The sequence below is a fragment of the Silene latifolia genome, chromosome 8 (assembly GCF_048544455.1).
Source record: "Silene latifolia isolate original U9 population chromosome 8, ASM4854445v1, whole genome shotgun sequence".
NCBI classification, from domain to species: domain Eukaryota; kingdom Viridiplantae; phylum Streptophyta; class Magnoliopsida; order Caryophyllales; family Caryophyllaceae; genus Silene; species Silene latifolia.
Window position 1 is genome coordinate 49937021 of NC_133533.1, and position 66140 is coordinate 50003160.

The window sequence follows — 66140 nt, forward strand, 5'->3', positions numbered from 1 at the left end:
CTAATATACAATTACATATACTATTATTATTTTTGTTAGGCTATACGAGTAACCTAGCACATGGCCAAATTAACAAATCCCGACTCATTCATTATTTTATTTTATTATTCCGTCTTATTCTTTATTAAAAATTATAAATGTCGTAATTAATTATTAATAATGTTAATCGTAAATATAAATTCCGCCAATTTACGGGGTATTACACAACACAGTAACAAAACGATTCTATCAAAAGATGTTTTTTTTCCACTCTCATCTAGAGCTGGTAAAAGATGACCCGACCTGAGAACTCAACCAGACCCGCCCGAAACGCGACCCGACACGACCTGAATATTTGGTGACCAAAAACTAAACGACCTGACCCACCCCGACCCGATAACCGATAACATACTTATTTTTTCCAACCCGAACCCGACCTGAACCGACCCGATCCAAGACCCGATATTGACTCAACTCGATAATGAATTAGCTTAATAATGGTGTAAATAAGACCAAATTGACATTAATCCTAATTAGTTTCACTTAAAAATACAATTAATACACCTACACGTTGTTTAAACATAAAATTACCCATCTAAAATAAAATACATAAGAGAAAATATATGCTTATAATATGACCCGATACTGACCCGACTCGACCTGCCACCTGCTGATGTCTCGACCTGAAGATGATCCGACATGAACCGTAACCGAACCGATTCGTCGCTAACCCAAAACAACCTGAACCCGATATGACCCGACCCGTAACCGACCCAACTGACCCGATTGCCACCTCTACTCTCATCCTTATATGATGAGTTTGATAATGACAGTTGTGAGTGTTGGTGAATATTTTATTCTTTTCTTTTTTTATTCTTTTTTAATGTGGTATTGTTGTTTGAGGGGAGGGTTGAAGACACATAAAACTAATTGTTGTTGTGGGAAGTTTTTGGGAAAACCTCCTCTTATGATAAAAATAAAGTAGATTGTTGAGCACCTACGAAAAACAAGAAAACTTTTTGTTGTTGTGGGTGCTCTAAGGGTGAACTTGGGTAGCACATGTACTCCTCGGAGCAAACGTATCCGTGTCCGACACCGGTGCTTGTGGGGCATGCGCTAAAACATTTCAGATACCAATAAAGTCGCGTCTAACTTTATTTATTTACACACGTATCCGACACAGCTCCAAGGTATTTGGAAAGTCCTGGTCACGTGTCCATTTTATTTGGACACACTTTAAAACATAATCAAGTTGAATTTTATTTTATGGTGGAGCTTGGTGAGGAAATAAGTTGAATTGAGGGTGAATGATGTTCTTTAGATGACGATGATGAGAAGTTGAACGAAATTGATTAGAAGATAGGTATGGGTGAGAAAGGAGAATATGTTATAGTTTTTTGGTGTTGACCAATAGTTTCCCCAACCAGCAGCTGGGGAAATCTCTCTCGGGGTACTGAAGGTAGCGTAACTTAATGGGTAAAATCCTCCCAAGTTTGGTTTTTTTCATACACAAGAGCTAGAAATCGAAATTAAGAGATGAGAGCTCTTACCAATCACACCAGCCAACTTTGATAAATTGCTTTATAGTTAGTGTTAAATTTTACCTTCACTTATTAAATTTAGTTAATAGAAATACTTTAAAAAAATAAATTCGTATGTTTTGTAACTATAAAATAATATTTTATTAAAATTAAATAACATATCCCGTATTCTAAATTTCATGTAATTGTTAGTATGTGACTCGTAAGTCGCATACAAAGTATGTCGGAGTTTGATTACGGTGAGATAAAATTAGACTAAGGAAGAAAAGAAGTAAAAGTACGAGCGAGTGTCTTGCGGGTCTCAAGAAATTCTGATGAAAGCACGTTATTGCTGTACCAAGGAATCTAGCGTTGACTTTATGTTTGAAAGTTGAGGTCACTTTCTTTGTTTGGTTTCCTAGTTTAATTAGGCAATTGTTTGTATTAATTAATTATATTTCTTAATTAGAATAATCTTTGTTAGGGTAGCTTAATATATAAACTCTACCCTAACTTAGTTATTCTTTAAGGAGAAATTTGTGACACAAACACATTGAGAGTTTTAAGAGGCAGATCTAGAAAAACTTTGTGCTCATCTTTTATAATCTGTAATTCTCGCGACATAGTGAATTATTCTCCCTTGCCCTGGTGGATGTAGCTATCGCATTGATCGTGAACCACGTTAAATCTTTGTGTCTTTTATTTTTGCATCTACTCCGTATCGCTTCTGCACAACAACTGGTATCAGAGCTTAGGTTTTTGGATCCAGGGAGGAGAAGATGGCAACTGACACTATAAGGATTGAGAAGTTCGACGGGAGGAATAGTTTTGCACTATGGCAGATAAAGATGCGGGCTTTGCTAAATGAGCAGTGCATCTTGAAACCCTTGACGCCGGGTTTCTCCACGAAGGTGACGAAGACTGAAGCTTCGGTTGCGGGTGTTGAACCTAGGGTGACTGAGATGGAATATCTTGCCTTGTTAACAATGGAGGAGAGGGCTCATTCATCGATATTGTTGAGTTTGTCAGACGATGTCCTAACCGAGGTAGCCGATGAATCGACTGCAATGGGGTTATGGCTGAAATTGGAGAGTTTGTACATGACAAAGTCGCTCACCAATAAGTTGTTGTTGAAACAATGTCTGTTCTCTTTCAAGATGCAAATAGCTATGTCACTTCGTGATCATCTAGACAAATATAATACTATATTACTAGATCTGCGTAATATAGATGTTAAGATTGGGGATGAAAATGCTGCTTTAATTCTGCCGGTTTCTTTACCTGCGTCATATGAGAATTTTGTGGATTATTTTGTTCTTGGTAAAGAAACGTTGACTCTAAAGGAAGTGAAGTCAGCATTTTGCACTAGGGAGTTGCGACAAAAAGCAACTATTGACTTAGAAAACGGATCAGGGGCAGGTTTAGTTGTTGATAATACTAAAAAGGGTGGAGTTCGGAAGAAAAAGGCTAAGGCTAATATTTCAGACACCAATACTGCTAATAATTCTGTTATCTGTTATCTATATAAAGAACCCGGGCATAAAAGACCTAGTTGTCCTAAGTTGAAAGCTAAGCCTAATGCAGTTGTAGTTCAAAGTAAGAATTTGGAGTACGATTCTGAGGTGGACTATGCACTAGTGGTTGATTCTGTTCGTCCTATTGATCGTTGAATTCTAGATTCGGGGTGTTCTTATCATATGTGTCCACACAAGCATTGGTTTAATACTTATGAATCTTTAAATGAGGGTCGCGTTGTTGTTGGTAACAATGCTACTTGTGAGGTAGTGGGTATTGGGTCAATCAAGGTGAAGACCGTTGTGGGTAAGAAGTGTACTTTGACTAATGTGAGACATGTTCCAGCTTTAGGGAAGAATCTTATATCTCTTAGTTTATTAAATATTTAGGATATGAGTTCCAGAATAAAGGGGAAATTTTGTCTGTCACGAAGGGTTCTAGTTTGGTACTCAAAGGTGTCAAACAAAATTCCTTGTATGTATTACAAGGTGTAACGCTGACTAATTTTGCAAGTTGTGCATCCGTAAATCACAAGAAGAAGACTAAGGTTTGACATAAGCGGTTTGGTCATATGGGTGATATAGGGATACAACAATTGTGCAAGAGGGATCTTCTTAATGGTGTCAAGGTGAATAACTTTGAGTTTAATGAGCAGCGTGTGTTTGGTAAGAAACATAGATTTAAATTTAGCAAGAGTGTTCATAAAACAAAAGAAGTTCCTGACCTTCGGGGTGCTGAGCTTAAGGTGGAGCATCCTTGAGCAGCCCGGTCCAGGGCTAAATTGACGCAGGCCTAGTCCCGGGCTTATTGGACAGCATACCCAGTCCAGGGTATATTGGTGGTTATAGACTTATGGTGGAGTCTATGGTGTTCTAGTGTGAGAGCTCAATTTGCTAGAACATGGCAGATATAAGTCTACTTGTGAGTGGCTTGTATAGTGGTCGAGTAATTTGGAAATCGTTTGCTAAATGCGACTGTCCGAGTCAAGGTGGAGAATTGTTAGTATGTGACTCGTATGTCGCATACAAAGTATGTCGGAGTTTAATTACGGTGAGATAAAATTAGACTAAGGAAGAAAAGAAGTAAAAGTACGGGCAAGTGTCTTGCGGGTCTCAAAAAATTCTGATGAAAAGCACTTGTTGTACCAGGGAATCTAGCGTTGACTTTATGTTTGAAAGTTGACGTCACTTTCTTTGTTTGGTTTCGTAGTTTAACTAGGCAATTGTTTGTATTAATTAATTATATTTTTCAATTAAAATAATCTTTGTTAGGGTAGTTTAATATATAAACTCTACCCTAACCTAGTTATTCTTTAAAGAGAAATTTGTGAGACAAACACATTGAGAGTTTTAAGAGGCAGATCTAGAAAAACTTTGTGCTCATCTTTTGTAATCTGTAATTCTCCCAACATAGTGATTTATTCTCCCTCGCCCTAGTGGATGTAGCTATTGCATTGATAGTGAACCACGTTAAATCTTTGTGTCTTTTATTTTTGTATCTACTACGTATCGCTTCCGCACAACAGTAACTATGTCAGTTTCAATGCTACCGTGGATGAACCCACTTACAAAGATTGGTAGCAATTCAGCATTTAAAAAAGAATAACATGAGTGTTGATGAGGATGATATAAAGTAAATTTAAAATTAGAAATCAACTTTAGATAAATATGGAAAGCTTGCAATTAAGGTTGTAAAATGCGTTGTAGAGTGTTAATCCCAACCTGAGGTAAATATTTGTTTAGCAATTGGACGAGAAACAACTTACTATCCTCTAGCATAAATGAGTTGCATAGAGTTGTATAGATGTTCTTGATGAATGTTTGTGTAGAGAATTGGACTATAAATCAGCTTTATTTTCCCTAAAACGAGTTTTTATAACCAATTTTAAGCAAAATGCCGAAAGTAATGAGAGATTTTGTCACGTAATTTTTCAAGAATAATTTAAAAGATAGTAAGTTTGAAAAAGATCTATACGAGAGATAATAAATTTTAATTTACCTTTTTTTAAATATTGGGAGATCTTGTCTGATAATATTTTTATTATTATTTTGCAATAGAATATTAATTATGTAGTGATTAATATTTAAATCAATGATAGCTGATTAAGTGGTACTAAATTTTAGCACGACATTCAAAATATATGTTTACCTTTTCCCAAAATTCTCTTATTTTACGAATATATAAGGAGTATAATGATAATTAAAAAAAAGCATTATAGTGATATTTATTTATTTTTACAAAAAAAAAAAAATAAGTATTATTGAGAGGTGCCAACTTATTTCCTTTAGTTTAAGAAGTGATTGTAAAGGTCAATGACAAAGAAGGACGATACGTTCCAAGAATTAAAAGTAGAAAAATGTCAAGCAAGAATTAAAATTAGAAACTTAATTAATTAAAAATAATTAAGCATATTTTTTCAACTTCGCATATTATACTTGGTAACGCTCTTATGACCATCGATATCAATTATGTTATGAAGCCTAGAGATTGAGCTAGAATGCAAGATTAGTGAAAGTTTTCTACGGTGAAACCCTGATTGATTTAAGTCATTCTAGTATTTTGAATGAGGCATTTTGAAATGGAGTTAAAATTCTAATGAATTCTAATCCTACCCCAACCCCTTAGAATCGCATATCCACATCCCCCCTCAGGTTTCTAACTCAATTCCCACCTCTATACAATTCTAGAGTGAGGCAACAATAATATTATGTATGCGGTTCTAAATCCACTCCCCTATGGCATCTCATTCAATTCTAATCCATTCCAACATTTTGTACAAACCGCACCCTTAAAAGTAGAAAAATGTCAAGCAAGATATCAATTATGTTATACTTGCTAACGTTCTTATAACGCTAGTTGTTGCAAGAACTAAAAGTAGAAAAATGTCAAGCAAGATTAGTGAAAGTTGTCTACGATGTAAAATTGAAACAAGTATAGAAAATAAAATATGTTTTTCTTCAAATAATAGGAAAACTCGCTTCAATTGTTCGGAAATGCAATATCTTTCTCAATTCTTTTCGTAAAATAATTTGTAAATGGATTAGTTAGAAAGTATAAGTTAGTTTTATACTCTGAATGTACCTATAATTGGGGCGGAAGAATCAATCAATAAGGTGGGTTTTAATAGTTAGTTTAATGTGCTAGTTTTTCCAAAATAATAGTCCAATAAATGTAGCAATCTTAATAAATTGGTCTAAAATAGTGTTTCTAATCGACGTCCCACTACATACAGATAAAATAATCAACGCCAAATAGGAGAAACTGTTTTGCTTTTAATGTATGTATAGATGTTTCACTATATCTTATTTGATAATAGACGGGTAACGCTTTCAAAGTTTAATTGTTACATAAATAATAATAGATTATATCACTAAACTCGACGTAAAATGAGATGAGCTCCATGTTGAGGCTTAAGAGTAATAACACCTGTAGGAGCATGAGAATACGATGGTGAGAGCTCAAATGCAAACTTTTGCAAGAAGACGGACAATGCCATCTTAGTTTCTATGAGTGCAAGGTTTTGTCCAATGCAATTGCGGAGACCCCAACCAAATGGTAAGAATGTATTGGTACCATTGGTTGCTTTCCCGACGCCATCAGAAAATCTCTCCGGTTTAAATTCTTTGGCATCTTCTCCCCAATATTTAGGATTATGATGAGCATGGATAATAGACATGCCAAGTAATACTCCCTCCGGTAGATATAGTCCTCCTAATGTTGCACCGCCGGCTTTTATTCTTCGAATAACCGATGGCACCGGAGGATATAATCTTGACACTTCATGTATGATCATTTTTATCTGTTAAAGGAGAAAAAATACAAGTATATTTTAAGTTGTTAATGATTTGAACCCTATAGTTAGGTGTAAATATTTATTAACTTTTGACACTTTCATATTATCACTTAGCCGCTACGTGCCTTTTTTATTTGATATAGATTTTATTATCTTATTCATCTAACACTACCTTTAGGTACATATTATTGAATAACTAAGTATTTTAGTGGGCATATAGACATTCACGATGTTGTCCACATGCTAGCTCATGTTCCCCTATATTATGGGAAGAAACTTTGTGTTGAATGATATTGAATTTATTTACTAGCCTGATCATCTATTGAGAGTATTGAATAAGCTTTAACTAATAAATTAATATTTATTTCCAAAAGTTAAAACTAAATTAATCGCCATGAGTAGTAAAATTGGTGTATGGCGTACAACGGACAATAATAACTTATACGGAGTATAGCCCATTTAATGATAGCAACAATATAATAAGGTGCATGAATTTTAAAGTCGTCATATGTCATAAGATTTACAAAAAAACTGATAAAAGAGATATAAAGAGGAATGAGTGAGGATCACTTACTATCTTCAAACGGTTTAATCCTTCAAAATCAGGTGGATTCGCGCCAAATGTTGCAAGAACTTCTTCACGAGCTCGGTTTTGCCAATCTTGATGTTTGCTCAATAAAATCATTGTCCATACTAAAAGCAAAGAGGTTGATTCATGTCCAACAAAATAGAACAACTTGCATTCTTCTATTAAATCCCGAAAACTCATTCTCAACTTTTTCTCTTTTTTTGACGTAGATTCTATTAGAATCTCCAATACGTCATCCTTACTTCCTTCTCCATTCTTCATTGCTTTCACTTTTTTGTCAATTATTTTTTTCAATAGATTTTCTATTTCTGCATTCTTATCTCTAATCATCTTGTTGGTCTTTGTTGGCACATATCTATATGAATTGACGATTTTGTATTAGACAAATAAGAAACACGTAAAACTACACCTTTGTATAATATATTATGAAATTAACCAAAAGGGTTTTTTTATAGTAAAAAATGTTAAGATACTTCATATTTTGTACTTCATATGTTATCTTCATAATAGTCTAGATGTAAAATCTAAAATTGTTTTTCTGATTAAGATATGTATATTATATAGGAGTAATAAATAGTCTTTAACCACTATTTGTAATTAAAAAAAATCAGATAATGAAGCAATAGAATAAAGTAGATTTTTTTTCCAAATTATAAGCAAAAATCAAAAGATATATTGAGAGTTGACCGATAGGGGGTTGACCACTAATAGCCCCCTCATTTCATTACCAATTGGTTATGGACATTCTTACTATATGTAGATATAATACTCATGAAATTTTATATTGATATGTGTTATTTCATTTTATATGTTAGAGAATACATATAAAGTATATGTGACATACAATATAAGGAGTATATAAGATTAAGAATGTGTAAGATAATATAAACAGACTTATTAAGAAAATATATAATTTTTGACCTAATTCTACTGATATAATTTCACTAATTACTCTTTATCTTAAACTATCTCGATAATTGACTCTGTATTATCTTTATATATATATATATATATATATATATATATATATATATATATGTATGTATATATATATATATGTATATATATATATATATATATATATATAATTGGGTTAAAACGTTGTGGATGCGCCACGTGGAGTTTCAAGTTTAAGTACCATTATTAATTACAACTGATCATTAAATATGAACATTAATAAATGCAGTATTAATCTGAGAAAAGTATTAATTATAGTTTATTAAATGTTATTATAAAATTATATCAATAAACTACGGTTATTTGGTTCAAAATTTATAAAAAAATATTTTGACAAAAATTCTAAAATGTAAATCATTGGGTTTATTACAAAAAATGCATTCAATAGAGTACAATTTTCATTATATTTATTGAAATACTGTGATCACAAATTCTCCTTATAGACGGCGCATATCCGTCTATAGCTATATAGACGGGCCAAATATCCACCCAATTTAAGCAAAGCGGGCAAAATGTCACCAGTGCCATTTCCTAAGCCACAACTGGTAGTTCATCACATGGAAATGGTACTGGTGACATTTGGCATTAAGGTGGTGACATTTGACCCATTTTACTTAAAGTGGGTGGATATTTGGTCCGTCTATAGTTATAGACGGATATCCGTCTATAAGAGACGCTTTGTATTGTGATATGCATAGACGATTAAAGTGATTGTCTCACAATGTTTTACGATTACGTAAAAAAATTTTGAGAAAATTATAAAACCTAAACGATTGAATGCATTAAGAAAAATATATTTGGAAGATTCACTATATTTATTACAAACAAAACTTCAAGCTGACTACTAAAAGATAAGTTTTCATAGTGTAGAAAGGAAAAAATTATATTGCGACAAATTAATCACACATATGATTTTGAGAGGGTTTAAATAATGTGATAACGAGTATGTATGTGCACAGTGATCACGAGTGCATTTGAATAACCAAAACAAAAGTAATGATTATTAAGTACAATAGTGTTATAAACGATATGAAAAAGTAAAACAAATATTAAATTTTTCTTTAATATTTTCAATTAAATATGTATACGTCAATATAAAACAACATTGATTATAGCTAACTAGATATTACTTTTAGTTAAATATTTTATATATTACTCCATATTTTTTAAATATTTTGATGTTAAACCTTAAAAAATAATCTTTAAGAATGTTCAACCTATTTTTTTTATAGGTAAAATTTTAAACATCATTACATATACTCCATAGTTGTTTCCAAAAAAAATGTGCCAATTTCTAATAGATATGTTTGACACATAGTACATGCAAGACACAACCAATGTAATACTCCACTGAACCGAAGACGATATTCGGTTAGGGTACCCCTTTATTAAGGTCCACTGATAGGCTTAAAATCTGATTAGTTCTTAAGGGGATTGAAAGTACTACTCATATCAACAAAGTGCACTTTCTTTTCTGGTTATCCATGCGAAAGAACTCTAGATTTAAGCATGCTTGGCTGAGAGTTGTCTTAGGATGGGTGACCTTCTGGGAAGGTTTGCAGGATGCGCATGAGTGAGGTCAAAATACATTGGAAAGGACTCGTGTTGATATGTGGGCCGTGTTCACAGCTAGGCAAGCTACCGTGAGTGACCGCTCCCGACCCTAGGTTTGGTCCGGGGTGTTACAGTTGGTATCAGAGCATCACTGCTTCTGACGCTAACGCATTGGTCTTTAGGAATATGCCTAATAAAAGATTTGACTAAATAAATGATTTAGTGAGAGATTGGTAGAAATCATAAGGACTTGGATGTTAGTTAGTCGTGTTCCTGCAAAATCAATGACTAGCATTGAATCTATGTTTTATTTCTTCGACGAAGAAGAAGAAAGAAGGTGGATGTGAACTTGGTGTTTTTCCGGACCAGAACGCGATCATTATGGTGATATTAAACTCGCTCAACAACCTAGCTAACCACGTGGAGAACTTGATGCCACAAGGAAGAGACAATGGTGGTTCCAGCCAAGATTGAGTTGTGCTCGAGCCGCAGACCAGTTGGCCGAGAGTAGACTTAAGTTCCATCATGGTGTAGTTCACCCTGAGTAATTACACGGTTGATCCGTTAGATAAAATGACCCAAGACCGTTGTGTTTGTTTCTCTGCAAGAAGATGGAGCGATCCGGTGAGCCCCTTGCAACTCTGGAAGCCCGAATATTCCTTCTTTGATCCGAGATATTGTTAGCCTGCGATCAGGGTTCCTCTTCCTTCATACTTACAAACCTTTATTTCCTATTCTGGTGAATAAGAATCCCTGTTTGCGATTCTTCTCCTTTTGCTATTTATTCTCTTGAGATTCATTGGTTAGACTGGTCATTGCTTGGTGAACAATGATGAAAGTTAAGTGCGTTTGAGCTTTAGTGAAACCTTGTTACTTATGGTTTCAGAATAGTGGGTTTTATCTCTAGTGCCTATCTAGCAAGAGCTTTTATTCATTGAGGATTAACTTGAATGATGACAAGTGGATTATGAAGATAGGTTCTTGGCTTAACTTGTTGGTTTTGGATTATAGGTAGTTTATATATTTTGGACACTAAAAGTGTTAGAGGCTTATATAGTAGCAGTGTATCATTATTTGTTGTCTTAGAATAATCTCAATTTCGACTCTTATGGATATAAATCATTGAGTTTTGATGTAAGGATGTAACCTATGAGCTCTTAGTGCTATTACTTAACTTTTTTTTGGGTTGATTAGTGCTAATCTTGAGAAAAAGAAGTATCTTTGCACAATTGTAGTTTGGATTGATTGTGTTTACTTGTGAAATTTAAGATCTGAAAGTTGAGGATTTTGTACTTATCGTATCGTGATGTTTTAACCTTTGTAATGGAGATGCTTTGTGGAATATATTGGTTTAAATTCCTGAAAGGAAATTTTCGATTGAGGACTTTTAGATCATCGTAAACATTATGGACTTGTTGAGCTAGTAACCCATAGGTGCTACAATGTTATGATTAGAAATTTGATGGACTGCCAAGAGACCTTTATCCCTGTTAGATGGTACTTGTGGATGTTAGAGGCTAATGTCGCTTTTAGTTTAAAAGATTTCTCGTAATGCTCTACGGTAATTTCAGTGTGTTGTTTCATACCTTGACCAATCTTATAGATTTGATAACTTGATAAATTTGGTTAGTCAGTTGGAAGTTAAAGTGTTTGACGTGTTTTTACTATGATGTTTGAGAGAAGGATCAGTTATGTAAAATTTTTGATGGAAATTGTCTAAATCGATAACCTTGAAGGATATAGACTAGGTAGTTTGGCAACTCTGAATTTGACAAGTTAGTTGCTTAGTATTGATAAACTTGGTATGGTTATGATGAAAATGGGAAACCTTGAGTTTCATAGATGAGTCATACCAAGAATGTCGAGATGACTAACCTTTCCTATAACCCTTGAGAGAGTTTTGTAAGGCTCAGTTTTTTTTTTCTTCTTCCATTTTCCTCTCTCGAACATCTAATTGCTCCAGCTCCTGTCATCTTTTTCGACCCTTCAAGTTTGAAAACTTTTGTTTTGACTAATCGCTAAACTTTTTCCTTGGGTATGTCCATTTTATACAAGAATTTTGACTAATACAAAATTTGTGTTATTATGAAGATATTAACATCTTTGAGGTTTGATTTCAAACCTTCAAGTTTCACTTTTAATTTGATTATTGGTTAGTGTTTAACTTTTATTTTGTTTCAAAATGTCTTAAAAACAGTTTTGAGATATTACGGAAATGTTTTCAGTAAAGTTATTGGACGCCTCGAAAAACTCCCAAAAATTATGTATATTTACAACTTGGATTTGTCCAAATTTTAAGTAAAATTTACACAACATATTTTGGATTCCGACATTGGTGAATGTTAGGATTTGTCGTTAAAGACGTCTAATGACCATTTACGTATTTTCTAATGCACGGTTTTGAAATGAATTTTCAAATGTTGACTTGCCCTTATCTTGCACTACATAATTCTTGTTCGCGACGGATATTCTCTCATACCAAGATATTAGACAGGTGATTTCTATAGTTTGACTTTGAAACTGGTTTAAATGATGGTTTTTACCTCAACAATGACTTTTTTTCAAAACAGTTTTTCAGCTGTAATGTTTTAAGAAGACCTCATTCTTTAACTTTTGTTTTCTACCTTCAAGTTTCGAGGACGAAACTTCTTTTTTTAGAGGAGGATATTGTAACACCCGCTAAATTTTAAATCTCATATATTTTATTTTATTCATGAGATTATAATTTTTATTCTTTGATTTACGATTTGATTTAATAATTTATTTAAAACCCTACTTGGTTTATTTTTATTCCGATTTTATAAATGGATCGACTTTTATTTATATGTCATATATTTATAAAATGAAAAAATGATTTTTAGTCTATCACCATATGGATCCTGTAACTGTAAATACACGGTACTTTATACACTTACTTACTTTGTATTTAACAAAACATATAAGATAGTTTTTATATCCTATTTATTTTTTACTTTATTTAAAATAAAAAAGATATTTGGATTTGTTAGCTTAGTTTAACCGGCCTAATGGGATAGGAGTGTAACAAGAAGATTTTATTACTTTATTTTCCTTATTTTAATAACATCTAAACTCTTCTAATTTAAGGTATTTTATTTAACTCTTTCACATATCATACTAAAAACAAACCCTACCTCCTTTCTCTGAACAAAGTACCGTGAGAGGTACATCAATTCTCATCTCAGACATTGTACGTAATAGTTTAGGTATGTACTTGCCTACCAGCTTCTTTATTTCGTAATTTCTACGTATGTGCTTACCTTTTTGCTTTTTTATTTAGACTTATCTATAACTTCATTTAAACTTCTTATTTTTCCTAATTTAATTCAAGTTTGGATTCGATCGAAGTTGACTGTTGATTTGATGCGCAAAATTGAGTAGAGGCATGGACTCGGTTGATTCTTGTGATCGTTATCAAGGCTATAGAGGGGATCCTTATGAAGATGAATCTCTTGTCGACTCGGATAGTGAATAGAGGTAACTACGGCGTTATCCGGTATTATGCGATTTAATTGCAATAGTTGTATGTATTATTAAATTTTTAGCATCTTATAATGAAATAAATTGCTATAGGATTTTTGAAGTTGTTAAGATCTGGAATTTACGATGCTTATATATTATTTTGACTATTCATAATTTTATTTTGTCAAATTGGAAATTATTCAGTTGGTATATTTTTTTTTTTTTTTTTTTTGCAAGAAAGGTATTTCTCATATATAAAAACAAGAATACATGAGTGAGGGATTCCTTACAAACATTTCCACTAAGGGGTTAACAAAGGAAAAGCTAACTATCTAATTAAACGCCTCTATATTTCATCCTGGACCGAAGTTTGAGATTTATTAAGCAGAATAAAACAAGTAAGAACTTGGATCTCCCTAGTAAGACTACAAGCCTCTTGCTCTCGGCTGTCAAAGACTCTTCTATTCCTTTCGCGCCACAAGCAGTAGACCGTAGTAGCTATACAGCAACCGAACCAACGAGTTCGCCAATGGTTTCTGGGTTTCAGGCTATGGGCTTTGACTAGCAAGCCGTGCAGATGCGAGGATGCAGAGGAGACACCACACCAGCTCAGAACCGAGGATAGCACCTTAAGAGAGTATTTACATTTAAAAAACAAGTGTCTTGAACTCTCGGCCTGGCATTGGCAGAGATATTCAGTTGGTATATTGATTTTATGTTTAAATCGATTATTTAGATATTAAGGATGAAATAATTAGTATTTATATTTTACAGTGGTATAAATTATTTTTCTGGAATGAATTATAGATTTTAAGATAGCATAAATCTTCGTGGTGCCTAATTTGGAATTATAGTATTTATTTTAGAATTTATAAAGTTGTTGCAATTATTGCAAAAAGAGTAATACTGAACAGTTTTAATTATATTTAAAATAATAAATCAAATGATTTATTCACTAAAATTTAATATGTGGTAGAGACATGGAGTATTAGGTTGTGTGTAAATATGTTAGGTCTTGAAACCATAATTTCGATTTAATAAGTATTTTACAAGGTTTGGTGAAAATCATCGTAAAATCTATCAAATCTAACAGTCTGTTTGTAAAAATCATATCGGCTATTTTTATTTCGAATCTGCAAAACATTTGATAAGAGAATCTTATTATTTTCAAGTCTAGAATTTTCACAACAAATTTCATTAAATTCCAATGAACGGTTTGCTCAAAATAAATTATTTGTGAACATGTCTCCTGTAAACCGCGTTTCTGACTTTTTCTCAAAGTTACGTTTGTAAATTATATTTTTCTTTTGACACAGTGGCTAATCCTTTTCTCACATAAAATTAATAATGTCTTGTTATATTTAAAATTTTTCCTTGCCTTAAAATATTTTTTATACTGAACTGAAACATTATGGGTGATGTTTTCGGACAATTTTTAGAAATGAATTTTTAGACTCCTGATACTTTCGTCCTTTGAAGCTTGTTTTAAAATGAAAGTTGTAGCCAAGAGCTATAGAAAATCATGAGAGTTGGCCTTGCGTCATTTCGATTTTTCTGTATTTAATTATGAATTGTAAGGTGATGATGTTCTGTTTTAGAAACTGTTTTAGAACTCCGTCTCATTAAGGCTTAAATAATATATCTTTACTAAAGTATTTTAAGTCATTTGATAGTTTTAAGTTTTAATTACAGTGACTTATCTCTTTTAAAGTCCTTGAATTAATTTTATACTTTTGGAAGTAAAGTTTAAGTTTTTTGTTTTGAAAAAGAAAAGTGTATTTCACTTACGAACATTTGAATAATATACTATCCTTGAGATATTTTTAAGTTTGGAATAATTAAAGTAAGGGCAAAGAATATGAACTAAGACATACGGGTTCTTATACAGCTATATGATTGGGTATCCTGCGGGCGGTACAGATTGTCGTAGAGTCATGTACATGTAATTAGACTAGGACTTCGCATTGTGTGGTAAGACGTGTCCTATTATAGCTTGTTGTCTCGTGAGTGAACCTGGAGTTGGTCACCTTTGCGTGACACTAGGTTCCCGAAACTAGTATAAGATGATGCGGTGTCAAGTAGTATAGCTAATGTTAAATATCTAGCCTGAACAATATTATGTCGATTCTGTCATTTGAGGAATTTTGCTTTTAGGCATACAACACGTTTATCCTAAGCATGAGTTTGGTAACTTATTTTCGTTACATATGTTTTGATGTTTCAATCTATTTTTGATATATTATTACTGCTGTAACATTTATATCATGTGATATGGCTGGGAGGACGTTGAGTTACTCCCAACTGATTGTGACTGTTATGTTTATAACATGACAGGTGTTAGCTTTGCTGGAGATTTCTGTGTCAGCTAGCGAGTAGTTAGCAGATCCTACTCTATTTTTCTGCTTTCGTTTATGGTTTTAGTCTTGAACACTTTTGGAGGTTTTCTTTATTTTCGCGCTTTTTATAAAAGTGACAATTGTTTAGACTTGACCATTTGTTTATTTTTTTTATCCTTGAGAATTTTATGCACTCTGATTTTAAAATATTTAGAACTTTTATCTTTATGTTTTTAATTCCAAGTCGACAATGTTTCCACCATTGTTTTGCATTAGTTTTTATAGGGGATTTACACGATCTAATTGTTGTAGTTGTATGTATTATTAAGTTTTTAGCATCTTATGATGAATTAAATTGGTATAGGATTTTTGAAGTTGTTAAGATATGGAATTTATGATGCTTATATATTATTTTGACTATTCATAATTTTATTTTGTCAAATTGGGAACTATTTAGTTGGTATATTGATTTTATGTTTAAATCGATTATTTTGATATTAAAGATGAAATAATTAGTTTTTATATTTTACAGTGGTATAGATTATTTTTATGGAAAGAATAATGGATTTTAAGATACCATGAATTTTTGTGGTGCCTAATTTGGAATTATATTATTTATTTTAAACTTTACAAGTGGGATCAGAGCAGCCCTACGACCGGCTAGTGAGCCTGTGGACTGGACTATCCGGGTCACCAACCTAGCGAGGCAGGATTCAGGGTTTGGCTCGGTTGCGGTCAGATGCTGCCAGGCGCAACGAGGACGTTGCGTTCTTCAAGTGGGGGTACGTAATACTCCACTGAACCGAAGACGATATTCGGGTGGGATACCCCTTTGATAAGGTCCATTGATAGGCATAAAATCTGACTAGTGTTTAGAGAGAGAGAGAGAGAGAGATGAGTTCTTATGTTTCCTCATTTTCCATTGAGTCCCTAAGTCCCTCTAAGAGCCATTGGATGGACTCAATGGATGGAGAGGTTATTGATTAAGGAGTACCAAAAATAAAACGAAAAAAATGTGGATGGTTGGATTGAAATGGATGGTTGAGATTGAAAAAAAAAATATCACTAATCAGTTTTCTATGCACTAATTAATTTTCGTTCTCTCTCTAGCCCCTAATTAATCAGTTTTGAGTTTCATATTTTATGAGTGCAAATGTAATATTGTATGAGTCTTATGAGTTTAACTTTCATTTTTTTGTGACGGAAAATTTGATTTTTTTTAGTGACAGATTTTATGGCGGTTTTGTATGCAAAAAATTGAATTTTTACAATTTCAACATTTTACGAGTGTAAATGTAATATATTAAGAGTGTATTTTTGATTTTTTTTTGTGATGAAAATTTTGAATTTATATAATTTTAACATTTTACGAGTCTAACTTTGAAATTTTATGAGTGTAAATGTAATATTTTATGAGTAATTTTGATTTTTTTATGACGGAAATTTTGAAATTATATGATTTTAACATTTTACTAGTGTAACTTTGATGTTTTACGAGTATAAATGTAATATTTTAAGAGTGTAATTTTGATTTTTTTACGACGGAAATTTTGAATTTATATAATTCAACATTTTACGAGTGTAACGTTGATGATTTACGAGTGTAAATATAATACTTTAAGAGTGTAAATTTGATTTTTTAGGCAATTTTCTATATAAAAATTTGAATTTATATAATCTTAAAATGTCACGAGTGTAAATTTGATGCTTTACGAGTGTAAATGTAATATTTAAGTGTAAATTTGAAGGTCTACGAGTGTAAATTTGAAGGTTTAAGAATGTAATTTTTAATGCATTAAAAGTGTAACTTTTATCCTTTACGAGTGTAACTTTGGTCCTTTACGAGTAAAACTTTAGTCCGACCATCAACAAACACCACCACCACCATCGTCCTCCAACACCAACTGATACCCACAAAAAGATCTATAGTAAATCTGGAAAAAAACGAGATATTTGATGAGTGTAACTGTAAAAAATATACGAGTGTAATTGTAAAGAAATACGAGTGTAAATTTAAAGAAATATGAGTGTAAATTTAATAAAATACGAGCGCAAATTTAATAAAATACGAGCGTAAGTGTGAATCTGAAAAATAGGAGTGTAACTGTAAAGAAATACGAGTGTAACTGAAAAGAAATATAAGTGTAAATTTAAATAATTATGAGTGTAAATTTAAAGAAATACAAGTGCAAGTGTAAATCTAAAAAATACGAGTGTAAATCTGAAAAAAAAAAATATATAGAATACGAGGGTAAAACTGAAAATAAATATATAACAAGATCCGAAAATACAAAATAAAAAAATATTAGATTCAAGTTTAAAAAAAACAAAAACAAAATCATACACCTACCCCAATATAATATTTAAAGAAAAAAAGAAAAACAAAAGAATCAAAAAAAAGAAAAACAAAACAGAGAAAAGTGAAATCAGTAGATCTAAATTTAAATGAAAAACACTTTATAATAACAACAAAAAATATGAAAAAGAAAAAAAAAAGAAAACTTTAAAAAAGAAGAAGAAATAATCGGATGTGAGGCGAAGTGGCGGCATGAGAGCGGCGGAGGAGGAGGAGGTGTAAGGGCGGTAGTAGCAGTATCAGGTGGTGTGATTGTGGTGGTGCGGCGAAGTAGGTGGTCAGATCTGGTTATTGGGGGCTTGTTTTATTTTAAAAAAAAATCAGATTTAAAAAAAATGGTGGTTATGGGTGGTGTTGGGCGGTGGTGGTTGTGGAGGTGTAAGGGCGGTAGCAACAGTATCAGGTGGTGTGATTTTGGTGGTGCGGCGGAGTAGGTGGCCAGATCTGGTTATTGGTGGCTCGTTTTTTGAAGAAAAAATTCAGATTTATAAAAATGATGGTTATGGGTGGCGTCGGCCGGTGGTGGTGTTGGTGGTGGTTGAAAGAGGCGATGGTGGTCACATTGTTGTCGCTGTTGTGGATGTCTGTTTGCGTGGGTGTGATGGTGCGTCGTGGCATCATGGTGGTTCGTGGTGGTGGTGTCGGATGATGTTGGTGGTGGCTGCCGAGGAGGGTCGTGAGGGTAAGGGGAGACGAGGAAGCAGATCTGGCCAAAAAAGGGTGGATTGTTGTTGTCAGGTTGTGGTGGTACGACGAAGTAGGTGGTCGATTGTTGTTGTTGCAGGCTTAGTTGTTGTTGCGGCGAGGAGGGCAGCAGCAAGTGCGTGGTGGTCGGGGAGTAAGTGTGTGGTGGTCGGTTGGTGTTGGTGTCGGTGTCGGCTAGTGGTGGTGCGCGGTGGTCGGTTCGTGGTTGGTGGGTGTAAGGTGGTTGGTGGTGGTAGGCGGGTGAGTGAGTGAGGAAGAAAGGAGGGAAATGTTTTTTAAGTTTTTTTTATTATTTGGTTTTTAGACAGATGAGATGAATGATATTTGTTGTGATATGAGAGAGAAGTGAGTGGAAAAAGAAGGCTCATATAGTGAAATTAGGGTTTGATTAGTGATGGTAGAGAGGGAAAGTGATTAACTAGCATCAATCCCCTTCTTTTAGTATTAATCCCCTACTTTTTCTTTTCAATCTAAGCCTTCCATCTCCCTCATCCAAGGGCCCTAAAGAGGACTTATGGACTCAAGAATTTTTGGTGGACTCACTTGATCCTTATATATATATGTGTGTGTGTGTGTGTATATATATATATATATATATATATATATATATATATATATATATATATATATATATATATATATATATATATATATACATATTGGTTGAAACACTTGTGGATGTCCACGTGTCGTATACAAACTTAATGACAAGCGTTAATTACAACTAATCACTAATATGAACGTAATAAATGATGCATACATTTCAGCAAAATATTAATTATACTTTAATAAATTTTATTATAAATTTACATTAAATAATTACGGTTATTTTATTTTCTACATGTTAACCTCGTTTTTAACCGCGTGTTTCTTTATTTTCTACATGGTAACCTCAGTTTTAACAAAAACGCCTTTGAATGGCCATATATCACGATCCATGGTTCTGAAAGCGGCTATTTAAAAAAAAAAATTGATATGCTTTACGAGGTCTTTGATCTGGAAAAAAAAAGATTTCATTTTCTGAACTCGTGGCAAGAATTACGGTCAGTCAAACTTTAAACTTTGTTGACTGTTCCTCTTTGTAATGAATTTCGAATGCGACATTGTTTTTCCATATTGACCGCGTTTATGATATTTTTGATTTGAAAAAAATAAAATCTTCGCTTTCGGAACTCATAATTGTGAGTTATAGCTAGTCAAAGACGTTTTTGGTGAAAATGAGGTTACCATGTGGAAAATAAAAATAGACGGGGTCACCACGTAGAATATCCCAATATTATATATATTATCTTTTAAATACTTTGAACTTAAAACTCAAAATAATAATATTTGAGAGTTTAACCTATTTTATTTACAGCTAAACTCTTAAACATCATTATATATATATATATATATTTGTTTAAAAAAGCAAAAGGTGCAAATTTCCTATAGATATGTTTTACACATAGCACATGCAAGACACAACCAAAACAATGGAATAAATTGAGTTTGGACCCTATATGTTTGACAGATAAATACCACACGTTATACTTAAGAAATTAAAAGTTGCATAAAATTCTATATACATCATTTTGAACAAATATTAATTGACTTGAAACATAACGTATCACGAAATGATATAATTTTAGAACTTAATGTTGATTGTTGCATTATTCGATTAACTGTTTTTTAATTAATATTTTATTTGATCAGTCACAAATTTATTTACAAAACGTTGTTCATGCATAATTAACTATAACTAACTAGTTTTACTAAAATTTATATCTATTTTATTTTTAAATATTGAAGGTAAACCTTTAAAAACTAAGAAAAAAATATATTTTTTTATTTATAAGCAAAAATATGAAAGGTTATATATGAATTATATTATTTTTCTTCAATGCCCTCTAACACCATATTTAGACTATATTCATTAGAGGAGTAAGTATCTCTTAACATTAAAAAAATATAGAGCATAAAGCAGAAATAATGTACATATACTTACTTCCATCCGGAAATATAAATAGAGTTGACAAGGGGAGCAATGCATTTTTGTTGTTCGTGGATAAGTTCAAATATTTTTCTTCCTTCAACATATGTGCTACCAAATGCAATTCGAGAAATTACATCTCCGGTCAAGCTAGTGAGATATGGGTAGACATCTATCTCACGTGAACTACTTGTCCGTAATAAGTTATCCCACTTGTTCACTATTTCAACAACGCTTGTGTAAAATGCTGGCAATGTCATCTGGAACAAATGTGAATATGACTATACTATTCCTGTTAATTAACTAATTAAGTCAAACATATCCAATTCTCAAATAAAGAAGTTGGTGTAGATAATATAGTTTCAAAATTTTATAAATAGTTAGACCAATAATTTGATCATCATCCCTTGGTTTATAGGCAAAACGATTACGTGAGTCTAGCTGGTGTCTTACTTTTGTTACTTTTATTTTTGAAGTTGGGAGTGGTAACACTCCGTGTTTGTTTAGGATATGCTCATACGGAACACTCTCTTACTAATTAGATCAAAAACTTATTTATTGATATCTATGTTTTACTATTAAATTAAATATTTAGAGTGTTAGGACTATGCTTGGTTGATGATGTCAAGTCTTTAACCATTTAATTATGTGCATCTTAAGTTTCTATTGTAGACTTGAAGCACTCAATCTATTTGTCAAGGATGCTCAATGAAGATAATCAAGAATCAAGATTGCCTAAGTTTGCTAAATGTACGCTTGATTATGTAACTTGTTCAAAGTGTCATAGTCTTTACAAAACCACAGGCTACTGTGGTTTCTGGTTCAACTTAAAGGAGAAACTTTCCAAAAATATAACAAGTATTATTCTTATTAAAGTTTTCTGACTTTCAAAAGATGCCTTATTTCAAATTAGAAAAACCAAATGAGCTTGCTTGTAAGTGGATTCAAAAGAAAATCTTGTTAAAAATCCTAATGCAAAAACTGGGTAATTTGCTTTTACTATTAATGGTAAAATTTGTAATTCCCAAACAATTTATAGAAAACCTCTTTGCCTTTGAAAGGGACGGCTCGCTTGAGCCTTGCAAACCTAAGATTTCATAAAGAGTTTTCTGAAATGAGATTATACACCTTTGTCTCTAGGACAATAGAGTGAAAGAGTGTGTTGAACTTTAGCCTTTACATACTTCCTTCTCTATAAATAGTCTCTCGCTTCGTTGTTCTCATTTATTAGTAAGACTTTTAAGTACATTTATTGAGATAAACTTTGCATATCATTGTGCATTTAAATCCTTATTTTTCTTAAGTGTTTGCAAAATAAGGTTTTTTTTAAGCCTTCACTTGTTTTAAAAGCTGTAATCTCCTAGAATCAGTTTGTTGTACTGTGGCATTTGAACATGTTTCGTGATCTCGTATTTAGGTCATAATTGTGATCTCCATGTTCATTAAAGTGAACGACTGACAAGACTTTGTAAACCTGTAAGATAGAAAACTACTTTGAAACGGAGCTGCTTTAATTAAGTTTGAGTTCAACCTAAGTTGGTTAGGATGTTATTTTCATTCTAAGGGTTTTAGTAGTTTGAGTACATTTCTAAAAAAATGCATTAAAATAACGATTATTTGTTTATTTTCTTTTACCGTTCTTTATGTTACTTATTTCACATCAAACCAAGTAGTTGTGTCTATGCAACAATACTTCTTACTGTGACTTAAACCTGCAATTTTCACTTGCAAGCTTTAAACTCAATTAAGTTTCTCAAGTAATATACTTAAACATCCTTCTTGTGTTAATGTAATACTTTGTATTTCTGTACTGTGGCACTCGGTCGAGTAGAGGGCACACTCGACCGAGTGTGCATTACTCGGATGAGTATGACAGCTTGAGCGTGAGTTTGGGAGTTGGGAGGTCTCTCACTTGGTGTCACTCGGTCGAGTTTTCTAGGCACTCGACCAAGTAGGTGCCACTTGGCCGAGTGGAGTGAGACACTCGATCGAGTGGCCGGTCTGAGAGTTAATTTTACGGTTAATTTTTGTGTTTAAGGAGAAAGTTTATAAGTCGGCTAATTAATTTCTACTCATTGTTTTAACCATAAAGTCCTCTTAAACTCTCCTAAACTCTTCTTTCCTCCTTCTATTTATCCTTTTGAGCAGATTCGTTACGATTATTGGATTAGGGTTTCGATCTTCAACTTCTTTAGTAATCTTTCAATGTAAGTTTCTAATCCAAGTTTATAATCAGTTTCTTTTGTGATCAAACCCTAGGATTGAGATTTGGGGAAATAATGTTCTTATGGATGTTTGATTAGGGTTTATGGTGATGGTATACAAATATTGTGTGTAGGTGACGGTTTCATGGAGAATTGCTATTGATTGCTTGTGTGGGGGAAAGATTGCAAAAAGATAGGGTTTCCCTACTTAATACAGTTTGTGATTGATTGTATTGTTGTGATTGTTTGTCATTGTGATTATATTATCATGATGGTTGAGATTGATGAACGTTGAAGGAGCGGGAATGGATATTTTGGAGATATGTCGGGAGATGGTTTCACCCCATGTTTCGCCCTTTGTGACTTCCGTCACAAGGGGGATGTGCACATTAATGAGTTAGGTTAGCTCGTTGGAATGAGTGGGGATTTTGATGACCAGTGTTACGGTCTGGCATCGGCAGGGGTTGGTTACCCCTTGCGATGAGAACCATTATGGTGTGTGCTGCGGTTTAGCCCAGATTTTTACAGAGTACGGGTGAGGTAGGATGGTATTATTTTATATGATGTATTTTGTGTGTTATTATAGTTCTCCCTCTTTCATATGCTGTTACTGACATTGTGTGCTGTTGTGTTATGTTTTCCTTTCTATTGTGTCTCTGCGGTGATTCATATGATATTGCCGGCAAAAGGTGATCAGGTAGTATTATCAGGTGTTGGAGGTTGCTGCGAGCTTTGACTGGGGTCCTTGGAGGGAGCAAGTCACCGCTGAGTTCGCTTAGTTCTGACTATCGTAGTTTTGGTATTTGTATATGAGACCGTATATAGTTACTTTTGGTTTTAGTCTTGTATCAGCATTTAAAAGATTAATTAATAAAGTTTTAGTTGTTCGTTTATTGTCAATTTGATATATATTACCTCGGGCAAGTGAGATGGTAGCATCCCTATTTATTAAGGAAGGTCTGGATGGAGGTTCTTTAGTTAATGGGGGTGTTAAAAAGTGGTATTAGAGCAACGATCTTGGAATCTAAACCAATGAACAAAATAAATATAGGGTGTCAAATAAAAAAAACCTGGGTAGAGATTGTTTAGAGCTACCGCAAAGGTTTAGGAGACATCCTGAAATCGCATTATGGCCTTTACAATCTCGAACCGGTAACTACAGGGGAGTTATGAGAGTGGGGTAAAATGTATGCTATGTGGTATGTATTGTGAAAGTTGTATAGTGTGGTAGTTTATGTGCATTAATGTGGATATGTGAACTAATGTGGTGATTTTGATGAGTAATAAAATTCACATGAGTAAGTGGAAGAACAATGTGAATAGTACCGAGTTGTGATGTTGTTTGGTTTTAATTTCATATTGATGAGATGTGGTGAGTATTATTTGATTGGGAAGTATCAGCATAAATGTAGTAATAAAGGATGAAGATGACTTCTAGCATGTGTAGTATATTAATGTTATGTTTAGTTTACATATTGGTATGATAAAAGCGCACCTAGGATACTGGTTGTAGGAGCATTGAGTTGTCATTGTTTGCATTGTTGGTGTCTAAGTCGTTTAGAACAAAAATAGAGTTGTTGCAATATCCGTTTATAGAAGGGTCGTCTTAAAACTGTTATAACTTGAGATTCATAAATGATATTGATGTTATTCTAAATGGAGGTGATAGCTTGTTCTCTTACGATTCTAAGCGTAGGTCACGCGCAAAATGACGAAGAAATGAGGGAGATATGAACATTTTGTAAAAACCGAACTGTAATACCCGCCTCGTTGACTGACTTAAACACATGTCTAAACCTTTGGAAGCCTTATTAGTTCAATCTTACGTCAGAGTAACCTTTGGGATTAGGAGGCTTGATCTAGCATAGGCTATTGATCGAGTAGCTCTGTGACTCGATCGAGTAGAGGCCTCTCGATCGAGTAATTCTCATACTCGATCGAGTAAGTGGAGTTCAGTGGTAAAATATAAATCGTGAAGTCATGAACCGAAAATTAATTTTCATTTCATTTCTCCTAAACCTAATCGTCGATACATCACTCTCCTTCACCAACATTTATTCCTTGGAACCCTTTGAGCTTTGAGACACAATAGGGATGGGAAGCATGAGCCGGGTAGCGTTCTTGTCGCTGGAACGCTGAGTATAGGTAAGTCATCATCACCATCATCATTGTTTTTCTTAGTTTTGGTTATGGTTGTAATTGGTAGTAATAAGGTTTGTCATACTGTTTGTAATTGGTGGTAATGGTGGTTGCTTGTCGTCATACGGTCATATGCGGTGTTGTTGAGGATTGCTAAAGGTAGGTTTTTCCTACTCAGTACTGTTGATTGTTTGGTATGTCGGTTGTGTTGATTAGTTGGTGTTGGTATTGTTGGTAGTGTAATTGGTTGTTGTTATTGTTATGTGTCTGTGGTTCGCGAGGTGCACCATCGGCTGAGTAGAGTCACGTGCGAGAGTGGCTCCACGCCTTTGATTTGCCCCTTGTGGAACCCTCCACAAGAGGTGATGTGCACATTATGGAATATGGGTTTTCGCTAAGTGAAGATGAGCGGGGCTTAGGTGAGAAAGGCTGCGGTCCCCCAGTGGAGGTGTGGAATATCTGTTGCGACAGATATTCTGGCAGGACTTTACCTTCGGGTAGTCAGATGAGTGGTGGGTAATTGGAAGTGTGGTTGGATTTGTGTATGATGTACCTTGTGTTTTATGTTGTTATTCAGTCACTAAGCTTGTGTGGTGTTGTCCATATTTCGTCTTGTGCTGTGTTTGTCGTGATCCATTATGAGCAGTCAGAATTAACAAGTGTTGATATATAGAGCTTAGCTGGGTGCTTAGGAGGGATGAGTCTATCAAGATTCATGGCGTGGATAGTATCACGTAGTTGATTGTTTGTTATCAGTTGTACCTTTCTTTTATTGAGATAACTTGTAATAAACTTAATTGTTCTTTTATTGACGATTAATATTTAGTATTCCTTGGGCAACCGAGATGGTAACACCCTTATCTGCTGGGGAAGATCTTGTTAAGGCTCCTTGGTAGATGGAGTTGTTACAAAGTGGTATCCAAGCGACGATTTTGGTACCTGTAACCAATGAACCTAATGAACGTAGTGAGTCTAATAAAATGAACCTGGTGTATGTGTGTTGGGAGTCCCTTGAAATTGCTTGATTTTGGTGAGAAGGCGCCCTCATTCCAAAATCTCGGCCCCAATATGTTTAAGCCAGTCACTCCGAATGAGAATGTTGAGTCGGAAATTATGTGTGTATGTGTGTGTACTATACGAGGTGAACATAAGTATATGTGAGCATTAGATGATGTCTTGTGTGTGCAAGTGGTAGAGTAGGAATGTGTAAGTGTATGCATTGGTCTGCATGTGTAGATATATGTTAATGAACGGCGGAGTGTGTGCGAAGTATACACGAGGATATATGGTGACATGAAAGTTGGTAATGGGTTACAAGTTTGCTATATGTGTTTTAGATGATATGAACTCGCTATGTAGTGTTGTGGAATTTAACATATGGATAATGTAGAATACCGTTGTGAATATGCGTAAATGTGTGAATTATAACATGTGATCGCAGGATTGTCTGTGGCACGGTAAGTAATAGAGTTGAGGTATGGGTAAGTGGTAGTTGATTACAGGTTGTAATGTTTAATAAAATAGAATGAACATGTTGTATGGTAGAATTTGATATGCATAAGTATGAGTAGAATATTATTGTTGTTATAAATAGATATGTGAGTTAAAGTATGTCATGGTCGGATTGAATCGTGTGTTGTTTGGAATATGGTAGAATAGGATTTGTAACGTTTGGTTGTGGTAAACGTGTTATATGCAAGTTAATGTTAATTGATAGTAATCGAATGGAAATAATTAGTGACGAGTTCTACGTATAACTTTGACTCCGAACGAGTTGTTATTTTGCAGGAACAATTAATCGAATGTGTAGCCTTTTTGTCACTTGTTTTAAACTTACTCGACCAAGTACAAGTGCCTACACGACCGAATAGGCTTACTCGATCTAGTAGTTGGGTCACTTGATCGAATTCGATGAAAAATAGAATCGTTGTCTATTTTGCCCAGCGGAAACTGGATCGAGTAGAGTCTACTCGATCGATTACAGCAGTTACTCGATCGAGTAAGTATCCTACAGTACACGGATTTTTCGGGACTTATATTCCCTTTCCCTTCATTCTTTTCTTATTCACCATCTTTCTAAAAACCTAAAACCTTATTAAAAAATTTACTCTCAAAATTTTAGGGGTACTTTGTGATTGATTTTATCTTGAATCCTTCTAGTTAATTCACTTAATCTATTTACAAACTCATTCAAGATGCCAAGAGCTGCAGCTGCAACCCGCTAGAGCAAGAGGTCAACAGCCGATAAGCCTAAGGTGGGGGAGGGAAGTCATGGGCCTACTATTCCACCGATTCCTGAACACCCTACTATAGTCTTTGCTGATTTTAAGCAAAGGGATGCTTTTGTTGAGTTGATGAGTCGTCGTATGAGACCCACTAGGTGCATCGACGTGAGTATTTTAGAGGACCTGAAAATAGAAGTTGATGTCAGGCACATCTTTGAGACTCTGGGTTTGGAGGGGTTATATCATCTAAGGAAATACTCTTATCCTTTTCCGACCTTAAAGTTTATGAGTTCCTTTGCTTATGTTATGGTGGAGAAGACAGTAGAGTTCCGTTTGTTGAACACTAGTTTTTAGCTGACCATGGACCAGTTCGCCGATCACCTGAGGCTTTCACGAGTCAAGAAGGGATATCTTAGAGATGTCTTGACTGAGCGTGATGCTACTAGCTACATGCCTTGGTTCACCGGTAGACCATCTCCTACTTCAAGTAACATGTTGATTAATGATGTTCAGCATGTTACTTTGAAGATCTTCCTCCGAGCCCTGGCCTATTTACTCTATGATAGGATGGATGTGAGTAAGCTCCCTCACATGAGGTTATGTAATTGGTCGTCTATCTGAAACCTACCCAAGTGCAGCGTGTTGCTTATAGTGCCCCGACCATCGTGTGTGCCAGTTTGGCCTTGATGGGCAAGTCTCCGACCTGTTACCTCAGTTTTGGTGCTGCTGCCACCCATCTAGCAGAGAGGTTGACTAGCTTTTAGGCCTCTTCAGCGCTCAAACCCTTGGTTCCGGTTATTCCCACTATGAACAAGACTTACTTCATCTGCCAGAAGTGGCCGAGGGTGTTGGAAGATAGTGGGTTAGCTTGGAGGGTGAGAGGTAGATGTTGGATGAAAGTACCCGACCCGGACCATCTTCTGGTGACTGGCCCGTTGACTGCGGTTGTGGTTGCATCGGACTCAGATGATGATGAGCCCGCTCCTACCCGTCAGACCTATCTGATCCTAGACGACCTTTTGGAGGATATGTCTGAGCCGGTGGGGGGAGACCAGGCTAAACCAGCGGACCAGGTACCTAAGGTGGGGAGAGGCACTAGGAGCATGAGAGAGATGGTCGGAGAGACTCAGCCAGAACAGCCCGGTCCACCATGGAACAAGTTCCCAAGCTACCCTTCCTCTTTTAGCCCCCAGATGCAGGTGAGTGAGCTCACGGAGAGGGTGTACAACGCCTTAGTGCTCTGGAACCTTCATGATATCGAATATATGCAGGGTGTGGGCACCAACTTGGCCCAACCAGTTTGGTGGCGAGGTGTCGGGAACGATAGTAGAGTCTTTCACTCTTAAGGAGTGGACCCGACCACATGGGGAGTCCTTTAGAGCTATCCCTACATATGTCTTGCGCCATGGAGAGCAGGAGGAGACCATGGTACAGGAGCGACCACAAGAGGAGGCACGTCAGGAGCTGACACATCTGGAGGAGGAGGAAGAGATGAGGAAATGGAAGAGGACCGAGGTGGCAACCTCGAGTGATTTCTTGTTATTGTTGTTAGCGGACTTATGATCCTGGTTACATTTGTTTTGATCATACTTGGATTTATTTTGGTTTGTAGTTGGCCATAAGACGTATTTTGTTGAATTTATGGACTTGTTATGCAGGTATGAGATGTCGAGGATGAGACCCCGGAGATTTTTTATGTTTTCTTGGCTTGGCGTTGTATGTGGAGGGCATTATGACCTGCAGTTACTCCATCGAGTATCTGTCGTGGACCATATAGACAGTGTTCTGACCTCTAAGTACTCGATCGAGTATGTTTCACTCGATCGAGTAAGCCTACATACCCTAGACTCGATCGAGTGCCCCAGGTGTGCTTTTAATCCGTATCTATGTAATGGTTGACATCATGAGAGTACCTTGTTGGTAATATATTTCGTTCTCATGACTAGTAATCACATTCTTATGCTTTGTATTGTAATACATGTTATGTCAAGACGGTTTATACTAGTTCTAATCCTATGTGCTTAACTAAATTTCTTGAGCATCATTCTAAACGGTGATTACGTTATATCGTTGTCGGTAATAATTTCAAACCTAATTATATTGAGTAACCAAGTTTTTGTAATGTCACCTAAACAGTTAAAATAATTTCCACATATATTGGTTTGGTAACGCTGCGTTTATTTAATCGTTTGTGCGTTGTTTTATTTAGTATACCCATATGCATACATGTTATACAAGTAATGTCAAAGGAGGCTAGATTGTAATTGTTGGTTTCATCATGTGTTGGATCATCTTGTAATGTCAAGATTATATGACAATTTTATTTTCTTGTAATGTTTTATATCTCGTCTTGAAGTTGAACTTCGTGGTCGAAGTTCCTTTTAAGAGGGGAAGTGTAATGTCACATGGGGAAAAATGCAAAAAAAATTATGTTTTGAGTAATTTATCGGTAAAAGTTTGTAATTTTTTGGTCAAAGTTTTCGGTGTTGTTACTCTATGTTGATTAAATTTCAACTTTGGTGGCGGAAAGTAATGTAAGTAATTGTTAAGTAAATTTATTTAGTAATTTAATTTTTTGTGTAATATAAGTTGTTGTTTAAATAATTTAGATGGGTGTTGAATCATTTATTGAATAATTTATTAATAATTTACGTACATTGGGTGTTTAATAAGTAATTGTTGCATGAGTAAGTAGAGTATTAGTGCCAAATGTGTATGATGTGGATGGTGTATGAAATTGTGCGGTGTTAGACTTGGTTGGTAAATGGAAGTAACAGTCTGTGATAGTGTGTCCTTTCATGTGTGATACGTGGTTGATGACTTGGTAGGAAGTTGTGTTTGATGGTCATAATTGCGGAAGTAGATGGTGATGATGAGTGGTCGGTATATAAATTGGGTGGAAAGTTGGGAATGGCTAAAATCATTCTCGTCGGGATGAGTTATCGTCGGTGACCTTAGTTCCTGTTACACCTTGAGTTGTGTGAGACGATGAGTTGAAATTCGGGGACGAAATTCTTTTTAAGAGGGAAGACTGTAATACCCGCCCCGTTAGGGACCCGTTGGCCGTCGTTGTCTGACCTTAGACACATGTCTAGACCTATGGAAGCCTTATTAGTTCGATCTTATGTCATAGTAACCTTTAGGATTAGGAGGCTCGATCAAGCGTAGGCTACTCGATCGAGTAGCTTCGTGACTTGATCGAGTAGAGGTCACTTGATCGAGTAAGTGAAGTTTCGTGGTAAAATATAAATCGTGAAGTCGTGAACCTAAAATCAGTTTTCATTTCATTTCTCCTAAACCTAATCGTCGATATATCTCTATCCTTCAATAACTTTTATTCCTTGAAGCCCTTTGACCTGTGAGACACTATGGTGATGGGAAGCATGAGTCGGGTAGCGGTCTTGTCGCCGGGACGCTGAGCATAGGTAAGTCATCATCATCATCGTCTTCCTTAGTTTTGGTTATGGTTGTGATTGGTCGTAATAGGGTTTTTCATACTGTTTGTAATAGGTGGTAATGGTGGTTGCTTATCGTCATACGGTCATATGCGGTGTTGTTGCGAATTGCTAAAGGTAGGTTTTTCCTATTCAGTACTGTTGATTGCTTGGTATGTCGGTTATGTTGATTAGTTGGTGTTGGTATTGTTGATAGTGTAATTTGGTTGTTGTTGTGTGTCGGTGGTTTGCGAGGTGCGCCCTCGGCTGAGTTGAGTCACTTGTGGGAGTGGCTTCACGCTCTTGATTTGCCCCTTGTGGAACCCGCCACAATAGGGGATGTGCACATTAAGGAACATGGGTTTTCGCTCAGTAAAGATGAGCGGGGCTTAGGTAGGAAAGACCGTGGTCCCCTACTGGCGCTCCGGAATATTTGTTGCGACGGATATTCTGGCAGGACTTTACCTTCGGGTAGTCATATGAGTGGTGCATAATTGCAAGTGTAGTTGGATTTGTGTATGTTGTACCTTGTGTTTTATGTTGTTCTTCAATTACTATCCTTGTGTGGTGTTGCCTGTGTTTGTTCTTGTGTTGTGTCTTCCTTGATCCATTATGGTGACTAGTCAGTCTTAGCAAGTGTTGATATGTGGAGCTTAGCTGGGTGCTTTGGAGGGACGAGTCTATCACGAGTCATGGCGTGGATAGTATCACGTAGTTGATACTTTGTTATCACGTAGAAAATGAGATAGGTTAGATGGAAAATTTCTTCAAAAAGGGTTGTTGTTTGCTTGTTGTATAGGCACAATGTTTTTTTGTTCATTCTTTGTGGAACATAGTATTTAGTGACCGTTAGTTTCTAAATTTGACTACACAAAGTTATTGTTTTCTGTTGAACTACAATATTGTAAAATTAAGACGCTGATTTTCATTTTGTTGCTTCTTTTGGTCTGACTTTGTGCAGAACAAGGGAATAATTAGGAAGGTGTTCTTTGTGTCAATTGCAGGTATGCATTTCCAATTAACTGACTTGTATTCATCTTTAAAAGATGGAGACTGCTTGTTATCTATGTTGTGCATTTACCCTTGAGTCACAATAATCAGAACAGTCATGACTGACTGACTTATGGTTATCACTTGCTTATGATAGATGAACCAACTCAACCAAAACCTTAAGGTGATTCTTGAGGCCCAAATATTATAAATATTCCTATTACGCTCCCTAACTCAAATGCCCGTTGGGCTTGAAGAGTGGTTAGTTGTGCAGCAGCTCCTCCGTACCGTGTGCTGGGTTTCCATTTCGCGTTTTTGAGGAGTTTTGAGGTTGCCAGGATTGAACCCGTGACTTTCGATCACACTGGCTCTGATACCATGATAGATGAACCAACTCAACCAAAACATTAAGGTGATAGTTGAGGCCCAACTATTATCAATATTCCTGTTAGCTTATTTGTCTTCTGGTTCTTGAGATATGCTTTTTGACTCGTGGGATATAAAGGTTTACATTCAAAGAAGATTATGTAAATTAATACAAATGGTAAGTGAATTTTGAAATCGTTAACTATCAAGTTTGGATTGATTATTACGTCCATCAAGGCGGTTGCATCTGGTGCCTTAGTTAAAGACGTTTTTATGGAGTAAAGTTATAGTGCTCCAGGGACAGGCTGGCAGATATTTTTAATGAAATTGATATATTCCAATATTAAGGTTAGACAACCAAATTGAAAAATTCCAATATTAAGGTTGCCTTATGCAATAAACAACATGCATTAAACTTGATTAGAAAACCCAAATAGGAGACTATCAATTACATGGAATCTTGTTATCCATGGATCGTTGATATCAAGATATGGAGCAGCTACAATTTTAAAGAAATAAATTCGTGATTGTTTACCCGAAAAGCAAGAGAAAAAGGCAGGGGAATAAGCTCATGGGAAATCAATGGAGTATGTTAATGGTTAGTTGCCCTGAGAAGAAAATGTATAGGCAAAGAGGTCGAAAATACTTATTTGGTGTTTATCCATGTAAATAAGCCAGAAACATAAGAGAGGGATAGTGGAAGTCGGCAATCACGTCTTTTGCATCTTTCATTCCTTTTTCACATATTCTAAGTTTTACCCAGTCAGAACTGTTAGAACTCAAACGTATAAAGTAATAACACATATGAGCGGGAAAATTTTGCATAAAAATCTACCATGTTTCCTATATACGTGAGATTGCCTGAATATGCATGGTATTTCTTTACATCTTACTTACATACTTTTATAATATTACTTTATATAGGTGGACGCTATTTTTGTGAAAGGTCCTCGTGAGACATATAAATGCTTGGAATTACTGGATGTAATAGGCTGGTATATATTTTTAATTTTTCTTTTTTTAATTTTTGTACCTTTTTTAGCTACCTCATCATATGATATGATTGATCCTTTACATTGAGAGAATGAGAGATGATATTCATGGGCATTGCTCGGATCTCTTAATTCTATTTTGTGCAATACTTTTATTAAGTTCACTGATTTTGTCTCCATATTGATAATGCAAGGTAGGTGGTCTTTAGTTCTAAAAGGTTTCAAGCAAGTTAAGCATGATGTCCATGTATTTCTCTTGGTTTTCTTTTCACAGATGACCGCTTTGCGTAATAATATTGAGGGATTATGTATTGGTGTAGTTTGATTATGTGCTGTTGGTGTTTAGTGATACATGTCTTTGTACTATATTTTTAGTAGTTATGCATCATTGTAGGCTGTCATGAGTGTCATATTTTCTGATCTCACCTAGTAGGGAATATTTTTGGTCTTACACTCAAGCTTCGTGTTGGTCATCTAAAGAGGTGGTTATTCTCTAATTGGCAAATTACATGATAGTGAGGTTTATGTAAAGACAAACAGATGAGAAAAAATGTCTTCATTTCAACCATTGATCCAGGATCGTGAATGATTTTTGTTTTTTATTCCCTCATTAGAAACAGAATTTTTGTCACATAATTGTTCTAACCGAGATGGTTTGTTACTTATTTGTAGGGTATATCAAGGACGTCTAAGTTAGTGATGTTATGTTACTTATAATTGCATTTGGTTTACACAACGTTAAAGCTGACACCTTTTTTTATCTCATGCGTTTATCATTTTCTTCTAAATATCAGGTTTAAGATAATCAAACTACTATTCTATAATGCTTAACGTGTATAGTGTGATTCACAAGGTTAAAACTGACACCTTAAGTTGTTGATCAATTTTAATCATATTGTTCAGAACTTGGCTGCTACGTACATTTGTATGGAATATTGACTTGGCTATTTCACTCTGGCACCACTCCGCCTTATACTCATTCCACCTGCTGCCATACTTTTATTGGCATTGCATAACTCGGGTCATGAAAATAGTTCTTTTTTCTTGTTATTGCACATTTTATAAATCTCTTTTCTTAAAAATGAAGTGTGTAACAGAGATAATAAAGAGACAATTGCATTAGAGCATTTACTTGAGGCCTAGCAGGCGAGTATCGATAGCAGTAAACTATTCTCTTGAGAATAGTTCTAGTGTTCTGACCTCATTTGTATTATTGGAATATCTTGTCTTCAAAGAAAGTTTGTATTGAGAGATTTTATTTGTTCTCCTTTTATAGACCAAGGGTAATAAAATCTCAATTCATAATTACAAATGTGAAGATAACTACCAATTCAAATGAGTTAAAATAAAGTAACAACTTATCTATTTGTGATTCTCACAACACAAAAGGTACTCTTAAGATATATATGTTTCTCAATAGTAATTTCTTATATTGTACATCTGGAGCTCAAATAAACATTGATTTGTTTTCAAATTGCCCCCCCAAGCCACGGAGAGTTAAGGATGAAAACTCGACACAATGTTGCTAGTTAGAAGGAGCTCAAATATAAGGAACAAACAAGAAGAATTACACTATTATATTAGTTTTCTAATTTCATTTTCTATCTTACTATCATTAATTAGTCAGAAGTATTCTACATGTATCTATTTAAGTGTAAATCTAAGAATATTTATGTTCAAAACAATGTATGTTTATAAATTATTGGTTTTGGAAATGTAATTTTTTTAATTGATTGAAGCTCTCAATTGAGGGGTTTTCCCCATTAAAACGCCTCAAATGTAAATTTTTTAAATAAAAAAATTACCTATTTACATCGGTTTTAGTCAATAAATAATGTAAATAAGGTTGATATTAACATCGGTTTTACAGATAAACTTATGTAATTTAAATGCTATTAACATCGGTTTTACCTAGTAAACTATGTAAATTATATAACATTAGCATCGGTTTTAGAACCGATGTTAAGGTTAAAAATACTATGTATGCCACCCCTAGAAACATCGCCACAAAATCGATGTAGATAAGGCAACATAACCGATCTCAATGGCTCTTTTTCTACTAGTGAGAGTTTGATAGTTCTGCATGTTGCAGTATACTTTGTGGTTTTAAGCCTTCATTGTGGAACTAAGGATGGACTTATGGTTTGATATCGTTAAAAGTAGTGGTTGTGCTCTTGGTATTACGTATTTGAAATGAATAGATATGGAGTAATGTTGTAGATATAGTGATCGGGATAGTATTGACGGTTTTAGGTAGTAATGGTTACGAGTGTGAGCAAACTTCGAGGGCGAAATTCATTTTAAGGGTGGTAGAATGTAACATATCATTTTGGTATTTGTTCTTGCTTGGTGGATTGTATTGGTATTGAAGTTGTTAGTGACACGTATGTTAGTAAGAGAGTGTTGGCGGTGTGTTGGTACCAGTGTTGATGGTAGTTTCAAGTAAGATGGAATTTGGTAAGCTAAACTATTGTTGATGCAATATTGTGGGTTGTGTTGTTAAAGTAGGCGTTGTTGGTTTAGTTGGTGTAGAGGCAGATGGGAACTTCGACGACGAAGTTCATCTTAAGGGGGGAAGACTGTAATATTCCGTATTTATGTACTGTGACACTCGATCGAGTAAAGGGGACACTCGACCGAGTGTGTGTTACTCGGGCGAGTATGACAGTTTTAGTGTGAGTTTGGGAGTTGGGAGGTCTCTTACTTGGTGTCACTCAGTAGGTGCTACTTGGCCGAGTGGTGTGAGCAAGTCGACCGAGTGGCCGGTCTGGAAGGGTTATATTTGCGTTTCATCTTCCTGTTTAAGGGAAAAGTTTATAAGTCGCCTAATCAGTTTCTAATCAACATTTTAACCATAAACATCTCTTAAAACTCTCCTAAACCCTTTTCTTCTCCTTCTATTGATCCATGTAAGAAAATTCGTTACGATCATAGGATTAAGGTTTCGATCTTCACTTTCGTTAGTAATATTTCCATGTATGTTTTTAATCTAAGTTAATAATTAGTTTCTTTTGTGACCAAACCCTAGGATTGAGATTTGGGGACTAATGTTCTTATGGATCTTTGATTAAGGTTTATGGTTATGGTATACAATTATTATGTGTAGGCGACGGTTTTATGGACAATTGCTATTGATGGCTTGTGTGTGGTTGGATTGTAACACCCCGACCCAAATCATGGGTCAGAAGCGGTCACTCACGGTAGCTCGCTAGGCTATCTACATGGCCCACTGATCAACATGGGTCATTCCTAGCACATTTTGTCCTCATTCATGTGCAACCCGGAAACCTTATCAGCAGGTCACCCATCCTTAGACTACTCTTAGTCAAGCACGCTTAACTGTGGAGTTCTTTTTCATGGATAAACAAAAAAGAAAGTTCAGTTCACTTTGTTGATATGAGTAGTACTTTCAATCCCTTTAAGCACTGGTCATATTTTAAACCAATAAATGGACCTCTTCAAGGGGGTACCACACCCAAATAACGTCTTCGGTTCAGTGGAGTATTACGCACCCCAACTTGACAACTCAACGTCCTCGTTGCACCTGACATCATCTAACCGCAACCAAGCCAAACCCAGAATCCTCTCCCGCTAGGTTGGTGACCTTGGTACTCCAGACCACAGTGTTGCGGTTCGCTTATTGCAAGCTTTCGTGATTCGTTAAGGAGGTATATGGTAGCTCACGCAAAGCGTACAAGCATATTCGAAGTCTATACTAGCTCCGGACAGCTCACATATAGTTCACTCTAGCTCACGACCAGCTCACTCAAGTGTACTCAGCTCACTCTTAGTAAGGGCAGATCATTCCTAGTTGAGGTTAGCTGGACAAACTACTATGAAGTCCACAAATCCGTATATGACAAGGAGATGCGACTATGCCAAGAGATGTGACCAAGGGCTATGTATTATGTCCCTTGTCCACATACATCCCTCTTAAATAACTACCATACACCCCCTTATTCATCCTTATCCTTTCCCTCTCTCACCACCAAATACACCCCACCCCCTCTTACCCATCCATTTTGGCGCCAAACCCCAAGGAGACACAATGGTTCACTCTCCCTCTCTTTGCCGCTATTTTCCAAGGGGAACGAAGGTCGCAACCCTTCGTTCCATACATCCCATTTGGATGCCCTTTACCAAGAGGAACAAGGACGTTCCTATTCATCCCAACCGCCACTTATTGGCGCCTATAAATAGAGGCCTTAGCCCTTCATTTTGATTCATTAAGAATACATTCAGAAATTCACTCAACTCACAAATACACACACAAATAGTCACACAGCCTTCGATATTTTAATCTTTATTTCCGCATTATAAAACCATTGTACAAACTCTTGTAAGCTATCATTAATATTCAATCTTTCAGCTGCACTACTCTTTTACTTTGTTATTTTCTCTTTATATTCTCAAGTGATATCTCATCAAAGGCCTGACTCGCACCAAGTCGTATGTATTGGCACGAGCGGCGCACGTCTAGTCCCCGCCCGAGGAACTAGGACGTGACACTTGGTTACCAGAGCCAGTTTTACACCAAATTCATGCAAAATCTGCATCAAGTAAATGTGGTATCCAAACCAAGTTTATGCCAAGTAACGTGATTACAAGAACAAGGTTCACATCAAAATCACATGTCATTTCCATCAATTTATTTTGATATCACTAACGAAAGAATGTCAGGAGCGAAAGTTAACCCCACGGCCGAAAAGGCCAAGAATACGAAGGCATCAACAGAGGCGCGCTTTGGAAAAATAGAGGGCGAAATTGGCGCATGTCGTGAAGCCATGTTGCAAGTCAATGAAAGACTTGCATTCTTGGAAGATGATAAGCCAAATTCCCAAGTAACTAAAGCAATTGGTATGATCAACAATCTCATGAAGATTGTTGACGATTTGAGGGCCGAAGTTGTTTCTCTCCATGATAGGAGAACTAAAGGCGAAGGAAGGGTAGACACCCCAAGGGTGAAAATCTTGGAATCTTCCAAGTATAGTGGCGAGCGAGACTCCAAGAATATCGACATTTTTCTGTGGAGTATGGAACGCTATTTCCAGAACGTCCTTAAAACGGACGAGACGACAATAATAGGCACTACAACGTTGTACCTAAATGAAGACGCAATATTATGGTGGAGGAGAAGAGAGATCGACATCCAAAGTAATATATGTACTATAAGTACAGGGGACGAGTTCAAGGCCGATTTCAAAAAGCAATTTTATCCAGATAATGCCACAGAACTCGCATCAAAGAAGTTAAGAAATCTGAAACAATCGGGATCTATTCGAGAGTATGTGAAGCAATTCACTACCCTCCTACTTGAAGTAGAAGTTATGCCTGAACATCTATCTCTTCTCTATTTCATGGACGGTCTTCAACATTGGGCCGAGAAAGAACTCAAGCGTAGGGGTGTGAAAATCTTGAGTGACGCTATTGTTGTTGCCGAGTCACCATACGAGAATTGAGCCAACCAAAGAAAGGTTTCTCAAAGAATTCATTTGAGAACGGTGGAGGAAGAAATACCTCAAATCGTTCAAAGCCAAACAATGGCAGGACTTCATTTGAATCCAAGGACCGTGATAAGGGCAAGTCCAAGGAGAAGACCAATGCAGGGAGGGGACAACCTAATTGTTTCCTATGTGGAGGACCACACTTCATCCGTAATTGCCCAAGCAAGCATAATCTGAACGCCATGGCCAAGGCGTATGCGGACAAGGATTAGTCTGATGACGAAGCCCGTGAAGGAGTGCGTTGTTTGCTCAACAGCATGTCCAAGGAACCAAAGGTAAAGTCTGTAGAACACTGGGACGCTGGTGTACACAAAAGATCAACACCCAAGGAAGGTTTCATGCCTACCAAAGACAGTGAATTAATGTTCCTTGAAGCAAGGATAAATGACACACCCATTTTCTCTCTGCTTGACACTGGTGCGTCTCATAATTTCATGACCAAAGAGTAGCCGTGAGATTGGGTATGAAGTATATTAAAGAACCCGACACCTGGAAGGCCGTGAAATGCTCGTCTATACCCATCCAGGGAACCTCCAATGGATTACCAATCCACGTCGGGGATTGGGAAAGACCGGTGGATTTCACAGTGGTAACTATGGATGACCACGCTTGTGTTTTGGGGCTATAATTCATCTGAGCCGTACTGCCAGTCACATTTATCGGGAATAAGGCCGTTATGATTGAAGGCCACTTATGGATACCTCTGATTTCAAGTAAAGCACAGAGAAGTAAGAATCTTAGTTTTTCAACACTAAAAGCGATCGAGACTCTAAGGAGAGCGGAGCGTTAAAAAAAGAACGTATCTACAAAAGTTTCAAACTCACAAAAGGGGTCGCGATGGACAACCGATGGTCCACAAGAAGAGTGATCATTTGGAAGACCCAAATGGAATGACAGCGATGTACCCAAGGACGGATATTTTGTACGTCAAGGGCCTCATTACCTACGAAAGTGTCCCGTGAACAAGAAATTCATCGAAATGATCAATCGAAAGTTAGAAGAGCCAAACACTGCCGAAGACTCAAAATTTGGAGACTTGGGTACAAAAGAGGTTGGGAAAGACAAAGGGGAGTTCGATGAGATGCAAGTCGGAGGAAGAAATGTCCAACCGCCACCAATCCTAGATACAACACAAGGACAACTCAATGAAGAAGCACCAATCCCCGAGATGTCCATAGAAGTAAGTTAGGTTTTACCATTCAATTACCTATGGACAACTCAAGGGAAAATTCAAAATATGGAAGCCAAAATATCAATAGATCCAAGGTCGTTGCACAACGTCCTTACCACCAAAAGAGCCGCACAAGATTGTATTCGTTACTCCAATGTCAAGCCTACCGTCAAACCATATGGACATTTGAAACATATAGAATGTCGGATGGCCTATGATGTGCCTATTCAACTCGAAGATTGGAAATGAGTGGCTGATTTTATGATTGATGACGTCGAAAGCAATGAAGTATTACTTGGTGCTGATTTATTAAGAACAGTAGGATCTTGGAGATGGACACCAAGTCTACTCATTCTCAACATCGAACAACGATCCTTTGACATGAACATAAAGGAATAGATGGTCCAACAAGGCTCTCTTGCCGACTTGTCATGACAAGAGACCCGTCCATTAGAGGTAATTCTGGGCACACCTCGAGTGAAGAAATCAATGAAATTCCAAAGAGAAGTAATGCGAATTTCTAAAGAAAGGAAGCCCAAAGAAACTAAAGATCTCCAGAAAGGTAGGTAGCCCAAGGAGAAGAAGGACTTCAAACAAGAAAAAGAGAAGTCCGAGAAGAAGAAAGGACCAAAGCATGGCAAATTTTTCGGGTGTGGAGGCAATCATTTCATAAGAGCCTGCCCAGTTGCCAGAAGAATCCATAAACGGACAATGGTGCAAGGAAAAGCAAAAGAACGACAAAGTATGGGAAAATCGAGCACAAGTCACGTTCAAGTACAAGTATTAATCAAAGGTCCAAGTTCAAGCATGAACGTAAGAATCAAGAACAACAAGGAAAAAACCCCTTGGCAAACCAACAAGAGGATCATAAACAAAGTCCAAGGGTTAACCTCAAACAAACCTTAACCTTGGTGGAAGGCGTGGCCATGAGAAGCCGAATAAACATGCTATCTATAGATATGGTCACGCCATACTAGGAGTTGACGAGGACGTCAACCGCTCTAGTGGGGGAGAATATCACGGTTCGCTTATTTCAAGATTCTGTGATGCGTTAAGAGGCCTATGGTAGCTCACACAAAGCGTACAAGCATATTCAAAGTTTATACTAGCTCCGGACAGCTCACGTATAGTTCAATCCAGCTCACGACCAGCTCACTCAAGTGTACTCAGCTCACTCTTAGTTAACTCATTCCTAGTTGAGGTTAGCTGGACAAGCTACTATGAAGTCCACAAGTCCGTATATGCCGAGGAGATGCGAGTATGCCAAGAGATGTGACCAAGGGCCATATGTTAAGTCCCTTGTACACATACACCCTCTTAAATAACTACAATACATCTCCCTTATTCATCCTTATCCTTTCCCTCTCTAACCACCATTTACACCGTCCTTACCCATCCATTTTGGCGCCAAAACCCAAGGGGACACAATGGTTCACTCTCCCTCTCTTTGCCGCCATTTTCCAAGGGGAACGAAGGTCGAACCCTTCGTTCCATACATCCCACTTGGATGCCCTTAACCAAGATTAGAAAGGATGCCCATATTCATCCCAACCGCTACTTATTGACGCCTATAAATACAGGCCTTAGGCCATCATTTTGATTCATTCATAATACATTCATAAATTCGCGCAATTGACAAACACACACACACAAATAGTCACATAACCTTCGATATTGTAATCTTTATTTCCGCATTATAAAAGCATTGTACAAACTCTTGTAAGCTATCAATAATATTCAATCTTTTCGCTGCACTTCTCTTCTACTTTGCTATTTTCTCTTTATATTCTCAAGTGATTTGGCTTCAAAGGCCTGACTCACACCAAGTCGTGTGCCTTGGCACGAGTGGCGCACGTCTATTCCCTACCCGAGAAATTAAGACGTGACAACAGGCTCACCTGACGGTCGAAGGGTTGCTCTGATACCACTAGTAACACCCCGGCTCAAACCATGGGTCGGGAGCAGTCACTCACGTTAACTCGCCAGACTATGTACATTGGCCACAGATCAACATGGGTCCTTCCCAGCACATTTTGTCCTCACTCATGCGCAATCCGGAAACTTTCCCAGGACGTCACCCATCCTAAGACTACTCTCAGCCAAGCACGCTTAACTGTGTAGTTCTTTCGCATGGATAACCAGAAAAGAAAATTCACTTTGTTTATATGAGTAGTACTTTCAATCTCTTTAAGCACTAGTCATATTTTAAGCCAATCAATGAACCTCTTCAAGAGGGTATTCCACCAGAATAACGTCTTCAGTTCAGTGCAGTATTAAATGGATTGCGAAATGGTAGGATTTCCCTACTCAATACAGTTAGTGATTGATTGTATTTTTGTGATTGTTTGTCATTGTGATTATATTATCATGGTTTTTGAGATTGAGGAACGTTGGAGGAGCTGGAATTGATATTTTGGAACCATATCGGGAGATTGTTTCACCCCCATGTTTCGTCCCTTGCGACTCTCATCACACGGGAGATGTGCACATTAATGGGTTGGGATCACTCGTTGTGATGAGCGGGAATTTTGATGACCAATGCTGCGGTGTGGCATCGACAGGGGTTGGTTACCCATTGCGATGGGAACCATTGTGGTCTACGTTGCGGTTCAGCCCCAGATTGTTACGGAGTACGGGTGATGGAGGATAGTATTGTTTTATATGATGTATTCTGTGTGTTATTATAGTTTTGTCTCTTTCATATGCTGTTACTCACCTTGTGTGGTATTGTGTTGTGTTTCCCTTTCTGTAATGTGTCTGCGGTGATTGATTTGATATTGTCGACAAATGGTGAGCAATTAGTCTTATCAGGTGTTGGAGGTTGCTACGAGCTTTGATTGCGGTCCTTGGAGGGAGCGAGTCACCGCTGAGTTCACTTAGTTCTGACTGTCGTAGTTTTGGTATTTGTATATGACACCGTAGATAGTTACTTTTGGTTTTAGTTTTGGATCAGCATTTAAAAGATTAATTAATAAAGTTGTAGTATCTCGGGCAACCGAGATGGTAGCATCCCTATTTATTAAGGAAGGTTTGGCTAGAGGCTCTTTAGTAAATGGCACACAGTTATCATATAACCAAGTTTAGGAGAATTTTTTTAAAGGTACACCTAATTCACCCCCTCCCTCTCTTAGGTGTTAATCATTCTTAACTTTTCAAAGAGAAACTATATAATAAATTATTGTACATAATTAAAATGTCAAATATACCTTTAGTTTGTGCATCTGGAAAGCTGGGTTGAGTAGCTTTCTATGCATATCCCATTTATCACCCTCGTAATGAGCAAGTCCACAAGCAAGTGAAGCAACTAGTGGATTGGGCTGCAATTTCAGAAACTCGTGCATTCTAGAAAAGGCATCGGTTAATAAAATTGGGTCTGTTAAATTTATAAAAGGTGTAGGCCCCATCCATGAGAAACAAATTCCACCTGCATATTTAGAAGGAAAATGTTGCTCGTTAAAATTTAGACAATAAGTGACCTGGAGTATGAGGTTAATTAGTTGGATTAGATAAGATTTCAAATGTAAGTTAGTGATTGGAAATTTTTGAAATTCCAAGGGTAATCACTAGGTTCAACTTTTGTGAATAATAAGATTTAACACCTTTTCTTTAATATTTAAGCGTAATTTTAGTAAAATAAAATGAATATTTTGTTTAATTAGAGTTTGCTAAAATGTGATACAATCAATGCCCTAAGAATTTCCCATCAAAGATATAAACTCGTACTAACACGGGCTAAGTCAGGACTGAAATGTATCTATGGCTAATATGATAGACTACCAAAACGTTTTGGCTTAAAAAAAATAACCTCGTGACATACCTTTCTATTGAGACGTCGACGAATATTAACTATTTTAATTAATCTTATGTGATTAATACCATTAAAATTTAGCATGATAAGACAATCTCGTAAAGATTAGCAAGTAAAAAAAAAAGCATGCTTTACAAAAAAAAAGTTCTAATTAGGGAATAAAAGATTTTTTCATAAATCAAACACTTATAATGATGAAAATATAACATAAGTAATAATTACTCTATTTAATTAGGATTTTGGTAAAGACAAATACATAATATTGGAGTTTGTGATGATTGACAATAAAAACTAGGGAAGACTCATGTATTGGGAATTATAGAAAATACAAAATAAATAAAGTTGGGTATTAATGAATGATGGCTAGAAGAATTAAATAAGCAATTAGAAAAAAGTTGCTTCCAGTAGGGATTGAGCCCCAATCATTTGGCTGTAGACAACACATTACATTGTAACTTTGTGAACTTAGTTTACTTATTTTTATTTGATACTCCCTCCATTTCTTTATATATGACGTTTTGCATTTACGAGGTAAGTCTTTGACTTTAATATTTATAAAAATATATTTGTTCAAAAAATATAAAAATGGTACCATTAAATTCTTTACGAAAAACTCTTTCATATGGGAATACATATCATAATATTTAGTCTTACTCCCTCCAATTCATCATAATGTTCCCATATCAATATGGCACAATACTTAAGAAAGATGATTATAAAATAATAAAGGACAAATGTGGGGTTGGTGTTAGGAGAGATAGATGAATTAATAGGAGTTAAATAAGGAGTTGTGGGGCCAAAACATTAAGAAAAGTAATAAAATAGGAGTAAAAGAGTTGTGTGGGGTTTGATTATAGGAGAGAGAAATGAATAAAATAAGAGAAAAAGTTACTAAAAAAGGAAAGGGGAACATTACTTGAATAATCCGTTTCGGGAAAGAGGGAACATTATAGCGAATTGGAGGGAGTATATTTTAAGAGATATTGAAGAGAGAAGGAAGTGTCTCGAAATGTGAGAAAGTCATATATAAAAAAAAGAGGGAGTATTTTATCTAGGGCTATAGCGCAGAAAATATAGGCTGCGTCCGCCATGGTACTAAATTTAGATTATATTGGTAGTATAAAATCTTTTTTTGATATCTTGACTCGATAATAATAGATCCAATGAATTTAGGCTAAACTAAATCATTACACATTTTACCTCATTTGACTAATCAATGTATCAATGGATACATATTTTGACTTACATATTTGTCTCAGTATTAACTTATCCATCTACTGCACCAAATTTAGACCCATGCAAAGATACGTAAAATGACACATGTAGTTCCTGAATAGACAATAGTACACCTACATTTTCACGACTATCAGTAAATCCAAAGGATTTAAAAAATGCTTTAGGTTTGTTTCATCATCTTTGAACTAGATTAAATCGAAACCTGAACGACATAGTTCTCATTCCTAAATGAATGGTCCCATGAGATCTTTCTGTTTCTTCTATAGAATTATGTTGTTTCCTCTTTACAATGTTAAAATTTGTTTATTTAATTTGTAATATTATTTTTTAATTCTTTTTCTGCATTTTTAGGAGATTTTTTTCCTGATGAGAATTTGTGAGTTTCTTGTTGATGCCCTTTTATTATATTACCTTTGATATTTTGAAAATCGTTGATTTTCGTTTACCGTTCTCATCTGGAAGGATGATATAGATTGATTTTCAACCAATCTAATTTCTTTAGCTTATGAAAAAAAAATAGTCCAACAATAATTATTTAAAACACTACTGAGCAAAGTACACTTACAAAGTTAATCCTATGATTATTTAAAACTAACATATGATATCATGCTAAATATGATATATACACAAATATGGTAAACATATGATAATATATTTTCTAAAAAATATTAGTGTATATTTCCTATATTCATTAATTTCATATCTATTTTGAATATCTCTCCCATTCTTACCCAATATATCTTTAAAAAAACATATAAAATATCTTTATAAAACATATAAAATATTTTAAATATATATTTCGGTGTGTATTTCATATATTTCATATACATTTTGAAAATCTCTCTCATCCTAACACAATATATTTTTAAAATTTAAAATTTAAAAAATATAAATTCTTACACAATATATCTTTAAAAACCATATAATCTTTTACGTATTATAAAAACATATAAAATAAATAATAAATAAAAATATAATATCTAAGCAAAAATAGATTATAAACTAATTTACTATACGTCTATAGCTATATGATATTCTTTCAAGCAAAATTACGAAATATATTTATATAAGCAAAATTACGGAATATATGATTCTAAAACTAATTTATAACCGAAATTACAGAATATATTTTAAATTCCTATACTGATGGTAGTCTTCCCAAAAACAAACGTATTCCTAACCATGTTAAATCTACAAACTACAATAATGGTAAAAAAAAATTACTCCATCAGCTATTGTGGTTGTTATTAATTATTAAATTAAGACGGTCTTATACTGTGAGATTGTTCTATAATGCGAAAAGACAACTTATTTATTAACATTAAATGAATATTTATTTATTTATACAAATGGACTGTCTCATGGTGTGAGACCATCTTATTTTATAATTTTTAACTCATTAAATAAAAAGAAATTTTTTTATTAATTTAATAATAAACTTGAATATTTTTTTTATTAACAAAAATGGACAGTTTCATAGTTGTGGTTTTCTTAACCTATAATTTATGAATACATTTTACGAGCATTATTAATATATTATTATTATTATTATTATTATTATTATTATTATTATTATTATTATTATTATTATTATTATTATTATTATTATTATTATTATTATTATTATTATTATTTTCCGATGACTTTTTAATGTGTATACGAGGTAAAAGGGCAGGCTTCATTTGAATCATTTTCCCAATAATTTTTTACACCATTTAAGTGAGGTTATATATCCTTTATGTTATCTATATATCTCAAACGGGTTGGGCGGGTCGGAACATATAGGTCGGGTATGGTGGGTTCAAATCTGGGCTATAAGTCGGGTTTTAGGGCAAAATGCGGGTCAACAATTAGTATCTAACGTCTTTATAGATCGAAAAAATATCTTTTAAAAATTAAAGTGTATTTAATATTAATTTTTTAATCATATTCAATGTTTAGTTTTTTAATTATTTTTTTAAATATATTATATAATAAATATTAATATTTTTATAAAAATTATTTTAGTTATCTTTGACTCAACGGGTCGACGTGTTTGTGTCGGGCTTCACTTAAATTAACGGGTTATTTCGGGTTCCATATCGAATGGGTTACATCTCAATATTTTCGAGTTTTAACCCTGGAAAAAATGGATGAGGCCGGATCGGGTCAAAATTTGAGAGGCTTATATCTTAGTCATGTCTTAAACTCATAACTTACATTTAGTTAACATAATACGGATACGAATTGTACAAATAACAACCTCTAATTTGTTGTATTCTACATTTATAATATCGACTTTCTTATGACTTTAAATTTATTAACAATATATGGAATATTAACTTAAAGGTAATCATCTAACTACGGAGTATAAAACAGCCCGTGATTTTCACGGGTTTAAAACTAATTATGTTTAATTGTCACTCCTATATTTAAGACTCCCATAAATACACGGGATGTTTTGACACGGAGAATCTCCCAAAATACCCCCTATATGTAGAAGTGGACTCCAGCACGGGCCAGCCCGACCCACACTAACCTGACCCGCCCAACCGGGTCCATATTTCCTCAGCCCACCAACCCGTTCCCTTGGCCCGCACAGCCCGCCCCTATACCTAGACTGGTCCCAGGCTTCCTCTACCCCAGCCCACACCACCCCACCCCGCATGGCCCACCCTTTTTTTAGCCCATTTGTCCCAATCGGGTCGGTTTAGGGCCATTATTTCTCAAGCCCCGCCCGCCCCAGCCCGCACATCCTCAGCAAGTGGTGTGGGCTCGGGCTCCGTCTCCACCAGCCCGGTCCGACCCACACTAACCTGACCCGATGTGCAGCTCTACCTATATGTTGACCTGTGGGGCCCACAAGAAGACTTTTACATTACACACAGAGGATGTTTTGGGTATGTCACCCATTTTTTCCCTGTGAATATGTCACCCATGTTCTCCGTGGATTAGTTCATATTCTCCGTGAATTAGTGGGTACCCTATATTTATGATATTACATGGGTAAGTTAATGAACATAATTTAATTTTCACTCGATATATATTCAATTTATTTATTTATATTGGTTTATGAGTAAGTTTGATTTGACCTTTACTTGTGTAGTGGACAATAAAATCACTTATGTATTTGCAAAATGAAAAAAGAGAAGTTACTAACCATATTTGTTTTCAAGTTGATGGAAAAAAGGGAAAACACGAGCAACATAGTCATTAGTAAAAGGAATCGACTTTTCTCTTGCTTCATGTCTCAGTTTGGAGTTTACTTTGAGGTCACCATACAATAGTTTATAGGTATTTCCTACTAGCCCTTGTTGTCGTAGTAGTTTCTCTATTTTCCTTGGTTTAAACCACACCCAATTTATTGTCTTCCATATGTATTGTAGGATGAAAATACACAAAATGGTAAGAATAATGTAGCTCATTATCCGTTTCTCACTCTGAATTTTCTCTCTGTTTTTTTGAAAAAAAAATTATGTGAGGATAAATAAATTGTGCAATTATATATAGTAAATGTAGGTTTGATTACTATAAATTATAATGTATCTCGTGGATATTTAACCATGTTTAAGGATATACATTAGTGGTAAGAATCGATTATGAAATAATCAATTAATTTCTTTTAATGGTAACCAATAAATAAATCCTTATTTTATCCTATATGCGAAGGATATGATCAGAATTAATAAGATATTTTTCTTATCGACTAATACAAAGTTGACTTGAACTTGACTTAACAGAATACATCTCATTTGAATTGAATTGAACTTAGCTAAACTATTATAGAGTTTAAATTAACTCTAATCTGAACTAAATAGTTGAGTTGAACTCAACTGTGTGCTTAACAAATTTGACCAAAACTTACCTTAATAGTAATTTTACTAAAGTTAGTTGAAATTAAGTTCAAAAGAACATCTACATAGTATAAAAGCCATGTTTTTCTTTGGCGTTTCATTGGTCGCTATTTTTTAGGAGAAGAGAATTTTGTTTATGTGTGCAGCAACCCATGTTCTTTAAGGGGATTTATTTCATCTCTTTGGCAGTTTATCATTGAGTATTGAGCATGAGCATAATATTAGCAAAATGAGCATAATAAAATCATACATTAAAAACAATACATTATACATTATATATTATAATTATAAATATAATAAATAGATGATTCATTCCCGTGATAAAAACGGCCAATAATAAATCTCCATACATTAAACATTTCCTAACATAATTTATACATATATTTGAATAATATCTAATACAAAAAAATTAGAAAATCCTAAATTACAAAAGCTTTGAATAAAATCCTTGAATTACAAATTTTAGTAGATATAATCCTTGAATAAAATAATATCCCATATACATATGGATATAAAACACTGAAATAACTTAATTGTTTGAAATATATGTTGAAATTTTTTTAGTGATGTGATAAAAAAGAAAGAAAAAATTAGAAAGAATATAGTTATGGAGTATACTAATTACTTATTAGAGTATATGCTTTAAAAATTAATAAGCGATAAGTTACACCTATTATTAAAGTATAATATATGATCTACATGACACCTATTTCACATGATTAATTAAAGTAGGATGAAATGATTAATTAAAAAACAAGTGAAAAGTTTAGATTGAAATGTTGAAAAAGTTCCATATTTTGTGAGATTTTTTTTTTCAAAGTTCCACAAAAACTTGAAAATGATTATTAATTTTTCATATAAAGACCATAAAAGAAAAGTGAATATGCTAAAAATAAAAAACCTTAATATTTATACTCCATAATTTCTACCAAAAAAATGGCTTTCTTTAAAGATCCGACTTATTTGATTACATGCATGTCGATGTCTTCTTCAAGTTCAACCTCTACCGATATTTCGCATATAAAATGGAGAAGCTTTTTTTTTTTTTTTTTTTTTTTTTTTTTTTTTTTTAGTTTTTTGCAAAAGGTTATCATTTCATTTCCAATGAGAAAAAAAATTACAATTTTTGCAATAATATCACTCTAGCTAACAACTCAAGTCCAAGACTCAAGTACACCATGCTCCAACAATAAGCAAACTAAGAACAAAGCCTATCAACAAATGCAGAAAAACGAGGATTCATACAGAATCTCACAGAGACAAGGTACTTAACACGAGTTACCATTGCCTGAACAGTATGCTCCTGGTTCCGAAAGAGTCTCCCATTCCTTTCCATCCATATGCTATAAATGGCTGTAGCTAGAGCCGTTCTAAACCAGGCAGCAGCCCAACCAACCTGACTGATAAAAGCATAACTCCATTGCATTTTTTCAATCAAATCAGAGCTCCTGACTGACAAAAGCTGCCAATGCTGCAATGCTACCCAGACTTCCTGAGAAAACAAGCCTCTAAAGAACAAATGTTTGTGAGTTTCCAAAGCTTGCTTACAAAGACTGTATCTATTCACTAAATGGAAGCCTCTGAGCTGCAAATTATCAACTGTTGCCAACTTCCCCTGAGCAGCAAGAATGGCTGTAACCCTATGGCTTGGAACAATGCTCTGGTGAAAAAAAAACTGAGTACCAGTCCTCCTGAAGTGGAGCCTCAAGCAAATACTCATAGATATTACTAGTTAGAAGCATACCACCTTTCACCCAAGAGTCAAACAGACCAATTCCTACCTGGTATGAACCTTCTTTGGTAAGCAAAACATCCCTAGCAACCAAAATTCCCTTAAAACTAGAATAAAACTGATCTTTGGAAGCAAGAGACCAGATTGTATTATTTTTCAAGACATACTCTTTGTGCCACCTAACCCACAGACCTGTACAATCAGTAAAAAACTTCCAGATCCATTGAAGCAACAAGGCTATATTCAAAGTTTGCACATTCTTAATATTAAATCCCCCTCTATTCCAAGGAGCACAAATATGTTGCCAGCATTTGAACTGCAGTTTTCTCTTCCCTTCCTTTATTACCCAGAAAAAATTCCTACTTAACTGATTGATCTGCTTAAGCACTGTTTGAGGAAGCAACACACTAGAACACCAAAAGTTCTCTAGGCCAAAAAATGACAGCATAAAGCAACTGAGCCTTACCGGCATAAGTAAGAGACTTAGTTGACCAATGCTGCAACTTAGTCTGAATTTTGATGATCAAAGAATCAAACATACTGACTGAATATATTGAAGAGCCAAGAAGCAAGTCCAAATATCAAAAAGGAAAACCTCCTTTAGAAAAACCAGTAGCATCAAAAATTGCAGATTAAACCTCCTGAGCAACTCCCCCAAAATATATATTACTTTTCCCCACATTAACACTGAGACCTGAAGCAAAATTAGACAAGGCTTGTTGAACTGCTAGCACAAAAGGAACATCCCCTCGAACAAACACCATCAAGTCATCTGCAAAGACTAGATGAGTCAAGCTCAACTTGCTACATTTAGGATAGAAGGAAACCAAAGGCTTATGGCAAAGAAGTCTTAAAGATTTGGACAAGATCTCCATGCTAAGTACAAAAAGATATGGGGAAAGAGGATCCCCTTGTCTGATCCTACCTTTACCAGATAAAAAAACCAAAGAGACCACCATTTAGCTTCAAAGAATACCAAGTACCAGTGATACAACCAAGGATCCAGTTAATGAACTGCTAAGGAAAACCAAACTCCTGTAACATTTCAGCAACAAAGCTCCATTGCAAAGAATCAAAAGCTTTCTTTATGTCTACTTTAATGAGACACCTAGAAGAGATGAACTTCTTGTTATAGCCCTTAACCAAAGGTTGGGATAGTAAAATGTTCTCATGAACACTCCTCCCTTTTATAAAAGCTGCCTGCTCTTCCCTTACAATTAAAGGAAGCACCCTCTGAAGCCTATTAGCAAATACCTTACTACTAGCTTTATAAAAAACAGTACAACAGGATATAGGCACTACGCCAAATCTGGCAATCAATAAGGAGCGTATCACAATGATTTAATGCATTTAATAACGACACTTAGATTACCGTTTTCCCAATATTGGCGGAAACCTAGACCGCGCTAATAGGAATAACGGTTTCCCTCAAAAACCGTTATTACTATAATTTGACAACGGCTGCTTAACAAACCGTTGTCAAAAACTTTTAACGGTTTCCAAAAACTCGTTATAAAATCACTCTTATCAACGATTGTTAGAAAACTCTTACCAGTTTAAGATATCGTCATTTCGAAAACCGTTACTAAATTGTCAAACATTTACTCTCTAATTTCATTCTAAATTTCTTTCTAAAAAAAAATATGTCTGGTGTATCGAAGCTACAATCACATTCTCATTACGCACAACCTTTTACTTGCATTCTCCATAATCTCCCGGTTCATTATGATGTGAATGGAAAGGGTTTAAACCCTAATTTTGCATGGTTGACGCAAATGTTTCATAACTCCGGTTTCACCGCGGTTAAAAAAGTGTACCCTGTGTCTACAAACAAGCAAGGTTTTCTAGGCTTTGCTTTTATCGTGTTTGACGAAGCCAACTACCATGATAGTTTTCGTCAGGCAAGAAAATTAGGGGCTAGATTTGCGGGGGAAGATTCGGGGAAAGAGGACTTATATTCGGATGATAAACAACAAGGCCCTTATCTATTGGTTACGACCCATCTTGATCATCATCTGCTGAAACATTGCAGGAAGCATCACATTCTTGCCACCGTGCCTATGTCATGGGAGAGAGAGGCCATTCCACCCGCGCTTCCCGGTGATAATGAAGGGTCGATCTACGACTTGCTCTTTACCAAAATTCATAATGAGTATCCGAATATTGCATTAGATTCTGATAATTAAGTCTTTAATTATTATCTGGCATTGTAAGTTGTATTTAGATTATGGTGGTGGTTTGAATTAAAGTTTAATTATTTATGTTTTTTGTTACGTTTTTTGTTACCCCATCCTCTGTAATTCAGAGACAATATCTCCAGAAAAATATCAAACTTTTATTATAATGACTAAGGTTTTTATAAGTACATTAAAATATCAAGCTAAAGAAAAAAAATTGCGTAAAACAAGCGTTGACAAACGTGAAAAAGCAAATGTGTAGTGTGGAGTTGAATTGAGGGAGTATGTTTTTTTGTTACCCCATCCTCTGAAATTCAGAGACAATATCACCATATATGTCTCTATCACCTTCAGCCCAATCCACACAGTCGTTTTCCCATTGCAACGGCGTTGTCCGCTGCTCGGCAATGCAACCTTGGCGGTGCAGAATGGGAAGTAGTAGGAGATGGTCAGATTCATTCGCAACTCATAAATATGGGCCTACCCGCTATTCATCCTGATCAAACCAGAGTCTCGAAGAGTCATTGTTATATTATGCCCGCTCAAGTTTGCAATCCTAACGAAAGCATTCCCGCTCCTCACCCCCGCCAAACTCGATGAGGGTGCACCGCCCGAAGCCACGATGCGCATAATTGTCCGGGTAGATAGTTTGAACGAAATTCAATCCGGCTAACCAAATCAAACCTATTAACCAGTCAAGGGTATATGAGAGTATAGCCTTTCTATGCCCGTCCTCTGTATACGGGAGATTGTGAATGATGCACGTAAAGGGTTTAACGTACATAAATCTACTTGGGGGTCCTACAAGAGGTTCATATGATGCTTCATCATCATCACCGGATGAATAATATGAACCACTATAAGTTGATGAACTTGACTACATAATCGATGTGGAAAATTAATGGAGGATTTAACAAGTTAAGAATTGGAAAGTGCAAACGATACAAGTTAAGATTGTGAAAATTATAATTCTACTTATAATGAGTTTGGATTATATTGGAAACGGTACAAGTTAAATAAGAATTGGTCAACTCTACCATGTTAAACATATTAACTTACAATGGTTATCAAAAAACCGTTGTCCAATGAGTAAAAACACAACGGTTATCAAAAAACCGTTGTCCAATTAGTAGCAACAAAACGATTATCAAAAAATCGTGGTCCAATGACTAAAAAACACAACCGTATTGATTTTACTAATGCATGACTTGTAATTTTTACTTTATCTTATTCAAAGTTGCAGTATTGCGTGTTTGACCATATGTATAACACAAAATGATAACGGTTCTTTGTTAAGCCATTATCATATTACATATATCAACAACGGTTGGATAGAACCCGTTTTAAAAACAATTGTTTAATTATCTGTGATTTTCTAGTGTTTGTGATTTCACTAATGCATGCCCTGTAATTTTTACTTTTTCTGATTCAAAGTTGCAGTATTGATTGTTTGACCATATGTAGAACACAAAATGATAACGGTTTTTTGTTAAGCCGTTATCATATTTCATATATCAACAACGGTTATTGTAAATCCGTTGTCATATTACACCAATAAACAACGATTTTTCTTATAACCGTTGTAAATACAGATCCACTGTGAAAGCTGAAAAGTTTGTGGTTTTACCAATGCATGCCCTATTTCTATTGTTTGTTTGACCATTATTCACCTCATGCATGCATGCACAATTAATACAAGTTTGAATGTAACGTATGGATGAAATTAATCCAATTAATTATAGCTTTATTATACTACAAATAACATCACATTTCCAGTAACAATAAGGATCACTTTCTTATTACTAACCTTTCTACTTCACTTTTTAAATAATCTACATACACATACATATCATAATTAAAAGAATGTCGTCTTCTTCATCATCAGCAGTCGCACCTCCTCAGCAATCGGTAACCCGCTATATCAACCCGATTACGTGCATAATTCACAATCTCCCAGTCATACGCGATGCTGCTGGGAATCCGGCTTCTAAGTCTCTTATCCTATTGAGGTACATCATCATTGAGAATGGGGTTTCAAATATTAGGGCAATATACCCGGCTTGGAATTCTGGTCGTGGGTTTCTTGGATATGCCCTGATCGTGTTCGAGGGGATGGTTTTGACGATTTTTGCCAAGCGAAACAACTCGCTGCAAGGTATGCATCACGTAACCATCAAAGGGGCAAAAGTGACTATTATAGCGACCACCCTAAGGATCGTTATGTTCACGCTGGGCCGATGTAGTACGCATGATTTATAATTATGGGAAGACGAAGAAGTGCGTCATTTTGATCCCCGTCTTGATGCCGATGCAGTACGCATGATTTAAAATCATGTTTATCGTCAGTACCCACCTCCTAGTCATCCAGTTAGGGTGTTTGATTAATGTACTAATTAGTTAGCTGTTTGTTTTTGTGGGTTTTTTATTTTTTATTGTGTTTCCTTTTTTTCCACTTGTTGTACTGTTTTTTTTTTACGTAATTGTATAATATGCTCATTTTAATATATTGTTCTACTCTTTATTATATGCAAATGCTTATTAACATAGATTTCAAATAACTTGCGAACAGACAAATGAATGAAACAGTAACATATAATATAATGACTACTGTAGTGCATAAAAACCGTGTTAGTTCACAAACACCTCTAAAAATAAATGGAAATTGGAAGATATTAATAAGATAATTACAACGGTTCTTATAAGAACCGTGTTAAATTACGCAATTGCTGAATAACATTATTTTAAATAACCTTCTTTCTTTCTTTCTTTCTTTGTTTCTCTCTCTCTCTCTCTCTCTCTCTCTCTCTCTCTCTCTCTCTCTCTCTCTCTCTCTCTCTCTCTCTCTCTCTCTCTCTCTCTCTCTCTCTCTCTCTCTCTCTCTCTCTCTCTCTCTCTCTCTCTCTCTCTCTCTCTCTCTCTTATTACTCAAATTATGTCAAGTGGTAGCTCTTCTTCTTCCTCTATTTCAACAGGGGACATGTAATTGCCCGATTCCGGCAAAGATTATGACTTCTTGGACTTTGCAAAATTCGAGAAGAAAGTTTCTTACTTGCAAATTCTATAATCCCGAGATTAAAATGCGTGGATGCAATTACTTCAAGTGGGTTGATGAACCAATGACTGAGTGGCAGAGGAAGGTGATAAACAGGTTAGTGAATGAGAAAAGACATTGGATATCGAGATTACTCAAGTGAGAAGTATACTATATCAATTTGAAGAATCGAAGCGGAGAAATGACAGTGAAATATTGAAGGCAAAAGAAGAATGCAAGAAGTTAACCATGGATATCGTAGAACTAAAAAATAATGAGGCATGGCTTAAGTTAATTGTCAAATTTCTTCTTCTAATTGTTATTTACCTAGTTTATTATTTATAGTGGTAGTTTGTACTCTTTATGTGTAAACTTGTAATCCTTTAAATTAATGGAAATAAGCAAGATTTTCTAAGAAACATATTGTAATTAGCTGTCATATACCAAATGATGCTTTATTTCTTGGCGGTAAAATCGAACACAATGAAATATAAAATAAAACGATTATACCCAAGCCGTTGTTAAGGACGTATACAGTTATAACGGTTCAGGCCGTTTTTATGTATATAAAAATGATGCTTTATTTCTTGGCGGGAAAATCAAACAACATGAAAATATTACAGACAACAGTTATTTCTAACCCGTTGTAGATAGTACGAATCAATTACGGTTTCAAACAAAACCGTAATTTGTTTGGAAATAAAATATAACGGTTTTTCTTATACCGACCGTGTTTATTATTTTCCAATAAACAAGGTCTTGCAAGTGTTGTATTATTCACACATATATACTCCGAGCCTCCCCTCCCCCACATAATATTCTCAAACATTGAGTTTCCCCTCAACCACCAGCCTACCCCATTGCCGTCGCAGTCATCGTCATCATCGCCATTTCCGCCGCCAGATCAATCCGGAATCTCTTCATTAAAGAAGTAATAAACCCTCCTCTCGGTATATTTGTTTGTTTTTATAAGTATGCATTATTATTATTATTATTATTATTATTATTATTATTATTATTATTATTATTATTATTATTATTATTATTATTATTATTATTATTATTATTATTATTATTATTATTATTATTATTATTATTATTATTATTATTATTATTATTATTTGTTTTTTAATTTCTGCTTTATATATGGTCCAAAAGCGGAAAAGAAACGATGGAAATGCGTCAGGCGAAGACTCAGGTGATGAGAATAATTAACAACACACTGCGGGTCGAATGCGCAACAGGGTTTCCATATGGTGAGTATGCCGGGTATTTTGCGAGTTGGATTGGTTGTTGTATAAGACAATATGTGCCTCTCGGTACGCCGCATATCGTGAACTGAGTAAAATACGGAACCCCATGCTAATAAATAGAATAAAGGTATCTATATACAATAATAAATGTTTATGCTGAAATTAAGTTACTACTTGATATGTGTATTAGCCGAAACACTTGTACCAACTATGCTCATCATATATGGAGTTAGCTTATGTTGTCCCGGAAAAGTATGATAAGTACCTAAAAACAAAGACATGGGAAGCCCTCAGTTCTTGGAAGTTAAAGATTGCTGAGAAGCACTTGTTCAACAAGAAAACCGGGGAGATGATCAGACACCCACCAACAAAAAAGTATCCGTATGTCAGTCAAGACCTTTGGGATAGCTATATCGCTTATATGTAGTCTGACAAGTTTAAGGTAACTTAATAATAATAAGTAAAGAAGTATACTTAGTTTAGTGTTTGGTCATGCTTGCGTATCTTGATACGATTTATTTGATGAGGGCTATGAGTGAGAGGAATAAGGCGAACATTTCAAAGAAAAAGACCGTCTTTTACGGCTCCCAAGGTGGCTATAGATGGATTAAGAAGAAACTTGTAAGTACATAATTCTTATAGTATTAGACTATTAGGTGTTTTAGTCGAATGTTATATATGTTCATAGTAATCATACATATTTTAAGAGGATATCAATGTGATGAATGAATTGTAGGTAAAACTTGGAAAATTCAGTCGACACGACGTTTGGGTGGAAGGTCACATTCCTAAGAATGGAAAGACGGAAACTGAATATGATAAGGACATCAAAGAGAAAATTGTAAGTTTGAATAAATATGTCACTCCTACCACTGGTAGTCGGAGTTATATAATTATGTGTTGCTTAATGGTTTTATGTGTATGTAGAGGATATGTGAGAAGGAGGTACAGGAAGGAAAATTGAAGCCTGAAGGACGTGAAGACATTCTTGCTAGGGCAATCGGCAAAGCAGAGCAGCCGGGTCGTGTGAGAGGGGTATCGACGCATGTTGGTATCACTAAGTGTTTTGGGAAAACTACTCAAAGTGGCGTTGATTCCAAGAAGGTAATCTATAAATACTGTATTTGAACCAACGTAATTTATAACTATATATGCTGACATTAATTTCTACTACATAGCTACATAAAATAGCCAGGTTAAAGATGAGAATGTTGAAAACTGGGGAAAAGCCATCAGAAAAAGAGTCGGATATGGTTCAAGAAGTCATAAAGGAAGCAGAGGAGGAGGAGAAGGAGGAGGGGGGGGGGGGGGAGGATGAGGAGGAGGAAAAAGAGGTAATAATATTTATGTCTTATATATATATATATAAAATGTGTTATATGATTTGGAAAATCAGTACGTGTTATAAAGACAAGTGTTAATGTACAGAAGGAAGCCGAGGAAGACATGGCAAGGGAGAAGGAAATGGCAAAGGAGACTCAGGTGGGAGCCGAGGATCGATATCAGGCAGTTGAAGAGGAAGAGGAAGCCAGGAAGGCCGTGACACAGGAAGAGATTGAGGTAGTTGATGATCAGACGTTCTTCTCTACACCGAAAAAGGTAATAGCTGCTAGTTTATATTTATTCATCTCAATACACATTTTTTACTTATGAAATTTATTAAAGGTAGTGAATGTATGTGTACTAATTGATTAAAGCTGTCGTGAAGGGCGATTACAAGGTGGCTTGTCGTCTGTTCTATTTACAGGGAAAACAGAAAGTTGCTGTTGCCAGGGGATACATGTTCACTTACGACCGGCTTTAACATGTTAAGGTTCATGGTATACCCCTTCATCACAATTGCAGTAAAGTGGAAGTGTCCCAATTATATAAAGACGAGTATGGGGAAGTAAAAGTACCATTTCCTAATGAGGAGATTACTTATTTGAAAGAAACCCTGAGCTGTTATGTGCAATGGCCTAACAACCTCATCAATGTTGTTATCCCCGAGTTACCTATACACAGACGTTAATTATTACTTGTTCTTTAAATATATTAGGGTACTAATATTAACACATCGTAAGTACATTTGAAGAAGTTAAGAAAAGCCATGGCAGCAGCTAAATCAATTACTACTACGTTAACGGAAGTTGTTGCTGTCAAGCCTGCTTATGATTCTTATTATGAATCGTGTGAATACAAGAAAAAAATAAAAACTGCTTTGCTGATGGCTTTGCACAAACTGGCTATAAAGAAGTCACTTAGAGGGGATGTAGTCATGATTAACATTGAAGAGGAAATTATGGGCGCAACTGATATAGCCGTACTGGACCCGAAGCAACTGATGGAATTTGTCGACCTTGACAATTTAGATGTTGTTCACATTTTGATTTGGATGAAGTAAGTTTTATTAATAAAACTATTTAGTCATTTCCATTTAGGAATAATACTGTTTGTTAAAATTATCAATTACAATAACATTTTTCATTCCATGTGGCGTAAAAGGTACCTGAATAATCAAATCGTTGAGTGCAAGTTTCCTTTCACGCCTACGGATTCTTGACTCCTAAGGCGTTCTCTGTGCACAGAATTTCATATGAAGAACAAATCAATAGTATCACTCGTCGGTTGATGTCATCCAAAAAACTATGGCTTGCTCCTTACAATGAGAATATGTATGTATAGTACGTGATTATTGTAATGAATCACGGTTCTATAAATTTATTATTAACATACTTAAATGCGTGTAAATGAACTAACAGTTCAATGTCCCAAATTGAATAGGAAGCATTGGGTGCTACTGGCAATCTAAGTGGAATAAAAAAACAGTGTACTAGATTAAGTCTCGCGAAGGCAAACCCTCTGACAGTTGTGTAAGGATGATAATCGAGTAAGTTTATAATCTTTAATAATGTCAATTGTTATTGTATGACTTGAGACATATATATGCAAATAATAATGGCATGTGTGTATATTTATGATTTAGTGTTTTTGAAGCAAAAAAAGATTATGTCCACTTGGGAAATATGAAAGTGACGCTGTTCCCAATTTTATCACGCTATTAGTAAGTGTATTCTTAATAATTACTCGTATCATGTAATTAATGTTTGTGCGAGAGGTTGATTATCTAATTCAGCTGATTTGTGTGTAATTTATATAATAGTCTCCTAAAGCACCAGACGACAAACAATGCGCCTTTTACGTTTGCCAGTCCATGTGGGAGGTTATCAACAGAAAACTATCTACCATTCCGATACGAGTTAGTGTGATTTAAAAACTATTTCAGGCGTAAATTGAGTTCAATTCTGTATACTTCCATGTATTGTATCTATTTCGATTATGTATATTTTCAATTGTAGTTTCCACAAATACTCAACAAAGCCCCGAAATATTCGCCAGAGGACATAAACCAGATGAGAAATATGTGGGCCAGTTATGTTGTTTCATTAGTGAGGTCTCAATAGTTTTCTCATGCTTTATGTACGAGTGTGTATATATATAGATCCATTGTGTATTGGTTTGTTTTGTTTTCTCAATAGCAGTTGTATTTTGGCTGTTGATCATCCTGTTTGTACTGTTTTTAAACTGGTTTTAATTGCTTGCGGGGTGTAATATTTTGATATAGGATTGAATTTTTGAACTGCAGAGCTGCTGGAATGCTATTTTTTAGCAGCAGCTGAAAAAATAGCTTTTCAGCAGCTGCTAGAACAGGCTAAAATCATTTAAAAATTAAAAATGATAACGGTTAAAAACAACCCGTTGCAAACAATTATTTGACAACGGTTTTATTTAGATAAATAACCGTTGACATATTTTCCCTCCCATTCAAACCGCCAAAAATATAAGATAACGAACGATAACCGTTGTCGAGTTCAAAACTTTTACAACGGTTTATTTAAGCAGAACCGTTGACAAAATTTCATCAATATAAATAGATAACGGTTAGATACCGTTGTCAACAGATGAATATAACAACGATTTTGCACGCAATAAAGCCGTTGTTAAATTTTGACATTCAATTAAATAAGATAACGAAATGAAGCGTTATCATATATAATATTTAACAACAGTTTTAGAACGATAAGACGTTGTCAATAGTTTTAGATACCCGTATCTGTCGATATTGGCATCTATAGAAATCCTCACCAACACCCGATGATGATAGGATGACATGTACACAACTGTTCGACTTAGTCATTATCCCGTGATCATTTTCGATGTAGAATGGCCGTTATCGACAAGGAATTTAATTAATTTAAATTAGTTTTCACACTTCAAATGAATTCATTTTATTTTACCTTAATTTGAGTTTATTTACCCATATTTTTTTTATTTTTTATTGAAAATAAAATAAATATTATTTTTCGTCATTTAGTTTATTTTGATTTGAAAAATCATTTTAAATTACATTTTAAATCTCGATTAGAAAAACTCGAGTTTCGTTACGATCTCTAGCTCGAAGCAGCTCGATTTTGAGCTCGATTTTGAGCTCATTTTGATCCGATTTTCAGAAATATTTCTAACCCATTTTCATATACAAATAGTCTAGTGTTCAAATATCCTTGATCGCAACCCAACCTACCATTTTTAGCCCACCTTATCACTCCCATCAACACAACTACCCAAATGAAGCCCGAGGCTCGACCTTTGCTCACTTACGGTCAGATCGACCTACCCTGGGCCTCGAAGCTCGAACTCGAACCAACACCTATGCAAAATAGACACTCAAGCCTACCCACTAAGCCTTATCTAGTTAAAAATATCAGTCAAATACTACTCCTGATTCGTTGCCAAAACCGTGAATTACAACTTTTAGGAAGTTGTTATTCTTCCTTCCATAATTTCAATCCAAATCTTCCAATTCAAGTAGGAAACCTATATATAATATTAATAAGACTAATTAATATTATTTTAGGAGCTTCCAACTCAGAAAATAACCATAAAAAGCCTCCAAAATTTTGGACAACACAAACTGCCAAAAAAGAGTTTATTTCGCTTTCCTAATTTCAATCCAATCTTTCTTTAAGGTAAAATATTTGTTGGTATCTTTTCCATACCGGATAAATTTATCTTTTAGGAAGTTACAACTCATTAAAATAAGCTCGTAAATCTCGTTCACATTGCTTATTCCAAACGTGTGAGAGTAAAACTTCCTTACTTTCCATAATTCAATCGATATCTTTTCTTTTGTTAAGAGAATGTATCTGAATCTGGAAGGATTTTAAAAATTGGAAAATACTCTTTATCTTTTTGTGTGAACCGCCCAACTCACCTAAACCCTTCCCCACTCAAGCCTTTCACTATAAACACCCTTCATTCATCCTTCATTCAAAAAAGGAAAGCTAATACAATACAAAGCTTAAACCCTCATCAAATCACTAGACACTGAGACACAAACCCTAAAATTTCATGCCTCAAACCCTAAAATGACCTGACCTAAATCCCAGATCTAAAAACTAGACTCTCTTAGGTTTCTAAAAAATCTTTTGGATTTAAAATTGGATTAGTAAAAAATTCACAAAGCTAAAAACAAAATCAACCTTTATTTTCTAAGAAGATTTCAGTTTTTCAAACAAACTCGTCGAAGGCGGCCCCTCAAGACAATATATACAATCGATTACGACACAAAGACTTTGTCAATGATACATGTAAGTTGAGGGTGAAATAATCCCTTTCTCTTTTTCCTCCTTTATTTCGTTTTCTTCAATTATTATCATATATTGTTTATATCGTTAACTAACTCGTTTGCATGTTGAGTTCGATATTATTGTGATATAATTTATGTATGAAGGAGGATGGGATATCATATGTTGTTGTTAATATCGACTGATGGCTTATATTACCTGTGGATTTGTTTTCTGTTAGGAATTAGAATGATTTCTGACAATCTTGTTGCACATATCGCATGTTTATTTCAATTAAGCATATAACTTGTTTAATTATGTTCTTTTGTTAGATCTATATTAGAATTTGTTTAGATCTGATATTTTTGGCATGTTAACATATAAAAGATGAAATCTTTTTTATTAATTCACATGTTCTGCTTTAATTAATTGGATATGATTAATTAGAATTGCATGAAATTGCATGAATAGAATTGTTTGTGTTGATTTGTTTTTCTCATATGTTTGAATCCTTCATAGGTCACGTTTTCTTATAAGACTAAGAATTAGTCTTATTTTCACATGTTTACTCACATGTCTAATTTAGTTATGAAATAATTAAAGTGAAGATTGAATGTTTGTTTTAATCAGATTAATTATGAAGTAACTTAATCTAACTTGATTGTTTATCACATGTCACATGAATGAAACCCGACTTGACTTAGAATAGATCTTGTACGATCCCAAATTGACCGAATAGGTCTCGACCAACCTCGTTATGCGTGCCCTCCTTGGTTTGCTCTTTTGCATTCGTTTGTTGTTTGATTTGCAATTGTTATTGTAATTGTTATGCAGTTAATGTTTGCTTATCTATCTTATGCTAAAGATAAGTAAACTTTCTTCTCTATCTCCTTTTTGTTTGTTTACTAGAATAGTTAATGAACTTCACATGCTAAATAACTCGACGAAGTTTAATTGCATTAAATCGACAAAGAATTGATGTCACATGCTAGGGTTTTAAAACAACGATTGCATATATGAACTCGTAGCCAATATAGCCATTGTTTTCTATTAGTAGAGACCGTTATTGCAATGGGCGGGGCTGGGTGTTAATTAAAGAATTTAATCAAACTTCCTAACACGTAAACTTAAACGAACCTAAATCTCTACTTGGTTTCTAAATTCCATTTAAAAATTTAGCGGCGACTCTAAATAACATATTCTCGCGTGGATGTAAATTTCCACAATTTGGCGACTTCGCTGGGGACTTGAAGCTTGAAAATAGAAAATAATGGCTATTAGGTTTACCTAGTTCATATTTCATTTTTGTTTATCATGCATAAACCCTAATTGAGACTTTAGGAGGACCATCAAGCCCGTGTATCGATTGCATTGTTACTTGATGACGTCCACTATGTCCGCTTAGCAAGTGGATTCCCGACCATTTTGTACAATACTTATGGCGGGTCTACTCTTCCCTAATGAAGCGAAATAATTGACATAAACCCACTTTAGAAGACCGACCGAGACTTAGAAGAGTCTAGGCCATGCATAGCATCCATAACATGTGAATGACTACGTGATTGCTTGATCCTGAGTCATGTTTTTCAAACCTGTTTTCGAAAATCCCGTGTCTAGAATAGGCTTCTGTTTTCGAAAATTCAAATTAATTTCAATCAGTCAAACTCGAAATTTTGGTCCGTCTTTTTTACCCAAATTTCCGAAAATTACATACCCTATTTCAATCCCGAGTCTTTAAACTCATCATCTTTTGTAAAAAAAGATCCATTTTCCAAGACGAAATAATGCCCAAATAGAGTCAAGATTTCATCCATATTTTAACTCTATTTACCAATCCCTAACTTTCGAAAGGATCACTTCCTAAGCGAAGTAATAGAGTTAAGATTTTTACCCATATTTTAACTCTATTTTCGATCCGAATTTTCGAAAATAGCATTTTCAATATTTCAATTTTTTCAAAAACGATCTAAAAAGGTCATTTTTAGGCCGTTATAATGCCCATTTTGATTTGAAAATTCAATACAACTGATGCGTGTCATTTATATGATGTTTTATACCTCATTTTACACGCATTTCAGAGCTCATTTGTGTAGTTTAAGCTACCATTTCCCCTATTTCCGTCTACTTTCGTGTTTTTGTACATTATTGCAGGAATGTGAAGAATTCAACGGAAATTGAGCTAAATCCATCCCCGAGTATCCTGCATTGCATTTGACGTGAAGTATTCACTTAAGGAACGAGCTTGGTGTGCATTTCAAGGCCCAAAGGACAAATCCACGAGACTATGGAAGTCAAGTACCAGCTAAAGCAGTCGATCGACCAGTACCCTTAGTCGATCGACCAACCCACGGGATCTAGAAGCTACTATACACTGCATCCCAGTCGATCGACCGGTCCCAGCAGTCGATTGACCACACCGCTACTTCAGACGAGAATTAAAAGATCGAGGAAAAGCAAGCACATTGTGTTTAGGTTTTGATAATAAGTGTTACGCATATTTCTATATAACGTAACCTAGAACATCAGAATGGGGATCGGATTATTATCTAAGTTTTACATTCAGTTTTATCAGTAATTAGGGTTTGGAATATTGGTTTGCATCGGATTTTTGTTCGTACTTCTAATCATTCCGTTACAATTCCTCTACAATTTCGGTATTCTTTCTGTTATATTTCAGTTCATCTTTATTGCGTTGATAGTATAGAAATTGCTAGTTAGATTCAAAGCCAATTTTATCGTTTTATGTTATTTATTTATCTTTCCGTATTAATCATGAATTCAATAGATTTAATAGTCAATCTTATTGTTGTTATCATTCTTAGTATGAGTAGCTAATTTATTCGTGCTAGGATGTAGGAAAATTATAGTGTAGGCGGCATTAGAATTATCATGGCCTGAAATCGCGTGTCAGTCGATCGACTGCCATACCTGGTCGATCGACTGACCACGTGAGGTTTACCTTCGTTTTAATTGATTTAAATGTTGTATTTGACGAATCGAATGCATGCGACTATTTAAATGCTTAATATATGACTGACCCATTAGATCGAAAGATAGGAAAGGTTGTTAGATCACCAATTAAAATGACTAAACTATGCTGAGATCGAAAGATAGGTAAAGTTTAGATTATTAGTCACTTTTCGGGACGAGAGTCAGTATTAGTGATATTAGGGACTTATAGCGAGATCGAAAGATGCTATCTGTAAAGAGTGGACCGAGAGGACCTCTTGTTTTCCCGCCTTATGTGTTTGATTTAGACTGACTTAGTTTGCTGCCGCCGAAACTATAATGAACCGACCATCCTAGTACCCTTCTTTATATTTGATTTAATATATGTCTTTAGTTTAATTTTTATTGTTATTAGCTATAGACCAAATCAAATCAACCCCCACACTTGTTACCTTAGACTAAATTTAGACAACTTTTAATTACATTCGCCTCTTTGTGGTTCGACCCTGTTACCACTAGCCTAGGTTAGTTTTAATAGGAATTATAAATATTATTTTTGGTACTCACAACGACGGGTATCAAATTTTGGCGCCGTTGCCGGGGAGGCAATTGTTCTAATTTTTAGTTGTTTTATTTTAGTCTGTTTCTTAGTTTAAGGGACATCTGTTCCTTAAACTTTTCTTATATTCTTTTTGTAGTTTCTTCTTATGCGCAGGTCACAGGGTGGTGAACTAGTACCG

The 66140-nt window shown here is 35.1% G+C and overlaps 1 protein-coding gene across 1 annotated transcript; it reads right to left on the reverse strand.

The window, feature by feature from the left end:
- Nucleotides 1-6384: 6384 nt before the first annotated feature.
- Nucleotides 6385-48226, reverse strand: LOC141594348 (cytochrome P450 72A397-like). The gene is made up of 5 exons (XM_074414426.1): nucleotides 47962-48226; nucleotides 42985-43202; nucleotides 20769-21013; nucleotides 7382-7751; nucleotides 6385-6813 (listed from the first exon to the last, which is right to left on the reverse strand). The coding sequence occupies exons 1-5, from the start codon at nucleotides 48224-48226 to the stop codon at nucleotides 6385-6387; spliced, it is 1527 nt and encodes a 508-aa protein (XP_074270527.1).
- Nucleotides 48227-66140: the final 17914 nt, after the last annotated feature.

Excerpts from the sequence above, each read along its gene's own strand:
- LOC141594348 (XM_074414426.1), bottom strand. The coding sequence starts at position 48,226 with ATGAGCTACATTATTCTTACCATTTTGTGTATTTTCATCCTACAATAC. Across the intron at positions 43,203-47,961 it reads TCAACTTGAAAACAAATATG|GTGGAATTTGTTTCTCATGG; the intron begins GTTAGTAACTTC and ends CTAAATATGCAG. Across the intron at positions 7,752-20,768 it reads ATTTATATTTCCGGATGGAA|ATATGTGCCAACAAAGACCA; the intron begins GTAAGTATATGT and ends CAATTCATATAG.